General features: G+C 41.7%; 1 protein-coding gene across 1 annotated transcript; it reads left to right on the forward strand.

The window, feature by feature from the left end:
* Window positions 1–32,056: 32,056 nt before the first annotated feature.
* On the forward strand, window positions 32,057–45,967 carry igfbp5b (insulin-like growth factor binding protein 5b). Its single transcript, XM_034134368.1, has 4 exons — window positions 32,057–32,720; window positions 41,337–41,551; window positions 41,758–41,877; window positions 42,851–45,967. The coding sequence occupies exons 1-4, from the start codon at window positions 32,387–32,389 to the stop codon at window positions 42,992–42,994; spliced, it is 813 nt and encodes a 270-aa protein (XP_033990259.1). The 5' UTR covers window positions 32,057–32,386; the 3' UTR covers window positions 42,995–45,967.
* Window positions 45,968–72,089: the final 26,122 nt, after the last annotated feature.

Raw genomic sequence — 72,089 nt, forward strand, 5'->3', positions numbered from 1 at the left:
CTTTAATTATTACAGAGACAATAAAGAAACGTTCATGTCCTAAAATGACCTTTTTTTCTCATTATCACAAGATACTTGCATGCAAGCAAGACATACTTTTCTTGTGACTGTTACATACCAACTTATCTTGTAAAAACAATGTAATGAGATAACGAAAAACATTCATGTGTGGCTCTAATGAAACAAATTGGATACACTGACAATAACTTGTTTAAATGATTTCGTTTTCCATGCTTCGGGTCAGATGTGTGTACTCTGCTGTTATTGTACACCGTAGAGGGTATTGTCTCAAGTGTATTATGAAATCACAGATCAGTTGTCCATTATAACATTGAGGGGCATTGGGACCTATAGTAGCAAGAGTAAATGATAAGACTATCACAATGTTGTCAACACAACCCAATCAAAGACCAAAACCAACAATGTTGTAGCCTATAATTCAATCACTTCTTACTTAAACTTAAAGGCTAACAACGTCCTTTTTTATAAAACGTTACTCAATCAGGACTAAATAGTGCATTTATTGGGGACTATTTACAGCCATGGATTACTTCACATTTGGTGCAGTGTTCTTTGTAATAAAGGAACACGTTTTTTTAATAGTTTTTGGACAACAGGTTCTATGGCACAGAGGATTATCATGCTTTGAGTACGCAGATAACACTTGTGTTTTCCCCTGTGTATGAAATGTTCTATATAAATACAGCTTGCCTTGCCATCCCTTATCCCTTACAAAGCTAACATTAAAAAGGGCAACTGTTTTAATATTTTCACTAATTGTACACTACAATGCATCACATTGTGACTTTTGTCCAAGTTTTGTATTTTATCAACAGCTCAAAGATCTTGAAGGAACAGTCCTCTTCTTCAAAATCGATATGGAACATAAAAAAGGTACTATGATCAACATATTTTCTTTGTCTGGCTTGTACGGATCTTTTTTTTTTATCATAGGAACACACGAAAATGTCTTGTCACATGAACATAACTGAGTGGGCCATAATGAGAAAATATATAACTATTACAAAATAATGTTATAGCAAAAGCAGTTCTGTGTGCAGCATGCCCTAAATGTAACCCTAGTCCTGACTCTTTTGCAATTAAAGCTAACTGTAATTGCAAAAAGGGGACTTGTGTTAAAGGTACATTCTCAGAATTATATTAGCATTTTACTGAACTTTGTACATTCTAACTGGTTTAAATTGTTGGAGTAATGATAGGAATTGTAATATATCACAGTTAAACAGATATAATTTACAACTCTTTGCACCTCCAGTTTAAACTCTGTTTTCTGTCAGCCTGCTAAGCAAAAGCTGCCTATTGGTGATAAAGCAGCACCTACAGTCGCCTCCCTCCCTCACTGCTGATCTATGGTCTGCTCCTGAACACAGAAACAGATGTTCTACAGGTTTCCCCGCTCCCTGAATGGGACCTTTTGTTGGGAATAAAAAAACGGAGCAAGTGTCCACAGCAGGTCGAGGGTCGGGTTAGGCAAAAGGCACCAGGTTCCACAAGTCTTGACCTTTTTAAATGAGTGCAATGTGATACAATGCATGGGTCAGCAGTCACATGCTGAAAGCAGGCCCACATGTTAATGAAGACCCCCTGACCCCCACCGCTCCATGACGTGTGGCGACTGAGACTCTGCTGGGATAACAACCCCCCGAGGCTTCTGGGTAATTAGGGGACCCAATCAAGCAAGATTGTGAGGAGCCTAGTTTCGACATCTCGTTCATCTTTGATTTACAATGGGAATGCTTTACTAGTAAATAATAGAAGATTCATACTTAACCAGCTCCAAGCACGAGTCTGTATAACATTTCATCGCTGTAATTTGACAACCAATGAATTGAAGGCTCTACAACCAATGTTTTGCAAACAAAGAGACATTTTGGATCATTTCATACTTGGCCCCGGTCTTGTTTCTGACCATAATCATTTCCCTTTAGAGACATCTATTTGGCTTCCACTGTATTAAAATCGATGTAATGTTTGAATTACAGTTTTGGCTCAACTCGCAATGGTTGTTCGGTTGAAGGTTCTCAACTCTCATATGCATTCATTAAGGCGGAATGATACTCACCACTAATAAGGGACTCTCAGATGACGTATGACAAATGTTTGGTGTCTGGTGACAAATCTATTGCGTCGAGTTAAGGCTGAAGCAGAGCAGATGCACTGTGGAGAGTCCAAAATAGCCCCACCACACTGGAGGTTTTTCTGCCTTAATAATGTCAACACCAGAGCCCTAAGAAAACCAGATGGAGCCACTTTATTTGTTGGACTGATTTCGCCTTCTCGAGTTTATCTCCAGCCGTTCTCATAGCGGAGAGGGAGCCTAGATGTTGGGTCCGGTCAATGTCGTAATTTATGAAGTGCTTTCAAAACCAAGGTTGCCACAACGTTCTGTGTAACAAAGCACATAAATGCATGATAACAACATCAGACAACACTGCATACATCTCGACTTATGAGGCCACTTCACCCTCTTTCTTTCTCTAAGTGGAAACACGTGAGAGGAGGATTATTAAGGTGCCCAAAGATCAGGCAGAAATATTTCGCCAGGAATGAAAGTTGGGATAATTTAAACCTCTCTTTTTCATTATCTTATGAAATTGTAAGAACAAATTTGCTCAATGAAGCACTTTTATTTTACTTTTGACGTACTTCTATTTTATGCTGCTGTATTCACTCTTTCACATATTTATATGACAGATGTAGTTACCTTTAAAAAATGAAAAGGGGCCTTTTAAGCTTTTTGGGGTTTTCCCTTTCCTTTAGTGTAGGTTTTTGTGCATGTAAATGGTCTGCAAAGGCAAAAATCTCAAAGTTCCCTCCAGAGGGAGTTTCTAACAGCTCCATACTGTTTCAGAAATAATCTGAATAATGTGGTTTTGAACATGATATGGCGTTTAATCACGGCAGCATTTAGCTGTATCTGGGTAGAATTCTCCTGATAAAATACCAAGCATAAGCTTTTTTTTTTTTTTTTTAAGCTTTAGAGCCAGAATCAGCACTTCTCTAACAGGGATGAAATAGAAGGGTATGAGGCATGGCTAGAATGAGTGATCTGTTTGGTATTTTGAGCAAAACACTTCATAGAAATGATTTTTATATTTTTTTATATATCTGAGACCTATAATATATGCCTAAAAATAGCATAATAGGAGCCCTCTAAAGCATGGGAGGCTGTGGCTCAGTGGGATAGTGCGCTGATCTTCGGATCAGGGGAGAGCAAGTTTGAGTCCCACTTCAGTCAGCATGTCGTTGTGTCCCTGTGCAAGACCCTTCACCCCAAATTGCTCATGTGGGGATTGTCCACAGTATTGAATGTATGTATGTCACTTTGGAAAAAAAGCGTCTGACAAGTGACATGTAATGTAAACATGTCACGATAGAGGCACAAAGTACAAATATGAACCTGAAAGTGAGCAAAAGATGTTTTCTTTAAAGCAGTGACTACTTAAACCCCCCTTGTCCCGTTACAGATGTTGTTAGCAGTTCCAACAAAGAGACATTTCCCATTTCCCCTGGCCCATTAATCATTTCCCGACCCCTTAGATTTACCTTGTGACCCTTTGGAGGTTCCTGACCCCTAGGTTTGTTACCACTGGACTAAACTTTTCACTGTAAAGTTCACATTGCGGAATTTGTACTATAACTTAACTTTGAGCACTTTTTCCCACTCAAAACCAGAAGCAGGTGTGTATCTGTAACACATGTTGACAGATCGGAACATGTGGCCCACAGAGAGCCGTACATATTCTTTGGCCCCTTTTTTTAATCATCCAGTTTTTATTTTTGTTGTAAAAAATAAAGATCAATCCAAGCTGACCCAGATGAAATCCATGGACATACTCAAGTTAACCATAAAGTTAATGGCAGTGTGATATCATGCATTGCTAAGAGCGGAGTGGGACTCACTTTAAGCGTAGGGGGGGAGGGGTCAATGTAGAGGAGTCAGAGAAGGATTTGGGATTTCACTGCAACTTGTCGCATAAGCATTTAGGCAACTGCTACTGAAGAAACATTTGTAATGTTCTGTAGCAGTTTTTGGAAACTTGGAGAAAATACTGGCGGTTCCAATACAACCACAAACAAATAAACAGCAAAGCTTGGTAGTTGACACCACTCCAAACCAACAAACACATATCCGATTGACAAATGGAAATAGACACGCAAAACAATCTGAAATCTGTTAAACTTGTAATGGGACTCCGTAGTCACAATGTCTATAGCCTCAAGACAATCATAACAAACAGGAACTCTGACTTACTACACCAAGTCATTTTTTATTTTGCAGAGTCTTCAGAACCTTGTTTAGCACTTTCTTAAGGCTAAACTCACCGGGGATGTTGTTGTTTTTGTAATAAATTATTCACACGGAAACTTTTCTTTCCCAATGAAGTAAGACATTTTTTGCAACAAGGTTTAATTCTCAGAGCTTTCGCAACATGAATAAAGGCAAAAACCAAATCACATTGTGAAGAATGGAGATATTAACATATACTATAGTGTTATTAATGATTATAAAACGTAATACAAATTATTACTCCTTTCAACCTTGAAAAAGGCAGAGAATACAAGATCCAATTCTTACATTTCAATATAAAATTACCATGCCTGCCATAATGAATAATTCTGATGGTGAACATTTAGCATTTCCGTGTTGTGTGTGTAAAAGCTTTTCATTTTATAAAAGCCGGTAAAGCCTGCTCTCAATTATTTGATGTCATCACTCAGAAAGACACACTTTAAACGTTTTTTGCCACCTTGTACGCACACTTGCCAAAGCATTAATTCATGTATTTTACGAGCCGGTATCATTACGTAGCTATTTCGGCATCATTTTGAGAGGTATTACAATTAAATAATGGCAAAATATAGAAATGTTGTTGGTGGTATCAACATGGAGATAAGCCCCGCCTCCTCGCCAGCGCTCTAGTTTGAGCGACAAAAGTAAACACAAATGCAAAATACACTTGCGCGAATAAAGCGATCAAAATCTTCCATTCGCGTCAGGTGACCTCACACACACCTTAAGTGCTACGTACAAGAGTTTTGTTTTATTAGCCAAGGTTTTCAGTCTTGGATTGAAGATGTGTAGAGTTCCACCATTTTGGAGCCATGATAGCAAACGTGTGATTTTGTTATTGGACATCTGGGCCTTACTCTCGATGAGGGACTAGTGAGCCGATTGGCTGATGCAGAGCAAGGTGCATGTGCTGAGGTGTATGATTTAACCATGTCCTGGATGTGGAATCTTTCAGTGTTTCCTGTTTTATGAAATGAAATGTGTTCAAAACATGACTATGACGTCCACTGTACACATATCAGGTCAAGGTGGGACTGGCCACTAATTTCACCCTAAGCCTAACCCTAGTTTGAATTGGTGTGGACAGGATGGAACAGTACTAGGATTCCTCCATCAATCCGCCTCTAAGCCTGGCACATAAACTGTTGTCTTTCCACTTGTCCTCACTATCACCATACATAAATATAAAGAAAGGCTAAAAACCCAAGAAAAGTCAGTCATTCAGAACCAGTAGGCTTCTTTCCATGTTAGAACTGTATTGAGCGGAACCTCCGCAAACAGAAATCCATTATTTTTGTATCAGATACATTTGAGAAAAGCAATATCAGACAGGCGGAATAATGAATAGAGCAGCAGAGGTCATTTTAAAGGTCAGTAATTAGAATTATAACCACAGACCCTGAAGTCTCTAATGTGATATGAATCTTAAATCCTGTGTTATTATTTGGGCAGTCCTGGAAAACCCAACAAATTCATCTTTCCCTAATTATTGTGTTAGGGAGAGGATGTTCAACTCGGAGAGGAATGCTGAACTCAGTGCAGCAGTCAATTGTGCCTCGTATTACATCCTTCAGACACTGGATCCAAGGGATACTTTCTGCCTGAACAAACACTCTGCTTGAATCTGCTTACACCGAATCAAAGTCATGGCCAATCCCATCAGTCGCACATAATATATCTCCCTCTTCCCCTCACTTGCTTTCTGTCATCGTAGAATTTATGCAGTCCCTTTTATTCCAAGATAGGACTCAGTGTTCCCTCCTGCAAATACAGTATGACTTGTGTGTACTTTGTCATAATTGAGGGTGTTTCACCGTAGCCACGTCGATAAAGAATGCAAAACTCCACGCTCATTCTTAACAAAAACAATAAACCACTTCCAGGTACATGCATACGTAGAAAGTCGGTTTTTTTAAACAGTGTCGCTGTGCACTGCCAGAGGCTTCCTTGTAAGCTGGTTTTTGAAAATGAATGCCTTTATGTTTTGGTTTGGACCCACTGAATAATTTACTATGTAATTACATACTCTGCAAAAGCCTCTGTGTCCACTCGGGCCCATTTGGGATTCTCCGTAGCACTGCACTCATAACCAGAGCCTTGACCAAATCAAAACTCAAAACCACTCTCTAATCAGAAAACTGGAAAACACACATCCAGAGGCCGAGCTTTATGTCTGCAGTTTGCTAAATACCCTTATACCAACAATTGGGGTGTAATTTCTGATTCGCAGCGTTGCCAACCTTTTTTGTTTTTAACACGAGGCCCTGCACAACAGCACTCGGCTGAGACGCTGCAGTCTGAGAAGAACTTTAGCGAAAACATGTCCCGTTATTACTGCTGGCAGGGGTTCGCTGAGAGAAATGACAGCACGCTGCAGTAGAGTTATCTCTGTGGCTGATGGGAAGCACATGTGAATTTAAGACCGGGATAACTGCTGTCAACCATACAGACTTTGTCACACAGGTTTAAGCACGATTGAAACCAGGGTCTATCAAAATGAATGCTTATTGGTCAGGTGGATGAAAGATCATTCAATCAATCACAGTTTATTTATATAGCCCAATATCACAAATGTTACATTTGTCTCAGTGGACATAGAAAATTAATATGACACCCTCTGTACTTAGACCCTCAAATCGGACAAGGAAAAAGGAGAAAACTTCAGACCAAACAACAGAGGAGGGATCCCTCTCCCAGGACGGACAGATATGCAAATGATGTTGTGTTTAAATTAAAAGATAATACATTTACAACATAGGTAGTCCAAATGCTTGAAAATGCATGTTTCTAAAAATAGTAAGATGAATCCAGGTGGATGTCAACAATCCTATGGGATCCATCAAAGAAGTAGCAAGGTGAACATCAGGTAAGACCACAGCAACGGGCACAGCATAGACTCGTGTCTCAAATAACCCTAAAGCAGTAGAAGAGAGTGATATACGGCGAGGTCAGTGGATGGGGAATCAGAAACAGATTTAAACACATCTGAACCCAATAGAGGTAGCATACATTCACAATTCAATTGGGAGGTTGCACAATGTTCAGCCTATTGGTTAGGTGACCATGTGTTTCAAATTTGATATCAACATTGATTATAACACACAAAGAACTACAGGTAAGTTACCACTCCATGTGAAACAACCATGTTATTTGCTGTCCTTTAGCTTGCAGTATAGGTCCTTAATTGAACATCACATTTTGAGACGTTTTTAAGGTTGGATATAATGTTTTCCATTTTGCGATCGCGCTAAATTGTGCCTGTAAGATATGATTGGAATCTTACAGAAATGACATTGATAACATAGTTAAGTGGACATCTTAGTATTTATTTTATTGAATGACAGTTTGACAGTTGAGGCTCTGCCTTCCCTTCCTCACCTGACCTCATGTCACTAATAGAAGAATATTCCCATATTCAGTGTTCAAATTAATCCTATACTTTAGTTGTAAATGCAGAAATGCAGTCCAGCTGTTCGTAATGGCCTCCACATTTCAATTTGATGTAGTTTTATCAAATCAACTTGACATCTGCTGTAAAGTTGGGAAACACAAACAACTTTGTCACAATGTGTCACAAGCAGGTACAGAGTGTCCTTTGCTGGATGTTATAAAACAAAAAATAACAAAACACGGTAGGAAAATCATGTAACTCCATAGCTAGTCTATATACATCAATAACTAGACTATTTAAACATGAGTTTTCTGAATCATACCCTCACTACAAGTGTTCAAAAATCACAAACACACCATTGATACTGCTGTTGATTAACACATGTAAACTGGATGTATTCTTAAATATATATCAGACTCTGGGATTATCTAAATTTCACTCACTGAATCACTTGCCTGTTGAAAATCAGGTCTGTTGTTGATTTGTCAGTACACTGTGTAAACCTGTTAGAACTGAGGTTAACCATTTTTAGAACAGTGCCTGTGTAAACAAGGTGAATAAACCATAGACTGTATATATAAACACAGAAAACACGTAGTCTTGGATTTAAAAAAATACAAAACTCATACTCAGAAATTACAATGTATAGTCTACAGTGCAAGCAAACTTAACTACACTATATTACTTTTTACTTTTTGTGAGATTGTAACATCATCCCAACAACACTGTCTATTACCTGTACTAAATAAAAACAAATACATATGTTTAAATATTTTTTTTAAACGGCAAACAATACATTGAAAAGAAACAAGTACACATTCGTGTGTAAAAAGAGTAGCATCATATACAAATAAATAAGTGAAGAGAGTATTGAAGAAGCAGTCAGCAATACAAAATAATAAATTGTAGAAAAGTGTATATAGCACATAACAGTGATTATATCTTCAACAATGGTGTGGTACAAGTCTGAACATTGTATAAATAAATATTAATGAAATATAAGATTTAGCAACTGGATGTGAGTAAAATAGCCTACTGTTTCCTACAGGTCAGGCAGATCAGAGGGTAACCGTTTAGTAGTAATTAACCTACTGACAAAAGCTCCACTTTTGTGGAATCAGCTTCCAGTTTGTGTTCGGGCGGCAGACACCCTATCCGTTTTTAAGAGTGCGCTTAAGACCTTCCTTTTTGATAAAGCTTATAGTTAGGGCTGATTAAATTCAGCCCCTAGTTTTGCTGCTATAGGCTTAGACTGTCGGGGGACACCTTACTTCTTCCTTCTGTCTGTCTGTACCCGTGTACTCTCATGTTCCAAATAACCCAGCTTCCCCCAAATGTCTTTTTGGTGTCTATCTACGCTGGGGTCCTGAGTCGTGGCTGATCCTGAGTCCTGAGTCCTGTATTTGAGTCCTGTACTTCGAGTCGTGGCTGAACCTGTCACTGTGGTCCTGCCTGACTCATCATACTGCTTCCCTGATGGCTCCCACAGGATTGTTGACATCCTCGTGGATTCATCTTCTTATTATAGACACATGCATTTCCAAACATTTGGTCTACCTATGTTGTAAAATGTATTATCTCTTCGATTTACACACGGCATCTATTGCACGTCTGTCCGTCCTGGGAGAGGGATCCCTCCTCTGTTGCTCTCCCTGAGGTTTCTCACATTTTCCCCTTTAAACTGTGGGTTTTTTCCTTTTTTGGAAGTTTTTCCTTGTACGATGTGAGGGTCCAAGGACAAAGGGTGTTGTATTGTCATACTGATATTCTGTACAAACTGTGAAGTCCACTGAGACAAATGTAACATTTGTGATATTGGGCTATATAAATAAACATTGATTGATTGATTGATTGATTGACCGTCCCCCCCACCCACCCACTGCTTCATTGGAGTTGCACCTGGCCTGCAGCTCCCGCCAGCTAAGCATAGTGAATGTTACAATTATTAACTTGTTGTTTCTCGCAGCTGATTCTACTTTGACCGATTGTATAACACCTGCCATGGTGGGGAGCACACAGTTACAGCACATCTCAGTTATACATTCACCTCAATTTTGGCCGGCAGATAGGTGGTTCTGATAAATCTGGACAGCTGTGACCTCTTGACCTGCTGGTGGGTCAATCATTACACACGTGCTGTGAAGCCAAACCAAACCAACTTAATTTTTTGGCTGGATTTGGAGACAATGTGTGTGAGACAGCCATTGAGCGGCCCAACCAAGCAAGGAGGCAGAGGCAGAGAGTTCAAATATAACCCGGTGTGGGCATTTATTAAATCATGGGCACATGATTCACAGCCTCAATATGACTGTTACCCGTGAACACAGTCACCAGCCAAAAGGATCTCACCCACACTACCTGTCCACTGACAGGGAAAACAGAGCCTAAATACACACACACTAATCAGGCCAATAAGACACAGGTGGGGGGGGAGGAGACAACACAGGGCACCAGGTGGACACAATCACCAGCCACAGACAAAACGGGAGGGGGAACACTTTCAAACTAAACCACATGTGCAATATTACAAGGCCCGAAGCCGTCAGTCCACAGTGACGAAGTTACCTTCGTCACAATGTGAATAAATTAATGCAGAATATAGCAACACATAAAGCTACAATGAAGAGCTGGAACATGCTCATACAGAATGCATTTGATACTTTTAGACAGTGCAGATAAAGATGATTTAAGACGTCTTAAATCACATTAAAGGGGAAATAAAAGTGGAAACTGATAAAAGGGTCAACCTGCAAACCTCTTTGATAACTCTTGTGATTGCCACATTGCTTCTTCTGTGATGTCACTGTAACCCCATATATCATCTTTTCAGCTGGCTACATTAAGTAAAATGCCTATGAATGATGTCAGAAACTACACAAATAACACCCAACAGATTGCCGCTCCCTCAACAAAATGGGAAAATTAGTCAAAGATGTTTCAGAAAATGTTTGCAGCAGGGTGAGTTTAATGCATATTTTCCTTTGTGTATAATTGCATGTCCATGAAATCTTGTTATGGCTCTGAAAGCTGTCCTGCTAGCAACATTGCTCTGTGGAGGGCAATGTCAGTCCAATGTAACATTTCTGACCCCCTATAAAAACAAAGTACAATTAAACGCCACTCAAGCTCCCAGTTCCAGCTTTTGAAAGTGGGAGCAAATCCATCTACCCTGAATTCAAGGGGAAGCAGCTGTGTGATGTCACACAGCAGAGGAGGCATTGTTTATAATGGTAAACCACCAACTTAAAAGCAATGTAAAGTCTATTTTTCAAAATATTGTATCGTAAAAACTGCTCTGCATGTAAATTGATGTCAAAGTGTCACCAATGTCTTTCGTTATAACGTAATTTTAAAAAAAGAAAGTCACCAATGACACAATTCCTGTACACAAAGATCATTTTCTCAAGGTCACCCATGTTTTTTGTTAACGTTTATCATCATGCTCTTGGGTCAGAAGTTGAACATTTCAAATGGAAAAATCCAAACTAATTTGGAATGGAACGCAGCATGACTGTCGACTCAAATGGAGAACATGGTAAACATCATACCTGCTAAACGTTACCATGTAGGCACAATAGTGTTATATTGATTCGCTTTATGCACAGCTTTAATTCACGCTCCAAGCCTTATGGCAAGGTCAGTAATGTCCAACCTCCGAGAAAAAATTCCAATGGAACGCCAGTCAAAGTCAGGCTACCTTGTAAACTCAGGAAATCCAACTTTAAGAAGATGTGTGATGTGACACAAACTATCAATTAAAATCTGTTATATTTGCCAGTGTTTAATAAAAAATAAAAAATCTATAACATAGTTAAACCTGTTCTTCTATTATAGAAATAAAATGCCAACACAAATATAAAAAATGTATAACTTTCAGACACGTAAACAGAAAGATCTCAAAGGGCGCTTAAGCACCTGCCCTTTTACCCCCGTAACTAGCCAGCCTATGGACTAACTCATGTAGCAGTATTTGAACCATCTCATTCATGTTATTTTTTTTTTAAAGTTACATTTTAATATCCCTTTAACACTGTCACAAAAGTAGTCATTCAAGACATAATGTATTTAATTAGTAACGAAATAAATTGCCGGCATGCACTTTTTTACATTTCTGGTCCTGCCCCTCTAACATCCTATATATATGTACCTGATAAGATTTGCATAGGTTTGCTTATGTTGCTAGTTGGAAACACAGTAACACATATTCATTTCTCTCACTTTCAATAAAAAAGCTATCTTTTTAATTAACCAAGGACAGGGGTTCCTGTGGTGCAATTGTGTGTCCAAAAAAATCTATTTTTTTCACTGTCAGCCATGTTTTGTGTTAACATTTGAAATTGTGCTCCAGGAACGCTTGGATGTTGGACATTTCGAAGAGGAGAATCTGACTTCTGGTTTGGAATGGAACGCAGCATGACTCTCAAGAAAATGTAAGTGCGATGACAAATGAATCTAAGGCCCCATTTACACGGGAACGCAAACGAAACGCAAACGAACCGAATTCAATACAAAAAAAGTCTTCCGTCCACACGGATACGGCTCAATAAACGTGTCCCTTCACACGAGACTGCTCGACCCGCTGGAGACGCTGTAGTACATATGCCGGGCCTGTAAGTGGCGCTGTACTTCCGCCACAAAATACACCAAAAACAGCGAAGAAGACCCCCGAGCATGGTGGCCATGGTTGCCTGGTTGCCCTTCTGTTTATTCTCCACGGTGGATTTAGCAACATGTAGTTCATGTAGTTCTCCATGTCCACTTGTTGCTGATGGTTGTGGTAGAGGAGCTGTAGATTTTGCACTAACATCTGTAGCATGGTCAGTAGCAGTAGCTACTGACCATGCTACAGCAGTGAGCAGCAGAGGTGGGGAGAGGCGGGGCTATGGCTTTATCGTTATCAGGAAAATGATCGTATAGGACGTACACACGGAGCCGTTTGGCCCCCCAGAGCGTTCCGTCCGCAGATCTATCCACCTTGGGACCCATTATCGTTTTAGGGGTCCGTTTCCGCGGTTCCGTTACAGCCTCGTGTGAACGAACGGGCTATACGAAAGAGAAAAGTAGCGGATCCAACCCGTTTCGTTCCCGTGTAAACAGCACCTAAGATGGGGAACAAGGTAAACATCATACCTGCTAAACATCAGCAGATTTACTATCCTCCTGCTCAGCTCTAACTCGCCTACAAGCATACACACTGAGCCTGGCAGATCACGCTCATATGTTAATCTGTTTGTTCTGCTCTCCAGCTGAGTCCTGGTTCAAAGGTTCTCCTCTCTGCCAGCTTGTCTCCCACCATCCAAAATGCCATTCAAACCCAAAGGTTGGCACATACCCCGAATCAAAGCATTTACCCCGAAAGCTGCTAGGTACCATGCAGCACCTGGCACATGTTAACATGGCCTGGATTGAAGTAACAAGCTAGCTTTAGCCTCAACAAGGAATGACAGGAACCCTACAGTATATTGTTTTCTCTAGACTGTAGACATGTTATTACATTAAAACATTTTTTTTATAAATGACTGCTTTCTCTCAATTTCCACCTTGACATTAGCTGTTTGCTATTTTTAGCTCTTAATGTTAGCTTAGCACTTCTCATATTATATATATATATATATATTATATATATATATATTATATATAGCCTACTGCCGATTAGTGAGGATTGTTTTGTTTTACTGTGTGTGTAGCTTTTGGCCTTCATGCTATCTTGGAATATTGCCAGTAGAGGAATTTAGTTTAATTTATAGTAGACGAATTTTAATGTTGATCTTAGTGTAAGACATTATAGATAAGAGCATTAGCTAAATGCCTAAACTGACAAATTGGGGACATTGTTTGGTTAACCTGTTAAGTGGTTAAGTGTTTAACCTGTTCCACCCATAGCCTGTTTTTCAGGTCTCAGGCTGGAAAATGACATTCCCAGAACAAATGACCATATCTTCCCTTCTAAAAGGGTTAAATTAATAATCTTTGTTCTCAAAGTAATGATAAACCTGTGAGTTGGATGTAGAAAAGTCAGAATCAATATAGATGTTTTTTATTTTAAAGAAAATTCAGATTGAACATAGTAAAAAACTGTAAATTATAGTGTCCGTCCAAACATTCTTTTTGACTTATAGTGAAAACCACCCTTGGATGATGGGTTAGTAGACTAAAAGCTTTAGGAATCCAAAGTACAACATATAATAAGTACCCTGTATCAAGATTGATGCAAAACAAGTCAAATTTGACCTTTTTTAGAGAGATTTAGCAAAAAAAAAACACTTCTGGGGTCATTTGGGTGGATTTTCCATATCTCTGGCCCCCCTTGGTCGATTTTGATGAATGAAATCTCTTTATAACCGCTCGAGCCAATGGAGTCGAGGGCAGTGTTAATTTTGGCAGCTGTTTTTGATTTAGTCTTAGTCTTTAGACGAAAATGGTTATTAGTTTTAGTCACATTTGAGTCATTTCTATCCTTCATAGTTTTAGTCTAGTTTTAGTCGACGAAAACTCAAAACGTTTTAGTCTAGTTTTAGTCGACGAAAACTCAAAACGTTTTAGTCTACTTTTAGTCGATGAAAAATTACATTTTAGTCAACTTTTAGTCAAAATGTTTTCTCTTTAAACCAATTCAGTTAGGCAAATACAGGTATCTGACATTGTAATCAAGGTGACAGCATCAAGTGTTGAAATTCGTAAAGCAACATTTCACTCTCTTAACACTTTACTTGTGTAATATCTAGGGATGGGTATCGTTAAGGTTTTCTACGGTACTACTAGTCTTATCAATACTGCTTATCGATCCGGTACTTTAACGGTATTCTTGTATTTACTTTTTGTTATTTTTTAAAGGAAAAAACTAACAAATTGTTAACCGAATTAATTGCTTTATTTAAATGTGAAATAAATGAAATATATATATAATTATGTTAAAATATTGTACTGTACCTACTTGAGTAAAATGTTGAGGTACTTGTACTTTACTGGAGTATTTAAATGTTTTGCTACTGTGTACTTCTACTCCACTACATGTATTTAATACCTTTAGTTACTTTACAGATGTGGATGAATGATGTGAAATATAATCAAGTGTTAACTCAGACTTTAGTAAATTCACAAGCTACCCTGCAGTATACAACGTCCTTCAAACTAGCTGCACCTTTACCAGCTTTGAGAACACTTTAATGATCAATCATTATAAAACATATCATATATATTATTCTGAAATGGACCAATCTGCACAATGACTACTTTTACTGTTGCTACTTTAAATATATTTTGATGATCATACTTTGACTTGAGGAACTCTTCCTACACTATGGTATTTTTTTACTTAGCTACAAGATCTGAGTACTTCTCCCACCTCTGCACACCTGATGTGATAACGTTACTCGTAATTGGGGCAACAGAGCTACGAGTTAAGGAAGTCGAAAATTGTGCATTTCTCCGACTGAATATGACGCCTTTTGGCCGGCTGTTTGGACAGACTACTCTACTCGTGTCAACGCGCTAACGCGAAAACATGGCAAACGAGCTTTGTCCACATCGAGTCTTGTAGAGTGTCTCTATACTCTCTGAACGCTCCGTCCCCGGCAGATCTCTGTGTGCCGCTGCAGCGTGTCTGTTAGGCCCCGCCCCCGCACACAGAGAGAGAGGGAGATCGCTCTTCTGGAGTGAAGAGAGCGGAAATAATGATATTGCAAGTTAGAAATGTAAGATGCATTTTGACAGACAAGACGGACACTTGGGGGGAAATACCCTGCATTTTGAATGTCCGATAGTCCACCATTAACACCTTAGTCCCGTCTCGTCTCGTCAACGAAAACTAAATATACATTTCGTCAAATTTTCGTTATCAAGAATCTATTTTTAGCTCGTCAAGGTCGTTGACGAACATTTTTCATCATAGTTTTCGTTGACGAAATTAACACTGGTCGAGGGAAAGTTCTACACACACCAACACATTAACAAATAAGGAGTGAGAGTGACGCGTGGCCAAAACCGGAAGCTGCATACACTCTGTTGGCTACCATTAGCAGCTAACTTTTTCTCTCCGATTTTTACATAAAAATGGAATTATGGATTATAAATAATGTTTTCAAAGCTACAGATACATTATTAACCTATGGATCAACTGATTCAGCCGCTTTTTTTCTCGTTTTAATGCCATTGAACACGTCTTTTGATCAGATTGACAGCTACGTGAGACGATCTCCCTTAAAAGCTCCGTAAAGGTACGTGTTGTGATGTCTGTGTTTGCTTCCCCTGTCGCGAGTTCGGATCGCTCAGTGATGATACTATACCTATATAATCTGTGGAGTCTCAGCTTTAATCGGATATATTGTATGTGCAGTTACGATAAGTAATAAGGGTATCTTTATCTTGAGTTCTGTGCTAAAGTGCGTTAGCATTTTTTCGCTTAGTGCTAATTCAGAGGCTTGGTATTACCCTTGTGTTTTGTTTTGGTAAAAATGGTTCATATCTTCAGTTAGCTGAGATTCTTCCCGTTAATCTGGTGCTACACATTAATAGTGTCATAAATGTTAAGAAGCCCTGAGACACAGTCTTGAAAAAAAACGGTGGGGGGGGGGGGTCCACTGGGGGGACCGTCGACCTTAAGAGGTTAAAGAATACTCAAGGAGTACTTGATGTGGAAATTCAAATATTTGTAAGTATGATTACTCACTTTTGACCTGCTCACATTCACACATACACACCCTTATAAAAAGACATTTCTTTAGTCAGGTTTATTGCGTTAAGTGGCCTGCCAATAACAAGCATGAGGAATAAGATGGGGAAGAGAAAATGTAGCCCAAAGTAAATCATCTGTGGCGTTGTAAGAGTGAAACAGCGGGGAGGAGAAACCACAAATACATCACCTTTTAACAAACCCCAACGTTAGCCATTTTAAGCTAAAGGGTTTGGCCTGGGACCAGGCCACAAAGCAAAACCATCCCATGGTGCATTGCTCACACACCCCTCATCTCTTCGGTTTCATGCACATGTTTGAATGGGCTTTGTTTTGGAAATGCCTTTAGCCAACCATACATTAATAGACTATAAAAAGACCAGCACTTGTGTAAGGTTTTACACTTAGCGGCCAGCTTATCTTCATCTGCAGAGTTTCCATCGCAGCGCTCAGATAAGCCTCCGCTCCGCCTCGCGTTACAAGATCCTGCAGGTCTTCTCATGGTCATATCGAGGTGATCCCGCGTTAATGGAAACCTGCAGGGCGCTCGTCACCACAAAGTTCACCGTGCTGTTGACAATGCCTCTATAGCAACACTGTCAACTGTACGGGGGTGCAATCCAAGTGGAAGCAAGTAGGATATTTCTCACTATTTGGGGAATTCAAAACGTTGTGCTTGCTTCCAAATGACCACAACATTAATTTATTGTCTTTCAGAATTGCAATTGCTTTTATTGAGCACATATACAGATAAAACCACGGACTGACCATTCAAGCTTATAATGAAATTATTTTTTGTCAAGTAATGTGGATTTTTAATGTTTCAAGGCTGATTCAGAATCTTTTGGTATTGGAGATGTCAATGGCTCATTCCTTGTAGTGATTTTTAATACGGTTCAGCGGACGTTCGTACCACAAAAAGTAAATGTTTTTATTTCTGACTGAGAATAAAAGACTGTAAAATCTTATCATGGTATGCACGCTATTTCAAATTGCTCCATTGAACCCCAAATAAATGAAATGATTTCAGGTTTTCTGTATACAGCAGATACATCCACTGATTTACAGAATAAAACCGACCTCGTCCATTATTTCTCTAACTCAAAGCTCTTTATAAGCTTGGTGTATTATATAAATCTCTTCCTTCCTTTCTTTACTTGCTCACTCCCATTTAGACTTTCTTGTATCTTTCTCATGCACATTATTGACTCCACACAGTTTAAATGACAGCGGAGTGCTAACAGGTTCGTTCCTGGAGCCATGCTGTCTGGTCTCAACAGATATACACAACAACACCTTTCTGTGTGTGTCCTTGGGAAAGGCACTGTTTGTGTGCCTGGGAGTGTTTGTGTATCGCACACTCCTCTTGTGTATGTAGAATGACGACTTGACGAAGTGGAACAAGAACATTTACAAGCCGCATTCTCTGGTGTTTGTTATTTTCCATCTATGCGGAATGCAAGGACATAATGCCCACGCAGACATACACAATTTGTAGCACTAAGTGCCATCTTTAATATGCAACACACCCACCAAATCAGTATTGTATGTGTTCTCTAAGCAATGTGCAAACAATACTACAATATACAGATAGTGTCCAATGATACTGACTGTATGCCTTGTGTACCTTAAATGATAAGAGATGCACAAAATAGAGACCTTTAGCTTTCCAAATAAAAATGGGTATAGGGTTAGGAAAATTCAAAACAGAAGAGACCTTACATTACAACTGCTTAGGTATTTACATCCAGGTCAACCAGCCTGCTGCCTTTATTACCTCTGTAAAGGATGGTTATGTCTTTGTTTCGGTGGTTTGTTTGTCAGCAGGATTATGGAAAAAACTACGGCCAGAATTCCATAAAGCTTGTTTGTAGGGTATAGCATGGGCCAAGGGAGAACCCATTAAATTCTGGAGCAGATCCGAATCACGGGGCGGATACACGCATTATTTTTCACTTATGGAAATGGCCTTGGAGAAGTTTAAAGAGTGCCCTTCCAGTCTTTTCCTTCTTCTGTAATTTCAGGGGAAAATGTCATAACTAAAAGTAAAGGCTGAGGTGCATTTACTTCTGCAGTGATGAACTTCCTGTACATTTTCCTGTTTATTACGCACCTACATAATACTCAAAAAAAGAAAAGGGTTAGGGTTTGGGTATTTAATTAGTTTTCATTCATTATTTTTACGAAGCCTAAAACTAATTAGAATCAGCAATATCCTCACAAAGAGTTGAACATGATTGTGTCCACTCTGACGTTCTGGAAGAATTGTATGCACACAAAAAACAAACCAATCCGATACTTCTGTTGTATTACCTATTGTGGTCTATATTTGTTAACATGAGACAACTAACATGGCTGCTCAACTCTCAAGGATTCATTTACCAAGCAATCAGAGTATTCAACCAAACCAAGCAAGTTTTATATTACAAACAGCAGCGTATCCTAAGAATTACAATAATATGTTTGCGATTTCGTAGATAATTGATGTCAAGTGCCAACATTTAGTGCTGTTGGCTGCTCTTTAGTAGTTTAATTTGCCCTTATTTCTTTTTGTTGCTTCTTTCGGGGCTGGAGGGTCTGGTATTCCAGTTTTCACAGCTTTGTTACGTTGTTTCGTTTTTGAACTGTTTCTGTTTAGTTTATGCAGGGGGAGCTCTGGCTCTTAAGCTCCTTACACACCAAACTGACACCAAAGAACACCAAAGAACACGTCCCGACGGAACGTCGGCTCACGTCGCCTCACGTCGGCTCACGTCGGCTCACGTCGCCTCACGTCGGCTCACGTCGCCTCACGTCGGCTCACGTCGCCTCACGTCTCCTGCGTCTTGGCCATGTTTCGCACTGGAACTCACCGCAAAGACTTCAGCCGACGGCCAAGTTGCACGTACGAACTGCGCATGCGTGAGTGGCAAGCAGGCGTCGGTAGTGTGTATTCGTCATTCAAAAGAGGCAACAACCGGAAGACAGACTGCGTGATATAAACAAACAACAAATAGCGTGTGCGTTCCATTTTCATTCTACAACGAGAAGCTCATGGGGCTTTCCCGAACCTGTGTCGAGAGCTGGAGTTAAATTAAATCTCAGATTTGCCTTCTTAATAGTTTGTTTGGGTCCCTCACTTCCGTTTCGCTTCTCATGCACTGATTCGCTAAGCTGAACAGCCAATCAGAGTGATTTCTTTGGCCGACGGCCTTTGGCCGACAGCCTACCGATTCAACATGTTGAATCGGCGGCGGAAGGTGTCGGCACGGCCGAAAAGACACAACGGTGCAGTACACACCAATCTGAGTAGGGCGACACGACGCTCATCGGCGGCCCTACATCTATCGACGCCAAAAATCGGCTCGGTGTGTAAGGACCTTAACTCCCCCTGGTTTGGCTGGCCCAGGCTTCCCTTATCTTTTTGGCCAGTCCTCCAGGCTTGCATAGTTTGATTTACTTTGATTTAAATGTTATCATAAATAAGAGTATTTTGTAAACAGTCTCTCGGGTTTGGCATCTCAAATATGTTGCGGGTCAGAAAACTGAGCCACAAAGGTTTTATGTTGTCTTTTGGTCCTCACAAGTGTCAATGCAGGGAGTAAAGTGCCCAAAAACTATAATGTGTCCATTGTCTTCACACTATACCTTGTACATTGATATGTAATTTAATCGGCTATTTCTTGCACACTCAATGTTAATATTATCCTTCTTATTGTTAGATTGGCCCTTCATAGCGTAGATAGTATTCAGAAGTATATTTTTCACTGTCAATATGTATATATTTGACACTGTTTTATTTTCTATTTTGAGATGTTTAGAGGTTATGTTAATGTCGGTTTTTTCGTCCTTTTTTTCATTTTCACATTGTGTATAATGCCTTGTTTACATGTTGCTGTGACGGAAGTAATTCCCAAATTGGGATCAATAAAGTATACCATATCTTATTATTATGTTTTATTTATCTTATAATGTTGCAAGATTGAAAGTTAGTCTAAACGGTAACCCTGGATTTGAACAAACTTTATGAAAACACTTGTGAGACTCGTTTCCCCACGACTTATTAATTGACCGTTTGATGCCAATGCTCAATTTGTACCAACATAGTAAGATTTTCGTAAATTGAGGGTTTTCATCTAGACAAGAACAAGTAAGAGCTTGCTGTTTTGGAGAATGTCCTCCCGATAAGAACAACTTCATCAGTCATTTTAGAAAGTGACCCTAAATTGACATGTTTGCTTTTTAGTGTCAAAGACCTCTAGTATATGTGACCTGCTCTATCGAAATCAGTCGCATTGACCCGAAGACACATTTTGAGTTGTATACACTGTTGGAAAGAGGAGATTCCTAGCTTGCTAATGATATCAGGATTGTTTTTGTACTCCAAATATTAAGCAAAATATGTCACATTATATAATGACTGTCACAGAGTCATCATTTTGAGAAAAAGGCCTTCAAAGTTTCCTCTTCTCTGGAATCCATCGATCTGATTGATTATTAGCGGAGCAAATGATCAAAATAGTCCGGAGGGAAAATATTTTACTGGTCTGGGGGAAGCTCGCGAGTGTGTGCGTGTGTACCTGTGTGTGTGTGTTTGTGTATTTTTGGGTTTATGTGTATTGTGTTTGTTTCCCGGGGAAAACACTCACAAGAAACACTGGCTGTTGTTATGCCTGTTACTCCGCTCTCCACTTGTAATTACACCGTTACAAGCTTCAAAGTTGTATTTATCATCTGAATTTGCCGAAATATGTTTAATATTCTGAAAGCCAAGACTTTGTTTATTTGAAATCAGATGAAAACAAACTGTAACGGACCCTGCCGTGTTATCTATGTATACTTACATTCATCATTTCAGCCGGAGGGCGGGGGAGCGGCGCTGCGGAAGAGCCAACCCACTCTCTTCAGTCTGCGTACAAATAACACGACTTTACACATTGGAAATGCGTGCAATAGATACGCAGAAGTCCGATTTTGCGTGCATATGATACGCTAACCATTCCCATTGAGATCTGAGGCCGAGTTTTGCGTGCATATGACGCGCCACGTTTCATGCCTGCACCACTTATTTTTGTCCGGTCGGCTCTTGGTAGACCGGAAGCTGTGTGGTTCATAAAAACATGTTCTTACTCAATACCAAGCCACGATTATTGTTTTTATTTTAAATCGTATAATGTCTGACTTTTTTTGCCGTCTGTGAGGAAAATAAATGTGGCTTAGAGCCTCAGAATAATGAAATCTGTATTTTTTTTAATGTTTTTTTCCTTCTAATTTGTTATTCTTTTCTAAATAACACACTGTTATTTACTCAACAATAACACACAATTATCCTTGTTTTTATTTATTCGTTTAATTCTATAATCTTGGGCTTTTAAGCATGCTTTTTAGCCGTAAATAAAGTCACCGGAAACAGACGTAGACGGTAAACTGATTACCCAAGATCCTCAGCTTGAAGCTCGGCATGTTTTAGCCGCAATGCATGTTGGGATATGGTGTTAATGCGATATGATATCCGAAAAAAAATTCAGAGTTTAGGATGGCCAAAGACACTACACTACCCATAATCCCCAGCTATCGTTTGGGACTACAGTCCCGTTGACAAACCCTGTGATTAATCTTCAAGCTCTGGGATTGAATGTTGGAGTGGCAGTGCGCCAAGGTTACGCCGAGCGTCAAACAGCTATTTGAAATGGAACGAAACCACGGCAGACTAAGCAAAACTGGACTCGAACGCCCCCCCAGAACTACACATGCTGGCTATTGTGTTTCGCAACATGTTCTATGGCACGTCTCTACTGGGAATTGTAGTTTTAAAAGACGTTTTCGTTTTTCCCAAAATTAGAAGTTGACAGTATTAAACTGTGTACAGCCCTGGAGGTTTAGGCAATAGGAAACAAATTGGTGTGTACAAATTTAAAACATGTAATTAATAAATGGGTGAAAATCGCTTGTGTACATAATGTGCAGCATTAATACCCACATGACAGCTCATTGTTACTTTGTAATTCTACTCCACTACAATTCAGAGGTTAACCTGGTATTTTTACTCCACTACATTTATTTTAGTTACTTTGCAGATTCTGATTAATGATGTGAAATACAACCCTTAAAGCAGACTTTAGTTACACCAGAGTAAAATTCAGGGAAGGTCAAGTGCCAACAATCAGGCGAGATATTTGATAGTTGTGTGTGTGTATATATATATATATGTGGAGACACTGTCATGAATCATTGGAGCTATGTGCAGCTCAAGGCATATATGCTCGAACGGGAGCTGCCTGGACGCTGCAATCATGTTGCGCGCACTATCCGTGCTGAGTGTGCTGACTTTTCGTACAATGTCCCACAAAATAATTAGTGGCGTTAATTTTTTTTTGCGTTAACGCGTTATTAACTAGTTAAAATACATGCTTAAACATAGTTAACATTGCAGGAAAGCAATATATTAGACGTTAAGTACTTTGTCATCTGTAGATACCCCCAAAGCTTTTTTCTTATTCAAAAGAAGACCTTAACCTAAAGTATTCTTTAATGTTTAAATAAAGCCTAATTAGTTTGTCTGTTTTGCACATCCTCCTATTAATATCTAATAATAAAAATAATAAAATTATAATGTGCTTTAACCACTAGGTGTCCCTTTCTATCAGCTGTGCACCGTTATGGTGTAAATACAAAATGTAAGATGTTGTTTAATTGCTGATATATTTATGATCCACGTCACGTTTTTAGTTTTGGCGGCAGTTCTTCCGGTTTGTCTGGAAGTCTTCTCATCAGGGCTCTATAAATAGCGAACTACGGCAGATATGTAATATTTAATGCAACCGAACCGTGTATTACAATGCCGTTATGTGATGACTTTCAAAGAGAAAAGCAAGCACACTCGGAATAAAGTATTATTATTTTTTTTTTTATGTTTTCGGATTTCACATCGCATAAATACCATATCCCAGCGTGCATTGCGGCTAAACCAGTGGCGGCTGGTGGAAAATATTTTAGGTGGGGCTGTGGAAATGGTGATCAAACAATACTAGAGGGGTCCGGGGGGATGCTCCCCCGGTAATTGTTTTTGAGAAAAGACCCCTTAAATCATGACTTCTGGTGATGTTAGAGGGGGGGGGGGGGGGGGAGAAGGACAATTTGAGGCTTAAAAATATGAGAAAACTGATCAATACCTCCATAACTTCAGTGTGGTTAGAGCTATGAATCTTCCAAAACTTCCAAACACCTTGTCCTGGACATAGTTTCTACAGCATAAACTGTGCAACAGTACAGTAGGCCCACACAAACTGCAGAACACCGGGGCTTTGGGAACACTGATTTAATTCCCATTTAACCTGTTAAGGGGCTTTTTCCCCCCGTTTTTTTTCTCACGAAACTGTGTCTCAGGGCTTCTTAAAATGTAATAAACTATTCATGTGTCCTACTCAGAGGAAACGCATCTAACTGATGATATGAACCATGTTTACCGAAACAAAACACAAGTCTCACAAGAAGCGTCTAAATGAGCCCTGAGTGAAAAAATGCTAACGCACTCTAGGTATAAATCAATCGATATACTTATCGGATATGCACAAACAAGCTTACAAGCTGAGATTCCACATATTCTAGAAATATAAGTATCATCACTGAGCGATCAGAACTCGCGACAGGGGAAGCAAATACAGACATCACACGACGTAGCTTTAGGTAGCAAAACATGGAGATATGCTCACCTTTTGCAGAATAACAATTCTGATCAAAAACGAGGAAAACGCAGCTGAAGGTTAATCCATAGGTTAATCCAATGTGTCTGTCACTTTGAAAAATGATTGATGATCCATAATTCCATTTTTATGTAAAAAACTGAGTTTTCATTAGCTGCTATAATGGTAGCTTCCAGAGTGTATGACAGCTTCCTGTTTTGTCTCCTTGGATACGAGTCCAAACAACTCACAGACTGCACCGGGCGCTCACGTAGGAGCCCTGTGACCATCATATTTGACGACGCTGATTGGCTGAAATTATGTTTTCGCGGCATAGTTTACACGTTACAGATAGCAACAGTCAGCTGCTAGTGGCTGCTGCTGCACTGGTTGAGGGCTCCTCTCTTAGCGCCCAGACGAGAGAAGGTACACGGGCAAGGCCAGGCAGGAAACATGTGACTTATCAGTAACTTTAGACATCGTAACACAATTTTAAACGAGATTTTATTGTAGATTATACATTTTACTGATACCAATTATATAATATTTACCTTGTTCATTAAAAATAAAAATAAAAAAATATATATTTTTTAAAATATATTTTTTATTTTTATTTTTATTTTTATTTTTTAATATGGGAAGAGGTGGGGCGGCGCCCCTAGCGCCCCTATGGCCCGGCCGCCACTGGGCTAAACCATCCAATCACCGAGCTGAGGATCTTGCCTACGTCTGTTTCTGGTATTGTTTATGACGGATGTATTGAGTTACACTGTAGTGCCGAGAGACGGGAGTCGGAGGCGGGGTATCAAAGGTACAAGCTAGACTTTTATTTAGCATCAGAACAACATGTGAACAGCTTCAAGCCATGGATGTATAATAAGAACTGGATACAGCGTGGGAGGCGGGGCCTCATTCATTCCTATGAGAGTTGCTCATTCGCGCATGATGATAAAATGGCCCAACTTTTGAGAGAGCGAAACGTCACAGATTACCCGGCATGCCTGAGAAGTACCCGTATGTGCGCTCATAGCGCATGCGCAACTTTAACCATGCCCCCCAAAATGCTCGTTCACATCAAGCACGTCAATTTGCGTACACGTAACAGCACCGCACGTTCATGACAGCATGGTAATGGTTTGTTATTATGATAGATTTGATATTAACGAGGCGGCAGTTAGCAGCTAGCGGTTAGCTAGTAATTATGCTAATTTACACATCAATCGTTATGTACTTTTATATTACGCTGTAACAGGATCTAGTGATATCCAAGCAACAGAGCTTCATTTAGCATGAAAGAATTATTGCACTGTATATATATATATATATATATGTATATATATATACAGTGCAATAAGCTTCTTAGTGCAATAAGAAGCTACAGGGACGTTAATCTACGTCGGTAATATTAACTTTATTTAATACAACATTTACGGTACAAGATTTAATCATACAGCCCATGTAGTATAATATTTTACAAATGATGAATTACAGCAAACATGTGCAATATATCCATTATTACAGCTCCGTGGGCTGGCAGTAAGGCGATATGGGTCCGTTCTTATTGTGCATCCATGGGTAAAGATAAACGTAAATGTAGTGCAGAACATGTAACATGAACGTGTAACATGAACGTGCCGGGCGGCGCGGTCCCGTGGGTTAGATGCGCGTTCATAATGCAGAGGGAAATAACTCTCAGAATAACGTTATTAGCACATTTTTACAACTTGAGGAACGAATGTTTTTAATAAGGGCTATACAAGTGTTCATACTGGGTAGTTTATTTAGTTTAAAAAAAATTATCCAACGATTTACAGACCACTCTTTCCCCATGTAAGTCAATGGGAAAAAGTGTTTCCGGGCCTGGCAACCAAAAGGAAGTGTAGTACCGCCGTTTGGCCAGCACGAATATTTTCATCTGAGTCCGGCGCACTTCCTGGGGGCTTGCTTCAAGCCCGGGAAGCGAAGACCGGCGGAAACAGGAAGTCCGGTTAACTAAAATGTATACAATATGAACAATACCCCAACCCATAGATCCGTGGGTGAATAATGTCAATCACCACAATACACACATTCCTTCACATTTAAATTTGAATTTACATTAAAGTATTTTGTGAGGCCTTCTAAAATGTTTTTAAATATAACTACGGTTCTAGTTGAAGAGTTTGTAAATGAACATGAACCCAAACTGTTGCCTCAGCCTGGCAACGCAATCGCATAACGTCACGTCCGTTAATTCCACACACATGGATTAACATCGATTTAATACATTAATGTAGCCTTTGTTTCTGCTAAAAGAGGTGTCGACCAGCTGGGGCAACAAGAAAATTGGCGAAATCGAGTGTGACTATTAAAAAATAAATCATTATTATATTAATATTGACAATAACAACCGACCGTCATGGTAGAGCATTTGTTTGGCATTTCCGGGTATTTCTCTACTGGTTGGCCCATGTTAACAATACCGTGTAACTGTCACGTTTGAAGGGACGAAATCGTGACATCTTCACGTCTCCCAGCATGGTAAATCGTCACATGTTCACGTCTTGCCGTGATACCGGGTTGGGCGTATCATATGCACGCAAAACTCAGCCTCAGATCTCAAAGGGAATGGTTAGCGTATCACGCAAAATCGGACTTCTGCGTATCTATTGCACGCATTTCTAATGTGTAAAGTCGTGTCATTTGTACGCAGACTGAAGAGAGTGGGTTGGAAGAGCATAGTGCGAGTGAGAGGTGGCTGTCATCTTCCCTTTACAAGCTTCAAAAATGTATTTATCGTGTGATTTTTGAAATAAAAGTTTAATATTCTGAAAGCAAGACTTTGTTTATTTAAAATCAAACAAAACACCCGAACTCCGAAAAACTATTTTTTTACGCAAATCCATGTTTATTTTGAAATGAGCTGTTGCGACTTCCGACTGATTTCGATAGAGCGGGTCACATATATCCAACAGAGTCCACTAATGGCGCATTTCCACTACAGTGCGGTTTAAGCGTGCCGTGCACGGCCCGTTTTTGGTTGCGTTTCCACTAGGCGTAGTACCGGCTAGCGGGTACTATTTCACAGCTTTTCTGGCCCCATCAAATCGAGGTTCTTAGCGGGCCAACAACCAGGCTGAGTCGGGCTGAGTATGCTAAACTAGAGAGAGAGAATAGCTGGCAAGGGGGCTACAACTACAACAAAATGAACATAGTTGACCGTGATTTAAAGGTGGGGTAGGTAATTTTGGAGAAACCAGCTTGAGTGCGCTAGAATTTGAAAATACACAGCCGGAAAAGATCTGACACTTCCTTACAGAGCCCCTCCTCTAACACACACAAACGCGCACCTGACCAATGAGGGCACGAGATAAGTTTGTGCACGAGATGGAAGGCTGACAGGCAGGTAGGCCATCCAGTTATTTTAGCCGGGCCGGCTAAAATGATTGGTCGTGCTTTTTACAGTACTACGGCTCCCACAGATGACATTTTTTATGGATTTTTTGTCAAAGCACTTAAGATATTCATTGCTATCGGGATGTTAAGAGCATTCCATGGAATATAACAAAAAGTGTATCTCGAGCCGGTTTCTCAAACTTACCTACCCCACCTTTAATTGTAATACACGTTTCAAAATGATGCCGAAGTAACAACATACTGATACCGGTTGTTAAAAACCATGAATAAATGCTTTGACAAGTCTGCAGACAAGACGGCAGGCGAAAAACCTTTTAAAATGCGTGTTTTCTAAATGGAGATCGGCTAAGCTAACGCAGTATATGCTCCGACCGTCCACACTCACAACAACGGCCTATACAGACATAAATAAACCAGCGACTGTACTCGCCATGACACAGACAGTCTGTGGTTTGTACTTGTTTAACTTTTGTCTAGTTTCTGAACAGATATGAGGAGCTGTGAGCTTGAGTGCTAACAGCTAACGGCTGATGTTGTTTTTCTGTGGTTCGCATTGAAGATTACGTCACGGCTCCGCCTACACTGCGTTACTATAGTTACTGCCCCAGCTACTAAACTGTAATGGAAACGCAGCATAAAGTGAGCCTGGCCTAACAAGGCCTAACTATACCTTACTAAGCCGAGCGAGGCCCTGCAATGGAAATGTGCCATAACATTATGATGTAACTAATTAAGCATGGGGGAAGTTCAATCAGAAATCCCCTCCACTGTGATTCATTCACAAATATCTCTCTCCTCATCACTCTCATTAGTAGTCATTTAATCATCAAGAATTTGCACTTTTCCTATGATGACAGAATAAAACCGAGGGATGGGCGGATGGATTAATGCGTGCACAGATTTTTGGGGAATTAAGATTTCTCATTGTGCAAATACAGAGAAGAGACAGGAAAAGAACACAGCGTCCTCTAAGTGATGATTACACGATGAGTACTGTACATCCTCAACTGGAGCTTGAACCGGGTGGATAGTTTCCTTGTAATTTGTCATTCTCATCCATCGTCTCATGCCCAGCTAGAGGATGTACCATTAATCCACGCTGCTTTAACGCCTTAATCCCGTTCATTATCGCTGCCCAGGTTCGGCCAAAGTAGCTCGGCTTTATGTCTTAGTTTCGCTGTCGCTGGGTTATGCCGCTCCTGTTGGTTTTGGAGGGAACACTGACTCACCACAAGTCATTTCGGCCTGGAGTTTAACCATCACTCAGGGCACTCTCTGCGGCTGCTGGATTCATTCGTGACCTCGTTTTTTTTCCGCAGGATCTGTCCCCTTTAGTGTGAAAAAAGAGTTATGTTAATGGCTGAATGCAAAATATGGGAAGTGATGAAGGCATGCAAGGGAAACCAAAAGGAAAAGCCTTGGAAAAAAAAGACAGTCCAGATATGTAAATGGTGGTTATGGAACCCCTTCGACATCCTCTGCAAACCGAGTTTTAAACAATCATGGTGTAACGGAACCGCTCAACATGTGCCATATTAAAATTGTGGTGAAAACAAATCACATTTCTGCAAGTAACTCCAAAGAAATTAAAAACGCCCATGTGAATTACATTTCATGAAAGTGACAGTATGTAATTATCCACTCACTAATTCCAAAGAGAACATTTTTTTGGAATAAAATCCTTCAAGAAGCTCTATTTTTAGACAAAATCAACACAGTGCTATATTATGCTATTACCGCTATATCATTTACTCAGAGCTGTAAGAAGTACTCAGATCTTGTACTTAAAGTGGACCTATTATGCTATATTTGAAAAATATATTGTAGGGCCATACCTATACAAAACATGTCTGTGAAGTTTTTTGCTTAAAATACCAAACAGATCACCCATTGTAGCCAGGGCCGGCTCTAGACAATTTTTCTAGGCGAGATCTTAGCTGGAAATATACAAGAATAGAAATAAAAATAAAATATAAAATATACATGCAGATGATATATATATATATATATATACAAATATATATATGTATTCAAAATATATGGAATAATAATATGCTCGTGAAATGCAACAACTTTTCGGTTTCACCAATAGGATTTCTACGGTCTTGGTCATGCTGACTCATATGACTCAAATGACTCGTAGGATCCGGATCTCTTCAATGACTGACTCAGAAGACCCTGAGTCCGTAAAATGATCCGGATTTGCCATCTCTAGCAGAGAGGTGGCAAAGTGACCCAAAAGAGACACACTACGCGTCCAGACCATAGGTCCAGACTGAATATTAATCGCGCATGCGCAAAGCCATTGCTGCTCCCGCCCTGGCTTGCAGTGTGTCTCTTTTGGGTCACTTTGCCAGTCCCAAGCCCAGATAAAGAAGGAAGGTAGCAATTCCATCCCACATAACAATTTTTTATTAAATGTGACTAATTCTTTAACAATACTGGACAAAATGTATGTATGTAATGTTGGTCTAGAGTAGACAAAGCATCATCAAGTGATGGCCAAATATTAAAAAAAATAAAAATAACAATCAACAGAAGGAAGTTCATTTGTAGTTCTAAACACATTAAGGGTGTTTTTTGCTAAATATGCAAATTAGGCGATGACGTCATTGAGCAACTTCTAGCTACTTTTAGGACAGCCAATAGCTACTTTCCTTACTATGGAGTTGGCAACACTGGAAACTCAGCTAAACGCTGCCGTGATTAAATGCCATATTATGTTCCCAACCACTTCAAGCATTATTTCTGGGGGGAGAGAGAGAGAGAGCACGCTCGTGAACTGTCAACGGGGGGGTCGCTCGTGAACTGTTAGCGCCGGTGTTATGCCGTGTTGTGCATGCCCAATGCGCCTCACGGGAGCACGCCACAGTGTAAAGCACTTCGCTTCGCTGCGGGGAAGCTTTGGCGCTGTTCTGAGTTTGTTCTAATCCGTCAAAATGATGGACTGCTTTCAGATTTTTCCGTCATTGTTAAAAAATATCCGTCATAGACGGAAAATATTCGGTTAACGCGACCTCTGCCCTGCAGTATACACAATCATTAAAACTAGCTGCACATTTACCAGCTTTGATAACACTTTGATGATCAATAATTATAAAACATATCATATATATTATTCTGAAATGGGCCAATCTGTAAAATGACTACTTTTGGTAGTTGAATTAAATGTTGATGCTAATACTTTTTCTTGAGTAACATTTTGAATGCAGGACTTTTACTTGTAATTGAGTATCTCTACACTGGTACTTTTTGTTTTACTTAAGTAGAAGATCTGCAAACTTTTTTCACCTCGGAATGTGTCCTTCGTATATCAGTTAGTGTGTGTTCCTAATATATCAGTTAGTGTGTGTTCCTAAGTATACAAAGAGGACATGTGAGTCAGCTCCTCTGCAGCTTATCATTGCTAACAGTGCCTTCTAGTGGTCGTCCACTGCAGTAAATCCTCTCTCTGTGGATCCTCAGCCTCAGCATGGTTAGACAAAATGATGACTTTCAGGGAATGACCGTGTGGCCGTTTATCAAGCCGTGAGTGGACAACCGATACAGTTTCCTGACACTGCGCTTTAACTTGAGGAAGAAAAATCTGCCCTGAAAAAGCTGAAGAGACGGGAATAACAGCTCCCAACCAACGCTGATTTAGAGTGCATATGTGGTGCAAGTTAGAGCACACGCTGAAGCAATCAGGCATTATTCTGCATGCAGGCTATAAAATAATAGAGCCCAGTTGCACTTAAGTTGTCAGGCTGCTGCTTCAAATCTCAAAGTTCGTGACATGTTTCTCCCCCCCCTTTCTTTCTCTCTTTCTTCTGGCTCTCTCTGTATATGTGTGGAGAGAGAGACAGAGAGACATGTTGGTGGAGTTCCCTTCTCACTACATTTGTAAAACAAATTATGTCCAATGGAAGCAACAGGTGCAGGATTTAAAGGTGACTTATAGCCCTGAGCAGGCATCCCTGTGAGTGTTAACCAAATAAAAAGCATGGAAAGTGTAAACAAAATAATAATTTGCAAATTCATGTTCCAGCTTTGTAAGAGAGTGATTCAATAATGAATACACATATGGTCATTCCGGTTCTTCTTTTTCTCCAACCATGAATGGATAAGGATATTTTTGGGATATTTTCTGACAGGCAGGGGCTACTTAGGAGTTCTCTCTTATGCATTTTACCTTTACTTATGTAAAGAAAAATTGGGAAATGGTCAAATTATTATAAATTTGAGAAGTAATTGTGATAATTATAGCCATTATTTAAGCTGCTTCTCCAGGAGAATCATCCCCCTTGTGTAGAAATAAGCATGTGTTTGACTTGTTGAAAATATAATTTCTTGCAGTGTGACGCACTTTAAAGCTCTACTATGAATAATATGAATCTACAGACAGTGGAAGCCTGCAGATTGGTCTCTATGCTGAGATGTGTTCACGATACTTTTTTTTACTGTTGCCTCTTGCACCTCGGCATCAGTTCAGCCTTCAGGGTGAAAGAGCGATCCTCCTGCTGCTGAAAAAAAAGTGCTGGCCGCCTGCCAAAGAAACAAGTGCCTCCCTTCCCTGCTGTTTAGCGTATTCATAGTTAGGGGTTTGGGCTCGGCTGTTTTTATAAAGGCAAGGCAGCGCTTCAGTTGATCAGTCTGCTCAGGAAACTTCTGCTGGAGAAAGTACTGGAGTCCAAAACCTGAAGAGGAGAGAGATTTTGTGCAGAGTATCCCTTCTCCTGCAGAGGACAACACCTTGGAGAAGAAAAAAAAAGCACATATTTGATTTTTTTGCAGGGTGCACTGCAGAGCCTGTAATTAATGTTTAACAGATAGCAACACTCTTCTTGGATCAAGACTCTTGGCTTTAGCTTTAAAAAAAAAAATCGGATTATCTGACAGAGGCATTGTGCTCATTAGTCTACTTTTCCCCCATCCTCTTCGCATTTGAGGTTTTATGCTAAAACTGAAGAACAATGTTTCTGAGTTTCTGCCTCTTGGTGACATTTATCTTGGGGCTGTCCGGGTGCTTGGGCTCATACGTGCCGTGCGAGCCGTGTGACCAGAAGGCGCTGTCCATGTGCCCTCCGGTGCCCGTCGGCTGCCAGCTGGTGAAGGAGCCGGGCTGCGGCTGCTGCCTCACATGCGCCCTGTCTGAGGGGCAGGCGTGCGGAGTGTACACCGGGACGTGCACTCAGGGGCTCCGCTGCCTGCCCAGGAGCGGGGAGGAGAAGCCCCTGCACGCGCTGCTCCACGGCAGGGGAGTGTGCACCAACGAGAAAGGATACAAACCTGCGCACCCGCCCATAGGTAAGAGCGCACCGGACCACCGTCTCCATGCATGCTCCGGATCAACTTGTGCAGCGTAAAAGTACATCATATTATGGGATAAATAATGCCACAATCTAGTTTTTTTTCATCTTAAAACGTTATTATTTTGCAGATATTACATTTGTTGTCATGTGGTTCCCTTCTTTCTCCATGCTGTCTGTCAGAGCGCGTGTTTGACAGATGGTTTGAGGTGCCATATGATTAACTTTTATCCATTGATTAAACTGGCTGCAGGAGCTTATTCCGCCTCAGAAAATGCACCTCAGGTTCATCATCAAGCTGTAACCCTGTTGATTTGGTTGTCGGTTATGAATCATCACATTAGAAACACACAAAGTGGATAAATAGTCCGGGTGTGCGCACGGTGTTTGTGGTTAATCTGTTGCGGGCGGCTGCTCGCTCCGCTGCGGGTAAAACGCATGAGGTGTCCCGGCTGATTTGAGCCTTTGGTGCGGGGCGGCGGCTGTCAAACTGCGGTCTACAGAGACCCAGGAGATCGTAGCTGACAATGATCCGGAACATATTTCCATTTTAAGGCAGAGCCGATCATTACACGCATTTTTCTCAAGAGGTTTGTTATCCTGACGCCAAAAAGGTCTAAACACTAAAGGTGTGATAGTGTATTTATATAAAGGATATTAAAGGGGAAATTGTTGGAACCCCTAAAGTAGAGCTCATTCTGCAAATTGCCGCCTTTTTAATATCCACTCGTGTAACAAGTGTCTGTCAAACCTCACTATTTTCCATCCCCGCGCCAGAGCGCATTAGGTTTTTGTATATCTTTCATTTCTCGCCTTTCAAATATCATTCGCACCTTGAGACATGAAGTCTACAGAGGCACGAGAAGAATAAAGAGTGAGTAGATTAACATTGAAAAGAAAGATGCCTCTGCGTAGTTGAAGCTGAATTCAGATCAGATTTAGGTCTGCAGGTCGGATTACCTCTAAATCTGTATGCGTGAGAGAGACGCGGGAGAAAGACATGGAGATGTTCAGACAGAAAGAGAGTGGAGGTAGCAGCTTTGAGTGATTTAAGGTATTTCTCGGTGTAGCGGAGAGCTTCACTGTCACTCAGACTTTTAGCAGCTTGTCAACAAGTAGATAAGTAGGTGGTAACCACAAAGGGTTTGGCTACATGCCTCATTCTATAAAATGGGCTCATTTTGGCTGTTGACAGAGTCATTAGGCCATTTGCACCCAGTGAGCCGAACACCTCTCCTTGTAATGACATTACAGCACAATGATGTTTGTCTGGGACTGCCATTCTTCCAATTGCTCGGAAAAATACAAATGGGAGCTAGCAAAGCTAAAAAAACGGATCATTCCCAGTTGTGTGTGTGTGTGCTCGGGCGGGGCTGTGTGGGTGTGCATTGTGTGTGATTGTTGTGAATGATGACACCTTGGGCAGTTTTGTCTCACTCCTGCTTTGCACACACACACACAGAATCTGACTTCTTTGTTGGCCCTCAGAGGTAATCAGAGCATCTTTTCCTGCCTCTGGCGCTGCATTCATTGCATGGGCGCTCAGTCACAACGCAGTGATTCAGCAGAATGCCTCTGGCTCTCTCTGTCTTCCCTCTAGGGCCTTCTGTCAAGCAGCTCCGCCCGACGGGTACTGGTGAGGTGAGCTTCTGGTTTCCTGTGGTGTGGGGTTGCAGCTGTCTCTGTGTGCTTTACCAGCTGAGCAAAGCCAAACACAGGGAGGAGGAGCTCAAGTGTCCGCAGCCTACTAAATATTGACTGGGGCAGCCAAACAATGGGAGAGAGGAATCTTTGCTATCCTACAGCCCCAACCCCCCTCCCTTCTTCACTTGTAAGAAAAAAGAGCCCAGGCCATTTCTCTGTGTCCCAGCAGTGCATTAATTTACGTTTTGCTCTTGGACTATGACGAGCCCAGGGGTTGCTTGGATTTTAAGGCTCAGGAGGTGGTGTGTGCTGTGGGGGCACTCAGACTTTGTTAGCCCCCTACGAGTGAATCAGACCCGGGAAAGCTTGCCAACAGATATGACTTCATAGCAGCAGGCCCCTCGTCCTTCAAGCTTCTGAAAGGGCCCTATGTTTTAACGGATTGCTCTGTGCCAAGAAACAAAAGATGATTAGGGAGTGGTTCCAACTCAAGAATACTCCACACATACAGGCAGAAATACTATGCCCCTTATTAGCATAGCAACTGGAAACCTGGTGCCTTAACTGACAGCTTTAATACTTTACATTTGTCTTGGCTCTTTACATGTACATTTTTAAACTTGTTGCCAGACAGTTTTCAGACACATTTCCATTGGTATTTACAATCAATCGAGTACATCAAGCGACTGCAGACTTTTCAAGAGAACTCTACATATGTATGGCCACACTGCCTTGTCATATCTAAGCAGCATACAGAATCGCTTGTCATCACTTTAGTTTAGAAAGCTCTTTAACATTTAGAACCGCCATCTGCTTTTTCCATGCCTGCAGCCTCACCGACGCAGCTGGTTATTGCGTCGCAGCCGAGAAACCGAAGCCAGTGGTAAAACGCTGATTTTCTCCGACCGTACACTCGGGCTAATGACAACCAGCCACCGTGCTCCGGCCCCTGTGGACGTTGCGTGCTCATACAGACATGCCACATTAGATATAGCCAGGTCACGTGTGGCCCCAGCTGCCTGACAGCTTCATGACGGGCTCATGCGAAAGGAAAGACTGTATGTGGCTTTCCATCCGTCTCACCTTGAACATCTGAGATAGCGCAGTGAAAGCTTAGCATGCTGCAACTGATCTGTTGCAGGTGCTTGGGAGAATTATTAGAAAGGTCACTTTGTCGAGGACTTCAAGATAGAAAAGAAGCATGCAATTGGTGGAAAATGCGACGCCAAGAAAATAAAGAGGACCTGGTTCCTTAGATGTGACATTGATACCATTGTAGAACTGCTTTTGTCTGCACATAGCATTTAGATGCATGGCCATAGGGTGTACAGCAGTAGAGCTGTCGCTGGCAAGCGCATAACCTTTTTGGCACACTTGCCTGATTTCTCCCTGTAAAACTTTACAGTGGTATTTGTACAGCTTATTGGTCACTGACACCTAGCCTGCTGGTGGCACCAGCTGTGGAAGAAATCAGCACTCACTGTAGTCTTTCTACGCTATAGGAGCATGTGATTCAATAAGCACAGGGATGGCCTCATGCTGGGCTCACGTGTTAACCTGACCTGAGTACTGTAACCCCGTAACCAACACCTTAAGGGCTGTTCTACAAAACTAGTTCCAAAAGCCAGGCTTTCTTTGCCTTAGCTAGCTCGAAAAAACCTAAAACTCTTATCAGAGATATTGGGAGCTAGGATCGTTGGTTCTTCGATCCTGATTGCTGTCTACTTTCGATTTAAAACAATAAAGTAAAAATATGGCAGGCTGATCATTATTTTACCACTTGATTGTCCCTCATTGCCTCTCGTTCATTTCTAACGTGCTAATGCATATTCTTCAGCACTTATACTTTAAACTTCAAACAAAGTATCAATAGACTAATCCCTGCAAACCAGGACTACACTGATGACTGTTCATCTGGGTACAAACATCTAATCGGAAGGCATGGGGATGACGGGTGCATTATCATTATCGAAAGACTCCAGGTTCCATTTCAGCATCAACCACATGTCCAGAGTATCTCAAGGTCAGAGCTTGGTCCGATGCTTGCTACTAATTGATTCATGATTCATTCACAATTTTGCCAACTTTGAAGCTATAGTCTCCCTTCGCATGGCAAACAGTACCACAAGCACCGGGTACAACGCTTTAAATCAAGCATTCTCTGGTTTAGCTTGCCAGATCTTTCTCATCTAAGTGCCCAGAGTGACCCCTAGAAACCATCCGTTTGCCAAAGTCCAAAGATGGCAAACATGCTCTTAGTCATTAGCATGCACGCTTGAGAAGAACTTTGTAGAAACCAGGCCAGGCCGGGCGTCAGTTGTTGAAAAGAGAACACAGTTGTTTCCTGGACTCTAATGTAGGCCATATTTGAACTACATGATATGCAGTATTGTAATTCCACCTTGGTCCACTCAGATGGCATAGATTCATCAAGCTAACGTTCGCCATATCCAACACTGTTGGTATGAAGGGCAACCGTGGTATAAGTCTCCATATTGAGGCAAGGCAGGATTGAAGGCAAGATCTAAAAGTTCTTGTAAATTACAACCAGAAGTTCTAAACTCTCGCCAAAATATATTTGTTATGCCACTGGAGGGATAGAACATTGTTGCACCCAGCAATTGTGTTGTGGTGAAGTTGACCCAAAAAGAGGTTGTGTCCATCCATGTTACTTTAAAAAAACAAAACAACATTGCTACTGTAGGAATGTACAGTAGAAGAAATATGCACCTCTCCCTGATTATGTAATTTTCACATGACCGGGTTGCAACATGAACCAAGCTTTTATCAGCGGAAGCTGTAAACAGGTCAGAAAGTTTGCTTACCTACATCAGCATTTCCCTCTTGGAAAGATTTTGCATCCTCTCATAAGTCCTGTTTTGTGATTTACAATCCTTGAATTGTTCTTGTTGCTATTTATACCGTGCATTCAGAAAAGCAGGAAACTTTTTGATTGCAACGAACATATTATGTGTGCACAATACCATGGGAAGAGTTATTTCCTGCATTTTTCAGAAGCTGCCGGAGACCACGCACTGGGTCCAACAACTGAGATTCCATGGCAACAAAAGTACATGAGGGTCAAAAACATAAGTCCCTTGCAGTCGGGGGTGATCAAAGATGCAACTCATGGACACAGCATTTGATAAAGCCCATATTTTCCTACATCTCCAACTGGTTTGGAATAGAGTCTGTCTTCTCATGTAACCAGGCTTTGTGCACTGTTGTCAGATGTGCACAGGGTTTATCTTATCTGTCATGAAAATGCAACTGGCCATCCATGCCGGGACTCCAGAATTGTTACTGTCCTTGTCATTGTATCTGCAAATTATGCTGCTACTGAAGAGTTTTAGCAAAGGTTACTTTTACACCATGTTTAAAAATCCTCTAGGACCTATATTCCTTTGGTCATTGGGACTTGACTTTTGTGCAGCTGTGAATGCATCCTCTGTGACTTGCACAACTCTTCTGGTTTGTTCACGCCTCCTTTTCTGCTCTAGAAACTGCAGGGCTATCAGGCCATGACCTTGCTTTCAAATATTAAGTAGCGGAGGCTGTCTGAGGCGGAAGGATGGTTTACTCATGCTTCAAGTGACACAGGCTCATTTGTTCCTACATTATCTTGTCTTACCCCCTGTTGAGATTAAACGGCACATCTATTCAACCGTCTCTTACGTCTTGTAAAGATGTAATATCAGATGCAAGCGCACTTAATCAAAGGCAGGGTATAACAACAAGTGTTGTAATGGTTGGAACTCTAATGAAAGGTGGGATAATCTATTGTCTGGTAATGCTTTTTTTGCTGTATTGTTAAGATATGGAGGAGAGGAAAATCTAAAGACGAGGTAACTTATCTTTCATGCCTGGACTGTTGCCGGTAAGAAACTTGGGATATTCATGAAGCATAATTGTGTGCAGATGTTAATTTTTAAACAGAGAAGTATCAGGTGCACCTCCTTTGGCTACTCTGCTCCTCTCGTCCTAATGAAATGTTTAGCCTGAGCAGAGAGGGGAGAGAGATAGCAGCTCAGCTTTGGGCTCAGCTGAATGGCAGAGCTGCACATGACTCGGCTCACTTGGCTCCTGTCCAGCGTCTTGGCTGAGTTTCAGGAGTTAAACACAGACCCTCTAAGCCTCCTTTACAAGCTGGGTACCCTGAGCATGGAAAAACTGAGTTTTTGTGGCTGCGCCGGAGAGCCCACTTCAGAAAAGATGAATTTGGTGATTTTGTAAGTGGAGGAGAAAAAAAGTCAAACATCATTGTCTTCAGAAAAGCTGCTTTGTTTTTAAAAATCGAGACAAAAACCCTTTTTCTGTCCTTACACCATTCTCAAAGTGAGTGACTTGTAATATGATAGAGAAATAGATAGATAGAGACATTATTAATCCCAAGTTGGGAAATTGTTTTGTCAGAGCAGCATTTTGACAGTTAATGTACAAGAATTACAGAAATGTCTTAAAAAAACTAACAAAATAAACTCATATTTTCAGAAGACTATCTAAACACTATAAAATATACAGATTATAAGAATACTCTCGAATATACCAATCTACTAAACATATAAAAATAGTGTACTTTATACATAAGAAAATAGTTTGCAGTAAAATATATCCTGTGAGGTAAGGTGGATAAAACTGATGTGGCACGGCTGGACCTTTATTAGTCTGGCCATTTATATGCTCAAATTAGATTACAAATGAAGCAAGAATGCATGTAAAAAAATAACGCCGCACATATCTTTCGACAGCCGAATATGTGGCATTTTAATCAAGCAGTTATTGGACTGGACGGCTGAAATGAAGAGTTTTTCCACAGTGGTCACAGCCCCGGCGTGCATCGGAATGCTTGTTTGACGTATTTATTTATAGCGAGTAATAGCCTCGTAGTCTGAGCGGGGGAGACACAAGGACATATCTAAACACAAACCAAGGCCTGCCAAGTCATGAGTTGTGCGATTAATTTCAAAGAGACGGCAGTTCAGCGCAGAAGCCAAAGACCCAATTCTGGTAATCACCCTGCCCCCCCCTCTTCCCCTCTTCCCCTCTTCCCCTCCCACAGACTCCAGACGCTCATGCTGTGTCAGGCTCTTTGAACATCAGTTTCTCGGAGCCCGTGTCCTTGTTACGTCTCAGTGCCTTTCTCTATGGTGGCTGTGTACTAACAAAGTAATGGCAACAATCTTATTACCCGTGTTTCTCTTTCTCGTCCGTATACAAGTATGGGAGTTGATTTGTCTTTCAGCAGCAGTTGGCCTATAGTCGGTAGCCAACATTCCTCTCTGGTTCAGTGCCTCTGGCCGTGTGCACCATGGCGGGTTTCCTTGTCAGATAAAAATAACCAGGGTCATCCACTGGCACCGTGGCTTCAGCCAGTTGGGGCCTGGCAGAGTCCCCACAATAACTCTGTACTTATGGTACAGCTAAGCCAAGGGGGGGGGGGGGGGGGGAAGCTCAGGGCTTCTTTCTGTGCCCTCAAAGAACCTCTGGCTGGGGGTCCAAGATTAAGAGGCTGAGCCCCAAACATAGAAGTGGGGGGTGGGGGGGGGGGCGGCTATGTTAAGGATAAAGGACCTCAACCTGTAAACATCCTATCAAGAGACTATAGTGCCCCCTGGGGGAGCTGATATTACGTCTAAGAGGCGCATAAATGTGAAAGCATTTATATGAGTCCACGGAGCAACTGGATTTTCCTCAGCTTGACATTTGAATCAGTTTAATGTGGGCCACGTCGCTGCAAAGTTACGACACTCCGAGGCCTAAGTCCCTGTTGCAGTGTTCCAGATAACGTGTTAGCTAATCTTCCAGATATTCCAATGCAACATATGATACAGTTTTCCAAAGTTACATGACATGTCATTTGTTAGACACTTTTATCCAAAGCGACTTACATACATTCAGTTCTGTGGACAATCCCCACAGGAGCAATTTGAGGTGAAGTGTCTTGCCCAGGGACACAACGACATGCTGACTGCAGTGGGACTCGAACATGCTATCCCCTGATTCGAAGTCCAGCACACTAGCCACTGAGCCACAGCCTCATAGTTAGAGAGATATGTATGCTTACAAATATTTGGTATATCTGTGTTTATGTGCGACCTTAACTGACTTCAAGACCAAAAGGAAATCTCTAGTTTTTATGGATGCAGACCATGAGTGGTCTTACATGGAGGGAAGTTTAGCATGACTTTTCAGATGTTTTAAGAGGTAGAGTAAGGAGATTGGGAGGTAAAACTCCTGTGTGAGCTGTAGGAGTTCATCAGCTGTCAATTTCCCCTCCTCTATAAACAAATGGCAAGCAACAGTTGGTGGCACAGACCCTGGGAAAAGCACCTGAGATTTATCGTAGAGGACCAACTAGCTGCAGAACCTTTTCTAAATTATGCAGATAGCATTTTTTTTAAGTGACTGTTAAACATTGTAAACATAAATCCTACATCAACATTCTACTGGTTCCTCGTAATACTTAATTACAGGTCTATGATGACTATAATTAGTTAAGACATTACCCTTTCCAGAGAAATCTTTCATTCCTGAATTTTATGTTCTTGTTCAAATAAAATTGTAAGACTTGTTTCATCATGAAATAATGACGCTAGGGATTAAATAAACGAACACAGGGGAAATTCCCAGCAAAGTGGGGAACAGCTCCATTTTAAATATAGATTTAAGGGTTTAAACAGGGAGTTTGGTGTTAAACATTGTCATGGTTCTAGTCAATTACAAACTTACATTTTGTCAATGTTGTGTTTACAGTTTATGGAGATTAACGTGAGGCAGTTTTATTAAATCCATTCAAACCCCTTTTTAATTTCCAAAAGAGGGCAGGCACAACAAGCCAGCCAGTGGGAAACACTTTTCATATTATGTTTTATACACATATTAACGCAAATGCATTAATGTAAAGCTGAAGCTTGGTTGTGGGTTTAAAACTGTGACATTAATTGACCGTTTTTTATTTGCTCCGCTGCAGATCGTGAGTCTCGGGAGCATGAGGACACCATTACCACAGAGATTACAGAGGAGCTGCAGCCTGCTAAAGTGCCACTCCTTCCCAAAGACATTGTGAACAGCAAAAAAGTCCTCGCGCTGCGCAAGGAGCAGAGGAGGAAGCTCGGCAAGCAGCGCTCCATTGGCCCCCCCATGGACTACTCCCCTCTGCCCATCGACAAGCATGAGCCTGAATTTGTAAGTTTTCATTGTCAGTTTGAGCCTTTATCATAATGGTGTAGGTTGAACTACTTTGCAGACTCCTAATAGTAGTATCTTAGCAATGAACGCCTTCATTGTTATATCTACAGTATAAGTGCTTTTAATTTGAGTTTTGAATTAGTAAGGGTTTGTTTCATCCCCTTTGCTCAGTATTTGTAACCCAAATCTGTCTTTCCTCAAAGGGTCCATGCCGGAGAAAACTGGATGGGATCATTCAGGGAATGAAGGACACTTCTCGTGTAATGGCCCTGTCTTTGTACCTTCCCAACTGTGACAGAAAAGGTTTCTTCAAGCGCAAGCAGGTGGGTTTGCTTCAGAAAAGTCTTTACACTTAAAAGGCTTTCCAAAATAGTTTTGGATTTTGCATCGATATTTGTATTTACAAACATTGTTGTCTTTTTTTCACCCTCTTTCCAAGTACTGTACCTAAAAGGTCACACCAGCATTTAAAAACTGCATTTAAAAAAAATGTCAGTTAGTTTGCTTGCATTGGCAAAGTAAATTAACTAAATTGTTTGTTCTATTAAATGTTGGTCATTGACCTGTTAGAAACCAGTTAAGGAGCTTCTTACCTTGTTAGCTGACTGATAGTTTGCTAGCAAGCTAGATTTAAAGAGCTTTTGTGGCCGCCATTGTGACTAAGTGCAAACATGTTGGTTAGCTGGCTAGCATGTTAAGCATTAGCCTGTTAGGTACAAACGTTTAAAAACTAGCAATTCAGGAAGTAACTAAAGCCACATTTCCACTGCATGATACGACTTAGCTTAACTTAACTCCACTAGCTATTACATGGTTCACCATAAGCAAAAGTTGTGTATACTCCCTATTACTTCTTTGCTACCATCTCAGTCCAGTCTCCAAGCAAGCTTTGTGGATGCCAGATGGTGAAGTTTAAAGACTGCAGACCACCAAGTGAAACTTCACTGGCTCAACCAGGGCCAAAACTCGCCAGTTCTGAATAGCCAAGTTACCACCAATAGTGATTGGATTGAAGATCTATTAAAGGCAGTTTTCATGGAGCATAGCTATAGCAGGAGTACATCAATAGCAATAAGGACATAATCCCCAATAGAAAAAAGGACCTGGCACAAAAAGTGAGTTGAGTCGAGCGAAGCAAAAACCATTCAGTGGAAACGCCATATATGCTACCAAGCTACTAGCAAAGATGTGCAAATAAACTTTGCTGCACCATTTTCTAGATCTTTACCCTTTGCACGTTTTCTAACATTTTCACCTCACTACATCACAACTATAATTTTGTTTTCTGTCCCACAGTGCAAGCCATCCCGCGGACGCAAACGAGGCATCTGCTGGTGTGTGGACAAGTACGGCGTTCAGCTCCCCGGCACAGACTACAGCGGCGGGGACATTCAATGTAAAGACCTGGAGAACAGCAACAACAACAACAACAACGAGTGAAAAGGGGAGGACCATCCTTGACCCCCACCCCCCCGAACCCTAACCACCACGTGACCCAGGGCCCACGCCTCCCCTCTGAATCACATCTGTATGCTCCGCCCTCCATTCACTTCAAGATTTTTTCAAGTTGAAAAAAAAAAAAAGGAAGAAAAAAATCCAAACGAAAGAACAGGCTGAAAAAAAGACACCTGTATTTGTTTTCTTTTATATTCTTGTGTTGACCAAGTACTCATCTCTGAATGAGCGGAACAGTCCCAGAAGATTTACTCGATCCCTTGACTCTTGCCCATGGGACCCCTTTGTCTGCACATTACGGATATATTTTTATGGAAGCTGGGGGTTTCAATACTTGTATGATGTAAAATTATCGCAAAATCATTGTGAAGAAAAAAAATGTATCAGGCACATTGGTTGAAAACAGATCAGTTTTAGGCTGTGCAACATGATGCCACTGTGGAACTGAAAATTGGCAGAGTAATTGGGTTTTATTTGAAAAGGAACAAATAATAGATAGGGATATGCTGTAACAGTTGACTCTATCTGGGTATGTGGTTCTGTCAGAGCACTTATGAATAGGGGAACCTGCTTAGATATGTGTAACTTCACAAAATGATGCGTGCATGAATGCGTGGATGTGTACAGTGCGTGCGTGTGGTATGTATCCGCCTGTGTTGGTGAATGATGGAGTGAGCCTACTATGAAAAGAATGTCCTTTTTTTTCTTTCTCTTTTGTTTGATTTTGTCACAACAAGTATTGCCAGCGCTTGAAGTGGTCTCGGGGCTGGCCTTCTCTTTAACCGATGTAAAGTTTGTCTCGGGGACAGTGATTGGTGGAAACAAAAGAGTAAAGCAGATTGTCACAGATGAACCTATGTTAAGTGGCTCTTCGACAATGTAGCTAGCCTGATATGCCAACTGTGCCTATTGAAACAGACACTGCCATGCAGGGCGACACAGAGCTCAGAGTCGGGCCAGTTGCTTCTCTGATCCAGTTTTGTGAAGTGTAGTTTTGTATGGTTTTTGTTTGTGCTGTTTTCTTTGCCTTCAGTGAAGTAAAGACCGCCCACTTTTGAGCCATGTTCCTTATCAAGTGGTTTCCCCTCAGTACGGCTTCTACAGTGTAACCATGGTGTATTACTTTTAAATATAGTTATTGAATGTTGTTTTTTTTCCTGTAGAAACATAGTATGACAACAATGTAATTGTGCTTGGAACAAAAAATATTTTAGCCTGTAAAGAATTTGAATAGGTCCTTGTAGCCTTGTCAGGAGAATGACCCAGAGTCTTTAGACTACAGGGGCGGTCAAACAAGCTAACACTCTGCAACCCTTTGCTAACATGCTTCCATGCTTAAGGCTATATATCTAAAGGGAGCAGGATTTAAGTAAAAAGGTTACAGGTTATAACAGGGTCATTAAGTAGAGTTGTTCTCTCTCTGTGTGCAAGTCACAGTGCCTTCCTTCATGCAAATACATTTAAATAGTGACGTGAAAGTGACATGGATATCAAACGGGGCAATTTCCTCTTTAGGACAGCCAGCCTGTGCCAGGGCTGATACAGCGATCAAGAGGTCTAGGTTTTAGTTCTGGTTAGAAGAACAATGAATGTCCTGTAAATGGCGTCAGCAACACATAGCAAATCCATTAGTAATCTCTGTACCTCGGGGCAATTCTGGATAAGAATGATGTTTGGGGAGATGCTGTTAGCACACTCAGTTAGCCTCCCTTAACTCTTTCTTTGACAACCAATAAGCTATGATTCTTGCTTTTTTCATGTAAATGCCAATGTATATGATTGCCAGAGAGGGGAAGCCAATGGATGTTAAATCAAGTATTTCAGAAATGCTATGTACATCCTCAATGGTTCCCGGTTGTGAATATATTATCAAGGTTCTTTGCCCCACTTCCAACACCAAATCCCCACTACCACTTTCGAAAAAAGAAAAAAAAGCAGCTTGCACTTATTTCAGTTACTCATTATTGATATTGACACACAACGACGTCCTTAGATGTGGTATCAAGAAGTTGGTGGAACGGAAAAAAAGTTTAAAGAAAACAGCCACAAAAGCTAAATGTTGTGTTATCTTGTGCTTACCTTTTAAAGGTGGTGCTTTGAGGTGATTTTTGTCGACAGGGGCTGTGCAGCCCATGCCTGGGACCTCCAATACAGCAACATCCTTTAGGGAAAAATAGATTTAAAGTAACACGCAGCTAGAGATGTTCTCATGGCCAATTGCACAGAGAGTTGAGATAAAAGAGACGGAGGGGAAAGGGAAGAAGAAGAGTGAGCGCCATGGGCCTAGCCACTTCCCCGATATGGGGTCACCAATTGCATGACATTAGATACAGTTAGCAGGACAGTTGACAGGAACCACGGAAATCTGGGGAATACAATACTTTAACTAGGAGCACTTTGATACTCTTGAGCGAAAAACAAGGAAATATCTGGGACCGTTCACTGTCCGGATCAATCATCTGTGTGAATACTTCAATGTTCCATGTGTTTCTTTAATCTGTTGTTTGGAATGCAGGTGGAGGTTCAGGCTTAAAAAAGTCTAATAGTGACTTCCTGTTCCCCACGCCTGTTTGCGAGTAGTGACTTCCTTAGGTTTCTCATTTCCTACTTGGTTTAAACTCATATTTCATACTTCTGTAGTACAGTAACAACAATACAATACAGCTTTTTTCTGAGTACATAACACTTTCTGGATGTAATGAGTCAATACAATTGGTTTTCATAATTTGGTGATCACTGGCTTGTGAAACGGACCCATCGGTGGCAGGAGGACAGTGGGAAATAAAAATGGTCAGTATTTGGAACTACATAAAATGAATAAGAAAAAAAAAAAAATCTCAAATTATTAAAGTGAATATCACTGTGTAATATTTATTCAACTTGTAATTTATGTACTCTTTTAACCTTTGTCTTTGTTATGACAAAGCATTTATTTAAATAAAGTTATGTATTCATTTAAGAACTCTGGTGAGGTTTCTTATTTCTGTTGGTGGCTTTTTTTCAAGACGGGCCACTGAAATGGCTTGAAAAGTACAGGAGTACAATTATCCTGCTAGTAAGCACTGACTAATCTCTGAGGCACGAGCTGATAAACCTCTTAGACATAAGTCTGAGACACCCAGGCAAGCCCACAAGGATCTCATGCAGCATGCAGGATGTGACTTTATAAAGCCTCGCCCGAGGGCAAGTCACCTGGTTTTCAACACCATAGTCAGAAAAGATTGCACAGGAACAAGGAAGTCATTTAACATGAGTTTGAACTTCAAGGGGGGGGGGGGGGGGGGGGGGGGGGGGGGGGGATAACATCTACTGGGACCAGCTCACTATTCAAATGACTAGGAAGAAGGGATTTGTAGCCCTGGGGGGAATTCATCATGTTATGGAAAACCTTTATTACAACTTAAAGGCAGAATGGACTCCTCTGAGGCACGTCCATTCATAAAGACATGCACTAAAGCCTAAAGTGCATACATAGACACAAGGTGTGGAGGCAGAAAAGCTGTAGAATGTCTGGTAATATAGCTATTGATGATATGGTAAGGCTAAGGTAAACCCACTCACAAAGCCATATGTTTGCAACAGTGCATTAAGGCCATTGGCTTGGAGAAGAATAATTGCAGATCCGGGGGAAGGGTTTCATATTTTTATAAAAAACTCACACATTTTAGAGAAAACAAATCTAATATTCTCAAGGATTGTGGTGAAGTTTCTTTCCTTGAGAGAAATACACAAATGTTATGACTTTGATATCAGAAAAGTTTCGTCGTTTTTACTTATTTTAATCTATGAAAATATACAAGTTATAAGAATTGAATTTAGACTCTGAAAGTTATCCCCCCACCTTTGTTTCTTTAAAAAAGCACCAAAAAATGTATTACTCTATACTGTATATCTGTTTTATATATTGTCCAAATATCCATTTAAAAAAATATGTTGCATGTAATGTACAATATACACAAATGATATCAGCTATCTATTTTAAATTCCTTCAGCATGCATAGACACGCTAACCCTAAGGATAACATTTGGAAGGGATCTAGGAATCTTTGTGTGCATCTCCACAGGGGGATGTCTGGTAATTTTTCATTCCTGTATGGATTCCAGGAAGTGACAGAGTTGGACTTTTCTTTTTGGGGGGCCACTAAAGTCTTTCCCTGGGGAGCTCAGGACTTTGACCAACTCCAGATGTGGGTGAGTGCAGCGGGGCATGAAAGGGTGGAGGGCCCGGCAGACCCTGAGCAGCGAGCAGATCAAGGCTGCCGTAAAGGTTGTTGTGGTGTGCGTACGTGCAGAAGGGAGGGCACAGACTTTGACTTCGGGGGAGGAGGAAACATGTGTAGAAGATTTGATTTGCAAGGCAGTGAACATGACAATTACTATTTGCCTTCAAAGAAACTGACAACTGCACTTAGGACTTCAAAGCATTTATGCCCCTTTTATTACATAATTAGGCCAACAACGTCAGATGGCTCCATCTGACATCGACTCACGCACCTCACTCCGTCAAAACCCCAGTCCAAATGCCGCATGGAGCGTGTTTGTGCCACGCAGACCTAAACTTTTCTCTCCCCTCAGAATTTCTGTAAATATATGAATAAACAAATGCTCAGTCTGTAAAATCACATGCATCAGATTTGTAGATTGTTTCATTTGCTTGCGCATCGATTTGCCCGTGGCCCATATCATTAAATGTGACTTTTAGTAACAATGCGTTTAAAGACATCAGTGTACAAATGGTATGCAGATGTTTACACTGCATAATTGGGATCTTTGTAAATCACTGCTTGTGTTTTATACTATCTCTTACAGGGGTAATGGTTGCTCATTTCATCACTGGGATGGAGATGAAAGGAGATTCGAAAGAATGTACAGCGCTCCGGAGTAAATCACATGACTTAGCGCTGGAATCCTCCGATGCCGGTGGTAGTAGACGGCAGACAAGTGGCTGCTAGTTTTCATCCAAGCCCTTTCATCAAAGATGGACTTAAACCCAGATCCCAAATGGAGGGTTCTTCAGCGTGGATCGGATGTGACTGTGAGAACCACAACTGCATGTTAAGTAAACCAACTTGGAGATTAAGATTTGACATTCTCAGTGGCGTTTTTATATGTACAAAAGTGGTGGGGCACGAACAACTTGTGTAGGCTATGTATAAGCTTCTGGTGCTTTTTTAAACACGTAAACAAATAGCTGTAGTCTATCCATGGTTCCGATAGAGAGGGGGGGGGGGGGTCAACAAAATATATGACATAAAATGAACTTACCAAAGCTGAAGTAGATGGTCAACTTCATTAATTTTCTTTCCGTTTTACTGATTTTAATCGCTATACGCTGCTCTCTCTCGTCTCCTCTTCACCACTTGGCGAAAACTACACTTTTCGCGGCACACATACTTACAGCCAATCAGCTCTCTGAATTATGAGATGACGTTTGGTGGGTATGCCAGCACTATGCCCCACTGGTGATTATTTTTTTGCCGCACACATTGAATAGAAAAATACTCTGAGCATGCGCAGTGTAGTTTTTACAGCAACCATTCATTTCTACAGCAGAGAGAGGGGCTTGCCCCACATCGCTCAACACGGCTCAAGAGGCACACTGTGGACACTAATTGGAAGAACACAGACTAAAACAGCAATGTACAGACAAATCAGATGACTAAACATGATCTTAAAATATATTTTAACATATATTTATTTGCATATTTTTTGAATTATTATTTGCATTACTTTCTGCTGTCACTAGGTGGGGCTGTCTAAAAACATAAAAGGAGCGTTTACTATGAGCGTGTAGGCCAAAATTCAAACTAACCTCGCACACACACTACATTACATTACATTGCATTTAGCTGACGCTTTTATCCAAAGCGACTTACAAAAAGTGCATTCGACCAAGAAGATACAAACTTGAAGAAAACAGAATCATATAAGTACATCAGGTTTCATAGAGCCAAAACATTTCAAGTGCTACTCAACTGGCTTTAGATAAGCCAGTCCTTTCTTAGTATATAAGTGCTTTGTTAATAATTGTATTGCTCGAAGTGGAGTCGAAAGAGATGGGTTTTTAGTCTGCGCCGGAAGATGTGTATGCTTTCTGCTGTCCTGATGTCAATGGGGAGCTCATTCCACCATTTTGGAGCCAGGATAGCAAACTGACGTGTTTTTGCTGATGGGAACTTGGGTCCCCCTCGTAGTGCAGGTGCATCGAGCCGTTTGGCTGATGCAGAGCGGAGTGCACGTGCTGGGGTGTATGGTTTAACCATGTCCTGGATGTAGGAAGGGCCAGATCCATTCACAGCATGGTATGCAAGTACCAGTGTCTTGAAGTGGATTCTAGCAGTTATATCTCTCACAGGCTCCGCCCTCTACTGGACTCTACTGGACTCTATGGGTACTACCTTATCCTGCGTGCATTCTCCCACTGAGACTTCTATAGACGTAGCCGGCCTAGGGCGGGCCTACCTGAATGCGCGCGCATCACACCGTATAAAAGGAGGCCTCGCCTCCTGACTATCATCCTTTTTCTCTTCAGCAAGCGGAAGTGATTCCACGAGCTTCGAGACGATTGAGAAAAAGAGAATAAGTGTAGGACCTGCCCGAAATGCCCAAATCTAATTACCCTTCTGCTTCACATCCTTGGGGCCTGACCACCCGGTGGGTAATATGGGCCCGACGCCGACATGCCCAGACTGCCAGATGATCCCGCGGCTCACACGAGAGCATCGTGGGCAGCACTTCCTGGCGAGGGCTACCCCGCAGGAAGAGTCGTAGGATCTGGAGCTCGACGTCGTGGACGTGGGCGATTCGGGGAGCGAGGTGATGTCGTCCCGGTTCTCCCTTCCATAGGACCAGGCGGGCTTGGTTCCGATGGAGGACGAGGAGGACGCCTCTCTGACCGGAGGTCCAACTCTCAGGTCTGCGCGGATCGATTTCCCGGCGGTGATGACTCTGGCGGCGGAGCGTGTAGGCTTACCGCTCCCCCCACCGCTGCCACCGAGGCCTGTAAACCGCCTGAGATTTACGGCCCGGTGCGTCCGGCGCAGCCGACCTTCGTTTCGCCGACCTTCGTTTCGCCCCAGCTGCCAGAGGTATGGCGGTGTGTGGAGGTGAAGGCCCCGATAGCCGCCATGGCGGGTATCGTTAAGGTGGTGGATCGCTCGGACACGACATGTCCAGGTGTGCCCCCCCCTCGATGAGAGCCTGGCGGCCCATCTGCTTCCGCGACTGGTTGGGCGGAGGGTAAATGTCCTCTGCCCCCGCTGCCCCGGGACCGAGACACCTGGGGTGTTTATCAATCGCGAGTAAAGCTGCTGCAGAGCCACTATTTCAAGCATACTACGTCATCGAGTGCTGCAGAAGTACTGTTCCAATCTCCAGCATACTTGGAAATCTACCGAGCCCGGCGTACTCCGTTTGGAGAAATATCGAGGCTGCACATGAGTAGACTCCGCGGTCTTAAAATCCCCACAATGTTTTGCGCACGGACCAATTTCCCCAAATCTGTGGCGGAAGATGTAAGGCGGGGCCTCTCATATGACGCACACCTGCACACTTGCTAGCGTGTTCCACACTTCGTATTCCGAATGCCAGGAAGTATTCTTGACTCGCTTCTGAAGCAAGATGCTCGGCAGACATGTGCTACCAAGCAAGCGTACTCGCGATTGAGAAACACCCCTGGAATATCCAGCTTAGCCGCATGCTACCGCTGGCTCCTCCTTAGGCCCCGCTACGTGCCCCCCCTCGCGTTGCCATGCAGGGGAGGGAGCGTAGTGCGACAGTGAAGCGGAGGGAGAGGCGCCGGCACGGGGGTCCCGTAGCTGCGGCGCCCTCCACCTCTACGGCCCACCCCGTGGCACCGGCATACCGGCAGTCACGGGGAAGGGCTGCCCGACCGAGGCAGGCTCCGCAACAGCAGAGAGCACCCGGGTGGGGAGCTCCATCTTCACGGAGTTGACTCCCTATTTAATGCCCAGATCCCTGTCAAAACTTTTAAAAATAAAGATGGTGTTGATCTATATCCAAGTCTGAGTGTCCTTTGTTTCCACAATACACTTACACATGTTGATGACTGTACCAATTCCCCACTCGCCGCCCCAGCTGTAGCTCCCGTTAGCCCAGGAGGCTAGTGGGAGTGCGCAGATGAGAGTGATAAACTGCAGGCAGCGCTATTATGGTGCGATGCAGGTACAGGGACATTATGGCCGACGTTTTTCTGTTAGAAAACACTCTATGCCTGAGGCTAAGACTCCAAATAATGCTGTTTACCATAGTGGTAGGGGCTGCATTATAGCAACGCCCGCACTTGTAAAAGGGCGCGTGGCGGTGCGTTCAGGGGCCTTAGTAAGACACACTACGCCTGTAAAAGCTCCGGTTAATGCTGTTTTCCATAGTGACGGAAATAGCATTATGATGGAGCGTGCGCTCACACGTGAGCGTGCGGCGGTGCGTTCAGGGTCCTCAATAGATAATCGGCCCTTTCTGTTTCGACCCCCCACGGGCAAATCTTCCCTTTACGGGGAGTTTTGCGGCGGAGCGGGTCATCAGAGAGTATCACAGCTTTATAGCTGCGGCCCCACAGCTGAGGTCTTGCCCATTAACCCAATGTTATGAGGAATGGAAAATCTGTCTTCCCAGGAGGAGGTGGGTTTCCTCTCAGCAGAGATTCAGGCTCTGGTGCAGAAACAGGCTGTGTCTGTTGTGCATCCTCAGCACAGAGAAAAGGGTCTTTATTCCATGTATTTCCTGGTTCTCAAGAAAACAGGGGAATTCAGACCTATTCTAGATCTCCGCGGCCTGAATCGTCATATTTCCTGCAGGAAATTCCGCATGTTAACTGTGAAACAGTTACTAGGGCTTGTGCAGCCAGGCGATTGGTTCACCACCATCGACCTGAAAGACGCGTACTTTCATGTGGAAATTGTTCCAGAGCACAGAAAGTATCTGCGTTTAGCCTTCCAGGGAATAGCCTACGAGTACAACAGGCTGCCGTTGCACATTCAGCAAATGTGTGGCCACAGCGCCTCAACCGCTGCGCGCACACGGCATGAGAGTTTTCTTTTACATAGACGACTTCATAGTCATGGCTGGGTCCCGGGAACAGGCAATGTTTTGCACAGCACAGTTGATCACACACCTAACCAAATTAGGTTTTGCGATCAATTGGAAAAAGAGCACCCCCATACCTCGCCAACAGGCGTTGTATTTGGGTGTGGTGCTTGATGCAGACGCGCTGCGTGCCACCCTGTCAGAGAGCAGGCGTGCGCCCCTTCTCAGGGCGGTGCACAGGCTGCGACAGGGGGCAACAGTGACAGCTTTAACTGTCATGCAGACTCTGGGTCTCATGGCGGCTGCTCACATGGTGGTCCCGCTGGGGTTACTACATATGCGCCGCCTGCAGAGGTGGTTCTCTAGCCTGCGTTTGGAGGCACAAACGACGGCTGGTGACCATCCCCCCCTCCGGTTTTGGGGGTCTCCGCACCACCTCCGGAGGGGGTCTCCACTGGGACGGGTGACCTCCTACATCACAGTGTTCACGGACGCGTCCAGAACAGGATGGGGAGGGACCTGCCTGAAGAGGGCTATCGGTGGGCGCTGGGCTCTGACAGAGTCTCGACACAGCAACCTCCTAGAGCTACGGGCAGTAGTGTTAGTCCTCCGGCATTTCATGCCCCTAATTCAGGGGAGACATGTAATGGTCAGGAGCGACAACAGCACCACAGTGGCTTATATCAACAGGCAGGGCGGAGTCCGCTCCGCCTCCTTGTTGACCACAGCGGAGGCGCTGTGGTTATGGGCCTCAGAGGTGGTGTTATCTCTGAGAGCTCTCCATGTCCCGGGACTGGAGAACAGAGGGGCCAACCTCATGTCGAGGGGCGGCCCCCTGCCAGGCGAGTGCTTCACCCGGAGGTGGTGAAGCAGGTCTGGGCCCAGTTCGGGAGAACAGAAGTGGACCTGTTCGCCAGCCGGCGCAACAGCCACTGTGCCCTGTGGTTCTCCATGGCCCTGAGCGACGACCCGCCCTTGGGGGTGGACGCGTTTGCACACGAGCCATGGCCAAGGAAGCTGCTATACGCCTTTCCACCGCTGCGTCTCATTCTCCCTCTCCTGGGGAGAGTGAGGCGAGAACGTCTGGCAGTCATTCTGGTGGCACCGGATCGCGTCGGGGCTCCGTGGTACTCAGAAATGACACAGATGAAGGTGGGCCAGCCCTGGGCGATCCCCCAGTTCTGGGGGGCGATGTCTCACGGGGCAGGTGCAATCGGGGCGTTACCCACTCTGGGCCGTCCTCCTCAGGCTTGGCTCCTGAGAGGGACAGGCTGAGACAGGGTGGATTGTCTGACGGCGTTATTCAGTCTATCCAGGCAGCTAGAGCAGAATCCATCACAGCCTGTTACAGGCCAAAGTGGCTGAGATTCCAGCATTGGTTGAGGAGCGGGGAATAGAGCCCCTATCTTGTGAGTTGGGCTCTATTTTATCCTTCTTACAGTTACTGGTGGACAGAGGGCTGGCGCATTCCACAGTGAAAGTGTATGCAGCAGCCATCTCGTCCTGTCATGAGGGATTTTGGTGGCAGGTCAGCCTTTAATCAACCACTGATGTCGCGGTTTTTACAGGGGGTTAGGAGACTGCGCCCTGTAGTGCACGTCTCCACCCCGCAGTGGGACCTGCCCCTAGTGCTCGAGGCTCTGGCCTCGGGACCATTGAGCCTCTGGAGCTCTCCTCTCTGAAAGCATTGTCGTGGAAAACAGCTTTGCTTCTTGCCTTAACATCAGCTAAAAGAGTGTCCGAGTTAACTGCTCTGTCGGTGCACCCGAGTTGTTTACAAATTCGGGGTGACCAGAGCGGCGCGACACTTAGACCGAACCCCTCCTTTGTGCCTAAAGACCTAAGGAGTGCGTTCAGGTCGAGGGCTATTCAGTTAGGGGTTTTTAGTCTCCCCCCATGGTGGGGCCAGGGAGGCTAAACTGATGTTGATTGTTAGGTCAAGGGTGGGACACTCTTTTCCCGGAAGAAAAAGCAGTTCAGTCTTGTCAAGGTTGAGCTTGAGGTGAGCAGACATCCACTGAGAGATGTCTGCTAGACAAGCAGAGATCTGTGCGACGACCTGGGTTTCTGAACGGGGAAAAGACAGAATTAATTGGGTGTCGTCAGCGTAGCAGTGGTATGAAAAACCATGCGGGCTAATGACTGATCCGAGCGAGCTTGTGTACAGAGAGAAGAGGAGGGGACCAAGGACAGAGCCCTGAGGGACCCCTGTAGTTAATTGACAAGGGTCGGACTCGGACCCTCTCCAAGTTCGAGGTATGAGGTGAGGAGGGAAAGTGCAGAGCCTGAAACTCCAAGTTCTTGGAGAGTGCGAATGACGATCTGATGATTCACCGTGTCGAATGCAGCAGACCAAAAGGATGATGACAGAGGAGAGGGAGGCTGCTTTAGCAGTGTGCAGTTCCTCAGAGACAGCGAGGAGAGCAGTTTCTGTGGAGTGACCTGCTTTGAAACCAGACTGGTGCAGATCAAGAAGGTTGTTCTGATGGAGATAACAGGAGAGTTGTTTAAAGACAGCGCGTTCAAGTGTTTTAGACAGGAATCGGAGGAGAGAGACAGGCCTGTAGTTTATAACATCGGACGGGTTGAGAGTGGGTTTCTTTAGGAGAGGGTTTACTCTTGCCTCCTACTGTTTGGAAAGTGACCAGAAGTTAGACAAGTATTGATGAAATGACGGGCAGAGGTAATGAGGGTAAGAACCTCACTTGGAGAGAGAGGGGAAAAGGAGGTTAGTGTGTGGGTGAACGGTGGGACTGGTGACCCAGTGGTGAGTAATGGTGAGTCGGAAAAAGAAGAGTGAATATCATCAACCTTTTTTTCAAAGTAGTTAATAAAGTCGCTTGGAAGAAGGGAGGAGGGGGAAGGGGCTTTGGGGGGGTCGAGGAGGGTGGAGAAGATAGAAAATAGTTTTTTGGGATTGGAATAGGAAGAATGGATCTTATCTTGAAAGAAAGTGCTTTTTGCTTGAGAGATCGAAGATGAGAAAGAGGAGAGGAGAGATTGATAGAGTAGGAGGTCGTCAGGGTGTTTGGATTTACACCATTTCCGCTCAGCTGCCCTAAGGATGGTTCTATTAGCACGCAGTGCGTCATTTAGCCAGGGAGCAGGAGGGGACTGACGAGCCTGCCGAGATGTGAGAGGACAGAGAGAGTCCAGAGAGGATGAAAGAGTCGAGAGGAGAGTTTCTGCAGCAGAGTTTGGAAGCAGGAGTTGGAACGAGTCAGACGAAGGAAGGGCTGAGAGCACCGATGAGGTAAGAGTAGAGGGGGAGAGGGAACGAAGGTTACGGCGGACAGGTGCAGAATTAGTTTGTTATGTTTGGAAAGGGGTAGAGAGAATGATATGAAAACACTACTGAAAACATCTGGCCTTGCACACACACTACTGAAATACTCTCACATTCACTACTGAACACCTCACACACACACACACACTACTGAAAACATCTGGCCTTGCACACACACTACTGAAATACTCTCACATTCACTACTGAACACCTCACACACACACAACTGAAAATTAAGCCTCACACATACCACTGAAAATTAACCTCACACACACGCAACTGAAAATTAACCTCACACACACACTATTGAAATCCTCTCACATTCACTACTGAACACCTCACACACACACTACTGAAAACATCTGGCCTTGCACACACTCTATTGAAATCCAACTCACATTCACTACTGAACACCTCACACACACACTACTGAAAACATCTGGCCTTGCACACAGGGCCGTATCCAGGATTTCATAAATACCGAGGTCCAAACATGCTAGGGGGGTTCGGGGGTGTACTCCCCCGTGATTTTTGGGATTTTCATGATCTAGTTAGGTGCTTTTTAAGTCCTGTGGGGGTCACAAATGGATAATATATTGATTTCAAACCATGTGAGTGGGCTGCAGCATAAATTATTTTTGAAAGTGTAATGCATAAGAATCAGTTGATTGTTACATATTAATGATCTGGACATGCAGAAGAGGCTAAAATGATCACAAAACATTGTCAACATTCATTTTCCATGTCTCTCTCCTTTCCATAACCTGCAGCCTGTCTTCCATCTTCTTTAGTCTCTCTGTCTTCTTCCTGTTCATTACTCTCTCTGTCCTCTACTCTTTCTCTTTGTTCAATCTCTCCCTCGTTGTTCACTTTTTGCTCACTCCTGTCGCTCCTGCCAGTGAATTAAAAGCAATTCAGCAATTTAGTTCATTTCACTTGTTTGTTTGCATTTTTCTTTTTTTTTAAATCTGTTTTGTTTGATTCTCAAAAGAGAACAAAGATGTAAGCAAATTGTGTTTTATACAATTGTATGTTATTATGACATCATAACTGCAATAGATGTATGTTGTTAAAAGTATGCCTATTGTCTATATTGTAAATGAAGATAGATAGATAAATAGATAGATAGATAGATAGATAGATAGATAGATAGATAGATAGATAGATAGATGGATAGATAAATAGATAGATGGATAGATAAATAGATAGATAGATAGATACATAGATAAATAGATAAATAGATAAATAGATAGATAGATAGATGGATAGATGGGGTTATTAAGCCTACATTATTTTGTGTGACTGTACCTGCAGTTCCTCCCTGACTTCCATCACTTTCTCTCTCTCTCTTTCTCTCTGTCTGCCCTGTCTCTTCCTTACCAAAGCTGAGCTTCGACTGACGTAGTCTTTTCATTATATCTGAGTCAGTGTAAAAAGAAAACAATACAATGTTATATCTTCAATGTTTTACTCAAATTGAAATGAAAGAAAAGCATTACAACGTTTGTTAAAAGGTAATCCTTCTGACATTGGATGAATGTAATTAACTTTAGCTCTCTAGCTAGTTTATTCACGCAATTTAAACCAAAGTATAGCCTATAGCTGCAATATAAGTCAGTGTGCATGTTGTCGGACGTCCACTGACTAACGTAGAGCGTTCACACTGGATCTGCTGGTCATATGATGTCCTGTGAGGAACAGAAACACAAGCAGCCCACTGGACTCACATCTCTAGACACCTCATCACTCCTCCGCTGCTCCGATACAAGTCCGGGTTGCGGTGGGTTGTTGATACATGTCTTCTTCTTCTGTTAGCTTTAGTCGAGGCTACGTAGTTATGCAGCGCCCCCCATTGTCAGTTAATGGAAGTACTACAAAGAACCCTGTTTAGTGCCGTTATTTCACAAGTTTTTTTATACGCAGCTCGGAAATAATTACCGAGGTCCGGACCTCGGTGACCTCAATGGTGGATACGGCCCTGCTTGCACACACATTACTGAAATACTCTCACATTCACTACTGAACACCTCACACACACACTACTGAAAATGAACCTCACACACACGCAACTGAAAACATTTTACTGAAAGGTTCTCAGTAGGGAATGTGCATGTGTTTCACCTATGTGTGTGAGGGGGATTCTTGCGGTAACGGAAGTCATTGTAATGAAACGGAAGTCATTGTAATGAAACGGAAGTAACAAAGAACAATGCTGCAGTGATACAGTAGGTCGCGATAATTCTCGTCTACTGTTTGGAAGTCGCCATTAAAGAAGAATGAAACAGAAGGTCAAATTCAGCATGGTTTTATAGAGAAACAGCACCGCAGCCGTAGGCTGGAGCCTGGGCCGAGCAGTCTACAAACTGAGACGGTCTGGTATATGGAGGTGTTCTTGTTTACATCACCTGGCGCAGCTCGTGAGGTGGCCTAGCAACCCGCTAACAACATGCACAGCTGCAATAAGCTAACAAGCTAACTAAACCGAAATTGAGCCAGACCCTTTCCTTTTTTGTTTTACCATTTATTGAAGTGATTGATATTTCAGGCTGAGAGGACAATGGCCAGTTAAATATGGTTGATTAAGCTGTGTACTTCTAGCCAACAGTTTTGATAGCATTAGTTAGTTAACAGTAAGTAAATATAGGAGTAACCGATGTACTCCAGCCTGATCCAAATAAGGCTAACCTACGTCTGTTGCTCCCGGTCTGCACATTTTACGTTGCTTAAAGGTAGGGTAGTTAAGTTTGAGAAACCGGCTCGAGATACACTTTTTGTTATATTCCATGGAATGCTCTTAACACCCCGATAGCAATGAATATCTTAAGTGCTTTGACAAAAAATCCATAAAAAAATGTAATCTGTGGAAGCCGTAGTACTGTAAAAAGCACGACCAATCATTTTAGCCGGCCCGGCTAAAATAACTGGATGGCCTACCTGCCTGTCAGCCTTCCATCTGTGCACAAACTTATCTCGTGCCCTCATTGGTCATGTGCGCGTTCGTGTGTGTTGGAGGAGGGGCTCTGTAAGGAAGTGGGAGATTTTTTCCAGCTGTGTATTTTCAAATTCTAGCGATCTCGAGCTGGTTTCTCCAAAATTACCTACCCCACCTTTAAAGGGGACCTATCATGCAAAATGCACTTTTGTACGTCTTTTATACATGAATATGTGTCTCCGGTGTTCCAGGGAACTCACCAAGTGTCAGAAAACACAACTCTCTCTATTTTCCTCCATACCCAAATCTCTAAAAAAGGGGCTGCAACGGATCTGATAAAAACTGATCCAGATTTGAACACTGTCCTGACGTCAGGACAGTGGCGCTACGGCTATTGGGCCAACTCCACCAATCAGGAGGAGACAGCCACGGCCATTGCCGTTCGAAAGCGCTGGAGACGCTGTAGTACATATGCCAGGCCTGTAGATGGTGCTGTTCTCACTGAATCTGCCCTTGCAAAAACAGAGCTAAAAAATGTCAAATTGAGCAAAATGAGGCATGGCTAAAATGCATGATCTGTTTGGTATTTTGAAAAAAAAAAGAGTATAAATATGCCTTATATAGGTATGGTCCTACACTATATTATTCAAATATAGCATGATAGGTCCACTTTAAGGTAAGTGAACATTAAACTTTTCAGCAAAACTTTCAATAATAATCTAAGGTATTGAGTTTTTTGGATAATACTTGCATACAAATCTATAAATGCCTTCAGGTTTCTAAAATATATAATATGTGGTAAATTCAACAGTGGATCCAGCAAAGATTCACATTTTTGCAAGATTTTAGTTATTGATTTGTTGCTGTTACTTATATACTTTTAATAAATTCAAGTCAAGCTTAGTTACATGTGATGGTAGCTAGTTAGTGCTCTTACCTGTGTGCCTCCTCTGCAACCGACTATATTAAAACTCTTAAGTACCAGTTCTATCTACTTTACTTTAAACAATTAAAAAGACAAAATCAACTACATTTATCGATATACAAATCTCTATTTTTCGGGCCTCTTCTTTTAAATTAAACTTTCAGACGTGAGATATTAAAAAAAACTGAGCCACTCCTTACAGTTAACTTCATATTTCTTTTTGTCTAAAGCATTTATTACACACATTTTCCCCTCTCATATTCACAGTGTGGATCAATTGAGACAGCGTGGTGTCCGGAGAGCTGCAGAGACTTTGGGAGAAACCTCAGTGTGACGGATGTCCTGTCTGTTGGTTTGGCTGGAGAGGACTGAGGTGGAGCGGTCTTTCCCTGGGAGGAGGACCAGGCCTGATGAAGAAACCACCTAACTGGGCACAGCTGTCACAAACAAATGATGGTCCTGACTCCTGTTTGAATACACACTATTCATTGTGCAGATCTTTGTGTTCACAATAAAAGTGTAGTTTCTTAGTGAATGTCCTGTATTGGTCTTTAATGTCATATCAGCTTTTCATTTTCTTCTGGCCCCTCGGAGAAAACGGTGAGGCAGTTGTGTCCTTCAGGTATGTCCTTTCCTAACAGAAATGACAAGAAACATATGACATTATTGCAGAGCAAGTGTGTTATTTATGAAAGAGGTGTGTTTGTTTATTAAGCGGCTGTAGAAATAATATATTTTTTTATTTTAATGTGTTTTTTAAATTCATCACTTTGTACTACAAAGATTATGAATGAACAGTCTGCAGTTAATCAACATTAAAATATATGTCATTATTAAATAATATTCAACTGTTATCAGAACTTAGTGTAAATGTAGAATCATGCTGTTCAGTTGTCTCACTGCAAGAACCACTTTTACCACGTCTTTTACAGACAATGTAGAGACAAATGGTAGCAATTCTCCCAATGAAAAATAACAATTGCCTTAAATACATTGAAATGTGAAAGCTGACAAAAAAATCATGTTGCTTGGTAAAATCGAAATGTAACTTTTTGCAAGGAAGGAACAGTCAACTTCCCTGATGTCAGTATTTAGTCATGTTTAATGGCATGTATATCAGTGTATTAGTTGTTACTTTATCTATTTAAACCAGAACGTTTCTCGATTCTTTGTACAGTATGAAAGGAGTCTTTGTACCTTTGAGTCCATACTGAAGTTCACTGATGTCAGGAATCTCGGTCTGTCTCTCGTGTTCAGCATCCTCTGGTCTGTCTGCATCACCTGGAAACTTTAAACAAACAGATATATATATATGTAAAGTAACATGTGTTGGTCACAGACTTTTTAACATGCAAACGTCATGTGATAATCTTTTTGTTATCCTTAAAACAAGTGCTGGATATCACAGCCCTTACTGTATCTTATCAGTTGGATTGTGTATTATTGTCTAGTTGGGGTCCTTTTTATTTTACTGTTATTTTGGAATCGTTTTTCATGAGACATTCAATTTATATATTTGTCCTATGCGATATTCACATTCATTTGTAACACACGTAAGGGTAAAAGACAAACATCTTTAACAAATGTAATGCAATGAATAAGCTTAATTGTCACAGAAGCACACATAACGTCATATCTAATATTTAAACAAATAATTTCCTTGTCCCTAAAGCATTGACTACGCTATTTTTCGTCCTTAAATGCAGGCATTAAGTTACGTTCAAGTTCTGCTAACACAATAAGTTGGTTTCTCCAGTGTAATGATAATAAAATGCTAAGTAAGTATTGGTAATAATATTAATTAAACAACAAGGTTTGGGTTAGTTTGTTTATTATGATGAACGTTAACCAGTAAGCTTCAATAATCAACTCCAGCTCAACAAACCATATTGCAATATCTACGCTAACGTTATTTCTGGAACCAACTGGATATGTGAGATTCATATTTTTCAGATACACAGATCTTATAGTGAGGTTAATCTAATATAGAGTACGCTGGTCTTCAACACTACTGTGATGCTAGCTGTCTGCATCGTCGAGCATAGCTATTTTTAATTAACAATAACAATGCATACAGTTACCTAACTAGCAAACTAACTAATGTACAAGCATGACCTTATTTTACCAACCTCACCGAGAAGCCTTTTGTTCTACAGTATAATCCTTCTAAATGTTTTACACATCTCTATTGTGTTTTAACTTGTATGCTACGGATAGCATCGTTAGCACAGATGTAGCTTCGTCTCGTTAGCTGAATAAAAAGACCAGTAAGAAATAAAGTGCTTGAATATCACTTACCGAAGAAACTGCATTCATGGACGGTCTGTTTGAACCGCAGAGCCATAAGATAAGTGCGATATTTCAACGCAGAGCCATAAGAAAAGTGCGATATTTCAACGCAGAGCCATAAGATAAGTGCGATATTTCAATGAAGAATACTCCAGCAAGCATCAACACAACAAACACGTCCGAGTTCAAGTTGTGTTCTCTGTATCAGCTGAGCCCCTGTAGCAGCCTGGAGCTAATGAAGCTAACGGGGCTAACGGAGCTAGCAGAGAGACCACTAGCAGTTTGGTACTTCCGTTTCATTACAATGACTTCCGTTACAGCAAGAATCCCCCTCACACACATAGGTGAAACACATGCACATTCCCTACTGAGAACCTTTCAGTAAAATGTTTTTCAGGAGTGTGTGTGTGAGGTTTTCAGTAGAGAATGTGAGAGTATTTCAGTAGTAGGCCTATGTGCGTGAGGCAGAGGTGGGGACTCGAGTCACATGACTTGACTCGAGTCAGACTCGAGTCGCATATTCTTGGACTTGCTTGACTAACATTGATAAAAGACTTGACTTGACTTTGACTTGTTATTCATGGCTTGAGACTTGACTTAAAGCTCCCATGTCATGCTTTTCCGGTTATTACCCGTCCCCTTGTGTGTTATGAAGGTTTTTATGCATGTAAACGGTGTGCAGAGTCAAAACCCTCAAAGTACACCCTGTAGCGAGTAAAACTCTAACACAGAAAATACCTCCCCAAAACGCCTCGTTGGAGATACGTCACTGCCCATTTGAGTCTTCCATTTAGTTCCGGGTACCGCCTGATGTCATGCGGTACCCGGAACGAAATGGACCAATCCCGAAGAGCTATGGCCACACCAGCAGCGGCGTGTTCCTCCTCCAGAGGTTCGAAGAACCGGCATTTCACAGACGAAAGCTTCCAAAAACATTGCCCAGTTTGAGGCCGGATATGCACAGCTTGTTTGGACCGTTTGGAGCAGGGGAAGATCTGGGTATACAACCTGTAAGTTTGCATTGTTATTTGTGTATTTATCAAACAAGACTGTTTAAATGTGTAAACTGTGTTGGACTGCTAAGCCATTGACACAGTGCTAACTGTGCTAACTAAGTTGCTAGAGTTTCCATATATCAACTCTAATATCAGCAGATGGCCTTGCATACATGTATCTCATAGCAGGAGAATGTCTGCATTCACACACAAAATACCTATTGACAGTATACTGCGGGTGATTTGCCGGTCAGTCGCGAAACGTAATTACATTATAGCTGGCGTAGTGATCTAACACACGGAGCTTGAGCTAGTTTTGGTCAGAAAAACATTTTTGTGATGCTACGTTGCTAGCGTTTAAATATATCAACTACAATGTCAGCAGATGGCCTTACATGTTTGTCATGGCAGGAGAATGTCTGCAGTCACACACACGGAATACTCATACAGTATACTCCGGTTTACCGTACATTGTGACCGTACATATACTGCATGTAGCTAACGAGGCTAGCTGTATGCTAGCGCAAAACAATGTATTCATGCAAGTTACATTGTATGGTAGCAGAATACCCGTATACGATTGCAATTATAAACACGTTATTGCTAGCCTAATATGAACCACTAGCTTTTGTTCATAGTAGTTTTATTACACTGCATTATAGTTGCCTTTCCTCCAAGCTAACGTTCATATCGTGTTAGCTACCAAGGTAAACAAAGCTAGGTTAGCATATTAGCAGGCAAGCTGTTCATTACACAACTACTACTAACGAATCTAAAACAACTAAGTTTCTCTAATATTTTGTGATTTGCATTTGATTTCGTCCAGCCAGATCCTGGCGGACAATCCATGACGGGGAAGGGATTCTACTACTACTGAGGCGTCGTGCTAAAAGGCACCGCACCGCACCGGCTGTGCGCAGGCAAGAGGAGGAGGAATGGATGATATACCGTGTATATATGTATATTTATGTTCATTTTGTACATTTCTAAAAATAAAGTTTAATGGAAATACTTAGTAGGCCTATCCTTTCTTCCCTGAATTCATATATAGCAAACCATGATTTGATTTCTCATCAAACAGTAGTAGTTTATAACGGGTAAAAATAACTTACTCTTTGTTATGAGAGTAGCTCGTAGGCCACAACGGAAAGACAAGGAGACATACACGAGTTTACAAAACCACGGCACATTTATTGTGGTAAATGCAAAGATAGGTGGTTGAGAGGATCGCAGAGTTAGTCTTCCTGCAGCCGCTTTGGAGAGAGACTGGGGCCGTAGTGTCCGGAGGTGTCCGTGATCGTGCTGATTAGCTTCTTCAGCTCCACCCCATCGTAAGACAAAGGCCCTGGGGCCGTCACACTCTTCTATAACAACAGTTAAAAATATATATGTATATAAAATATACCGCTGTACCGACGCCATGATAAGACTGATGTTACGCTGAGAGCAGCCGGGAAAAGCACTGACATGGGCGCAGCCTCTCTGGTGGTTGACTAATCAGAACGAGTGGCCGAGCTGACCAATCGGAGCACACTAGGCTCACAGGGAGGGGGGGGCAAGAGCTCCAACGAGTCGTTTAGTGGAGAAAGTGAATACTGCTGAATACACATGCTTGACAGAGATGCTGTATGCGAAACCAATGTGAGTTTGGAAAATTGCACAGTATAAATCTATTTTAGTATACCTCAACAATGTAATTATGATCAGTGGAAATGGCCATGACATGGGCCCTTTAAGCTTGAGACAGATGACTTGAAAGGACTTGACTTTTTAAAATTAAATATTTGCGTTTGTTTTTGTATTGAGATATTACAGTACGTTTCGTTTTGTCGAAACGTGATTGGGTGATTATAGCGCCATGCGCGCAAACCTGGCAACCCACTAGAAGGCAGGACTGTCAGTTAACATGGCAGCGGCTAGCGTTACTCCACAAATAGTCAAGTTTGGATTCAAGGATTATGTTGTCGATGACGCTAATAAGAAGAGAACAGCGGTATGCAGGGTCTGCAGCATAAAGATCAGTGACACGACCACCACAACATCCAACTTCATTCGTCACTACAAAAAAACCCACAGAGAAAGGTGCGTGAATGTGTTGTGTTAGCTAGAAAGCTAACGTTAAGTTTAAGCTACGTCAGACTTGGTTTCAAATCGATTAAGCAAAGAGAAGACAAAACGGTAAATTAACACTAGAACCTCCAAGGGATTCATTTTTACTAACCCTGATACTGACAAGCTGTCAGGAGAGGGAGAGAGAGAGAGGAAAAGAGATGCCTCGTTTATTTCCCCTGTGTTATTATCAGAAGTTACTGTAAACTGTTGAATAATGTAGTTCATCTACTTTTAGTAGTTTGTTTAAATGTTTTAATTATGTTGTTTTTGTTTGTAGAAGTGCATCATTCCTTGATTTATTGTAAAAATGAATCTGAACTTTTTGATCTGTTATGATGATAAACTGAAGCAATTTCTAAATTAACCCAATTAAGTGAGTTTTAAATCGTCCTACTTAGATTATAAGGAAATTATGAAGAGGAACAAATTAAATGATTTGAAAATGATATCTATGTAGGTGCTGACGTTGTTGGCGGTTCTAGTGTTAACAGACATTTAAATTAAATATGTGTAATGGCAAATGCCATTATATGATTTTCTTACCTGGAATTCTGCCTTTTTGAACAGACTTTTTGATTGAGTCCTAGCTATATTGTCTGCAGTTATAGGGTTAATATTAATCTAATATGATTGTCATCGGTCTAAATTAGATTTCAAATGATTAACTGTGAAGGCTATGTAATGAAGATCATAGTGTGGGTTAAATCCATTTTCATTGCCACTGTCTTTTAACTGATTTAAATGCGGAAACTGGGCTTATTTATCAGAATTTCGTATGACTTGACATGCTTGCCCTGAGCAATGACTTGACTTGACTTGCTTGACTCTCACCACAGTGACTTGGGACTTGCTTGATACTTGTAGGTCAAGACTTGAGACTTGCTCATGACTTGCACATGTACTCCCACCTCTGGCATGAGGTTAATTTATAGTTGCATGTGTGAGGTTTAATCTTCAGTTGTGTATGTGAGGTGTTCACTAGTGAATGTGAGAGTATTTCAATAGTGTGTGTGTGAGGTTAATTTTCAGTTGTGTGTGTGTGAGGTGTTCAGTAATGAAGTTTGTGTGGGCCTACTGTACTGTTGCACAGTTTATGCTGTAGAAACTATGTCCAGGACAAGGTGTTTGGAAGTTTTGGAAGATTCATAGCTAACCACACTGAAGTTATGGAGGTATTGATCAGTCTTCTCATATTTGTAAGCCTCAAATTGTCCTTCCCCCCCCCCCCCCTCTAACATCACCAGAAGTCATAATTTAAGGGGTCTTTTCTCAAAAAATTTGAGTATTAGTAGTATTGTTTGATCACCATTTCCACAGCCCCACCTAAAATATTTTCCACCAGCCGCCACTGCTTCTGGGTAAGAAATACTAGTGGTTAGACAGATCGTAAATAACCCTTAGGTTAAAAAAGTTATTTTTAAATTACAAACCAACCCCAGATTACTGAACAACTTTCTGTTTAAATGTTTCCTTTGACATTTCTGAGTTTTTTTGGCTGGTCATTGATCTAGGCCAGGGGTTTTCAAAGTGTGGGAAGGTGAGCCTCCCCTCAGAGAACATATGAACAGCCGCGCCCCCCCTCCCAATTATTATTGCTATTATTATTATTATTATTATTATTATTGTTGTTATTACATTGCATTTCAAAGAGGTCCAGTAAGAGAACATGTCATTAAATGCTCTGTTTTCGCTGTCTACCTTCCGCCATTTGAAATTATTCCGACTGTTTCTCTCCTCTTGTCTCGTCTCTGTGAGTGTTTGAATCTATTGTGCTGACTCACTGACTGCACCGATTTGATTGGCTGAGTAGCGTCACCTCCTTAAAACATTAAACAATCACTTTTTAAAACCTTTTTATCTTTATGTTTTAAACATATTGTATAAAACTCCTCCACTACTTGGACTATTCCTTGCACCCCTCTAGAATAAGCCCGAATGGTCTCAACCATATTGCATCAGTAATAACGTGCACTTGTTGACTTGTTATAACAAGATCGCAAGGACACTGGTAGCGATCGTACAATTGAGTGTTGTTCAGTTTGTGTGTTGTGGAACATGCGTGTCCGTGCATGAAAATATACCACACACCCAATTACAATAGCATGTTCAATTCACTACCCTGGAAGTTAATAAAGTTGTTAAAGTTGGAACAGCCTGTGGACAGCCGTTCTTCCTTGCATGTCAGTCGCCGACACCTTCTTACAGAGGACAGGCACATCTAGCTGCAGCACGACCCGTATATTTTCGCACGCCGTGTTCTCAACACATATCTTTTAAACATTTTTAACATTTTCAACATCGTGGATACATCCTTATATGCTCCCGGCAACACACTGAACGTCAACTTTATCTCCTTATTACACTCACCCCTACTTTAGTGGGAACAATGAGTCTGCGTCTTTGATGCACACAGGAATAAACGCAGATCATCCTCTGGCTGCAGCCTTGACCGGCACTTCCTTTGATCAGAGTCAATGCGGAAAACCCGCACTCACACAGGTAGGTGGAGGTGAAGGGAGTGAGCACTTTAACAGCCTTTTTGGCGAGGTGGGGGAACTCGGTCTCCACAGACAGCCAAAAGTGTGCAAATGTCACTTTACTCGTCTTTTTCTCGTTATTATTTTTTCTCACGCTGCGCCTCCCCTGAAGCTCTCTGGCGCCCCCCAGGGGAGGCGCGCCTCACACTTTGAAAACCGCTGATCTAGGCTATAGATTGAAACATAGTAGGTTAAAGATATTAATTTAGGGATGCAACTAGTCAGCAATTGTCAGAAAAAATTATCGCCAATTATTCCAATTATTAATACTCAAAATATGAAGATTTCCTGCTTCTCCCTGTAGTGTAATTTTAAAATAATATACTTAGTTTTTGTATGATAAGACATCAATTTTTTTAACATGAGACTTGGATGGAAATGAACTCCAATTTTTTTACATTTCATAGATCAAATCAATAATCTTGAAAACAATTGGCAGAATAATGAACAATAACAATAATCCAAGTTAAAGTTTGAGTCCTATATCACATATTTTTTATATTTCTGTCCCTTTTGCACAGTGTGAATCAAAAGTGCATATTGTAGCAACAGTTTTTGAAGAGTTCCAAACCATCCAGGGCTGAAGTCTTTTCATACCTCCAGATTCCACATCCCTAAAATACACTGCATATCTTTGCATAGATATATTTTTTTAAATCAGTCTTCCAAGCTGAAAAATAACACCAGGCCTCTTAGTCCATACTCACAGCTAAATGTCTCTGCTGTTGTACTTCCTGCTAACATCGGAGCACCATGTCATTTTAGCAAAGAAATAACAACAATTATTTTGTTAACATTCTCTTAGACGCAGACCCACCATCAACATATCAAGGGAAGTTGTTGAATGCTAACAAAAGAAATACTAGCCTGAAAGTAGGGCAGATCTTAGGCTCTCCAGCCCAATACACGCACATGTGCTTTTGCACATACACACACTCAAACACAAGCACACACATACTCACCCCCCCACTCTTATTCCCACTGCTAAACTACCCTACTCAGCCCATTGTGCCGGATCTATCAAACCCAAAACAAAAGACACTTGTTTTGATTTGTTTTCAGAAAAGGCCAGCCTTAAACTACCATTAAATGTGCTGAACAACCCCGAGGACGCCTGAGATTCATGGGTGACACGGAGCCAAGCTGTCACATTTTTTATGCAAACTGGTTGCCAAAAAAACCCAGCATTAATAAGATAAAATAAAAAGAAATTAGGAACAAAAAAAGATCCATTGTGTCACAAAAAATGAGCAAAGCTGTAAAGCTGGAGTTGAAAGAGAGTTTCTGGGACTAGTGCTCGGCTAACTGGCACACTGGCACAGTATAGGGTTACCAGGCCAAAGCCAGTCAGGAGTGGTCTCATATGATACACTTTTTGGCCAGAACTTCAAAGAGGTCTTTCTTTACACCCAAGTCTTGAATCATTTGATCGCTAATCAATGGTGACTTTTGTTTGGGGACTTTTGAAAGTCAAATCTGCTTAGGCTGTAGAACACATAAAAGCTTAACATATGTCCTCAATGTTGCCTGTACAATATTATACCTCGATTAGTTAGTGTAAAGTATATCAGACACTATCGTTTCTACATGGATGGAGACTGATTTAAGTAATTCTTTATTCGATTTTTAAAAGTCTGACTTAATACAATACTCATGTTATAGGAACATTTAAAGAGCTATGGATCAATCCCTCCCTAGTGCGACCGCACAATAAAATATGTGGGTGGTGGGGGGTCCTTGTTCTGTGCAAAAATACACAGTAAAAGATGAGGGTTCTTTGCAAAAACACATTGTCGTGGGTATCTACAATTTTCCAGCGTGGATGGATGGATGGATGGATGGAGGTTTATGGTTGGTGTTGTTTACTTGCATCATGTGAATCATGGGAAGAATCTCTCTGCTAGATCAACAGTAAAATACTAAAAACACAGAGGAAATCTGGCACCAAAAGGACCTTACATTTGGAATATACAGTATACTCTTGATTTAATTAGGGTTAGGGACAAACAACTGAAGCCTCATATTGGCTTTATTAGAATGATAAAGAAGGTATCTTTAAATGTTTTAGTATCTTGAAATATGTCTATTATTTACAGTTTAGTTTAGCTGCGAAGGTCAATTCAGTGTGAAAGGTGTTGTGTCCCGTCAAAAATGTTAAGTCCAGTCATGTTTCATGTTTTTGTTTAACCATTTTCTGTCTTGTCTCCCACTTCCTATCCTGGTGTGTGTCTCCTGCCCTCATCAGCGTCAGCCCTGCCTCTGATTGTTTCCACCTGTGTCCAGTTACCTTTTGTTTATAGTCCCCAGCTTCCCTTTGTTCCTTGTCAGTTCGTCTTGTCCTGTCTCTATGCAAGTAGTCAGCGTGCCTGCGATTACTCACCTTGTCTCATGCCTGATTTATGCTCTCGAATTATTTTGTAAGCTTGTTCCTCACTTAGTGAGCGATTTTCTTTTGTGCCTTTTTGAACCTTTTTTGTCACCTCATCCAGAGTGTCGATCCTTATTTATTATCCTGTTTTTGGAATAAAGTATCTTACTCATACTTTACCTCTGTCTCCTGGGTCGTGCATTTGAGTCCAATACCTTGTGTTTCCAAGTTCGTGACAAAAGGAAGGAATGACTGAAGGGACCAATAACTATTTACAATACAGACATCTGGCATCTGAGTATTGCATTCAATTTGACTTGAGAAAATCCCAGCTTTCAAGTCAGTTGGACCTAAGAGTATTACTTTGTTTCATTTAGGGCTGTTACAATATCAGGATATGATTACATGATTATTAGCCAAAATAATTCCCATTTAAAAAAAAAAAACCAAAAAAAAACCCAGTGATGTTGAAATAAATAAGTAACAATCATCTTTTGTTGTCATTTTTGGGGGGGAAATGAAAGGAAGAAAGGTGGTAAAAATGATACGATATCATGTGTATGTGTATTACTAACATGATATTAATATGACAGCTTTTAATTATCACAGTATAATACTGGTATTGAAATTCCAAGATTCATATAGGCTAATTTATGTTGCTGGTGTTACATTTTGAGAGCTTTTGCTCTGTTCAAGCTATTATCGGGGATTTATACAAACAAAAAATTATTGTAAAATGATTTATGCATTCTTATTTATGAACTCAGTTACATTTTAAATCCCTTAGCGGTTTAGAGGATCATCATGCCACCAGGATACATGAGAATGTCTCAATCACTTTAAGTTAACATGGACTTGTTGACAAGTATCCATTGTTCTAAATCAGAAGCAATAATCTCAGCATAAATACAGAAGAAAACTGGTGTGTGTGTGTGTGTGTGTGTGTGTGTGTGTGTGTGTGTGTGTGTGTGTGTGTGTGTGTGTGTGTGTGTGTGTGTGTGTGTGTATCTATCTTACAGTGGCTGCAATGGATTATAGGTTTTGAAATGAGATACAAACATTCCATGTCAGGCATTGCTCATGATGATGGATGACTGTCTCGGGGACAATAACAGTGGATTGATTACAGCCCACGGATGGCTGGGATTGTTCCAGCCTGTAAAGTGAGACAACACTTTGACACATTGTCACGATGTTCCCAATACCTAGAACTGTCAGGGGCATTTTTCATTTAATTTAATCGTTTATTTGGCAGGGACAATGCACTTTAATGAACACTTAAAACATTAGAATGTGTCAAGCGTAACAGTGCCAGATTTAGCTTTGAGCTAATTTCCATCTGCAGTCCCTCACATAAAACATTGAAGAAAATTACATTTTACAAACATAGCAAAAATAAAATACATGATATGAAAAAGTGCAAAAGAGCAAGAGCAACATACACAAGTATTTATGACATGGTACAATATAGCAACAACGACATATAAAGTGCAAGAGAAGATACAACACTTCTAAGTCGTTTTTATCGTTTGAGGACCTGGAAAGGGTTATTAATGCCTTTGTTACCTCGAGGTTGGACTACTGCAACGCTCTGTACGTGGGTATGGACCAGGCGTCAATTAAACGCCTGCAGCTAGTCCAGAACGCAGCTGCACGTCTACTCACTGGCCACAAAAAACGTGACCACATCACCCCAATTCTGGCCTCACTGCACTGGCTTCCAATTCGGTTCCGAATTGATTTTAAACTCCTTTTATTTGTTTTTAAAGCCCTAAATGGGCTGGCTCCGGCCTATATAGCTGAACTCCTCCAGCGCTACACCCCAACAAGAGCTTTAAGGTCTGCTGACCAGCTGTTGCTGATAGTGCCCAAGACCAGGCTCAAAACCCAAGGGCACCGAGCCTTCGCAGCAGCTGGCCCGAGGCTCTGGAACACTCTGCCCCTCCATGTGAGGTCGGCCCAGACCCTAGGGGTTTTTAAATCTACTCTTAAGACACACTTCTTCTCCCTAGCCTTTTAGTCAGAGCGGAGCACGACTCCTGACTTTAACCCTGTGTTTTCTTTTTAAATATCTGTTGTAATTTATTGTCTTTTATTGTGATTATAGAAATGTGTTTTTATGTGATTGTAGTTATTACATGTACAGCACTTTGGCCCGACCAAAAAATCGCTTTTAAATGTGCTTTATAAATAAACCTTGATTTGATTTGATTTGAAGAGCTACCTAAAGTGCAAGAGGAGATACCCCTGTGTTAAAGTGCATTTACCGGTGATTGCACGTCTGTTTGTTTCTCAACCATTCTTTGAGATGACCTTTAAAACTATTGAGAGTGGGACAATCCCGTATCTCAGTAGGGAGGCTCTTCCACAATGAGCTGCCTTTAATGGAGAGGACATTTTGTCCAAAAGTGGTCCGTCTACGGTGGACCTCACAGTCTCCTCTGGTTTCTGACCTAGTGCAGCGTCCAGTGTGCCAGTCCATGTAAACATTTATAAACAAAACACATACTTTTAAAAGACTTAAAATTGTCAAAACTTAAAGGGGACCTATCATGCAAAATGCACTTTTGTACGTCTTTTATACATGAATA

Source organism: Trematomus bernacchii, unplaced genomic scaffold (genome assembly GCF_902827165.1).
Source record: "Trematomus bernacchii unplaced genomic scaffold, fTreBer1.1, whole genome shotgun sequence".
In the NCBI taxonomy this organism is placed as follows: Eukaryota; Metazoa; Chordata; class Actinopteri; order Perciformes; family Nototheniidae; genus Trematomus; species Trematomus bernacchii.

Bases quoted from the DNA above. Each gene is read 5' to 3' on its own strand.
- igfbp5b (XM_034134368.1), top strand. From the start codon at position 32,387: ATGTTTCTGAGTTTCTGCCTCTTGGTGACATTTATCTTGGGGCTGTCC. The intron at 32,721-41,336 runs GTAAGAGCGCAC...GCTCCGCTGCAG, and splicing joins ACCTGCGCACCCGCCCATAG to ATCGTGAGTCTCGGGAGCAT. The intron at 41,878-42,850 runs GTGGGTTTGCTT...TCTGTCCCACAG, and splicing joins GTTTCTTCAAGCGCAAGCAG to TGCAAGCCATCCCGCGGACG.